The sequence below is a fragment of the Pinus tabuliformis genome, chromosome 8, assembly GCF_031772625.1.
Source record: "Pinus tabuliformis cultivar Carrire ecotype Pingquan chromosome 8, CPIR1, whole genome shotgun sequence".
Taxonomy (NCBI): Eukaryota; Viridiplantae; Streptophyta; class Pinopsida; order Pinales; family Pinaceae; genus Pinus; species Pinus tabuliformis.
Genome location: NC_142294.1, coordinates 241,144,057 through 241,216,145, shown reverse-complemented (window position 1 = coordinate 241,216,145; position 72,089 = coordinate 241,144,057). Strand labels below are relative to the sequence as shown.

The window sequence follows — 72,089 nt, the reverse complement described above, 5'->3', positions numbered from 1 at the left end:
TTAAGACCGCCCCAATACCTGTACCCGAAGCATCACATTCAATGACAAAAGATTTGGTGAAGTCAGGTAGTGCTAAGACTGGAGTGGAACACATGGAATTTTTCAGAGCTGTAAAGGCCTGTTGTGCTTCCTCATTCCAGAAGAATGAATTTTTCTTTAGGAGTTGGGTGAGGGGCTTCGCTATGCGACCATAGTTGCGGACAAATTTACGATAATAGCCTGTGAGACCCAAAAATCCTCTCAAGCTCTTCAAGGTCTTAGGTTGAGGCCACTCCTACATTGCCTAGATCTTTTTGGGGTCCACCTTGACACCTTCACGCCCCACAATGTGGCCCAAATACTCTACTTCTGCCATGCCAAACGAACACTTGGACATCTTGACAAATAATTTATGCTTGCGGAGCAGTTGCAAGAGTAGATCTACATGCTGAAGATGTGCGGCCCAAGTGCAACTATAGATGAGGATGTCATCGAAGAAAACAAGGACAAATTTCCTGAGATATGGTTTGAGAATGTGGTTCATAAGGCTCTGAAAAGTAGAGGGGGCATTACAAAGACCAAATGGCATGACCAGGAATTCATAATGGCCTTCATGAGTTCTGAAAGCAGTCTTGGGAATGTCGACTTCCTTCATGCGAATTTGGTGGTAGCCTGAGCGAAGATCCAGCTTAGTGAAGAATTGAGCCCCATTGAGTTCATCCAGCAAATCATCAACAACCAGGATGGGAAATTTATCTTTGACTCTCAACTTATTGTTTAGTCAATTTAGTGTTATCTAAATTGCTAGTATTTATTGTCAACCCGGGGCTCGTAAGCTGATGAAGTGAGGGTGTACTATATGTACTTAAGTAACCTCTTAGAGTTTTTCTTATCGTTGGGGTGTGTAATTATGTTCCTAAGATGGAGTGAGGATTTATAAACAAGTGAGTGATGGTGTGTGTGTAGAGTGAATTCTAAATGAGTGGGAGTGTGTGTGGAGTGATCTCTAACTAATTGCTTGAAAGGAAATGCTTGGAAAGAATAAATGAATTGAAATGACTTGAAATAAACTTGAAAGAAAATGACCACTACCAATGGCACTAGACACCGTTCAAGTTGCTGCTAATAAAAGAAAAGAGAATCACTTTTAAAACCCAAGAATAAAGATTATCTCTCTCTAACTCGATGCTTCAAAGCACATGTACTGTGTAAAGCACGGAAAGAAAGTAGCTTAAGTGGAATTTATAAAAGTGAGAAAAATATGCTTGAAAGACTAATGATAATAATTTGCTATTTCTAATTCTCTACTTCAGCCATATGTACTATGGAAAGCATGATTAGAAAGTAGTGAGGAAATAGTCTAGGAAGCACTTTAAAATCAAAACTTTTACTCTAAAGACTAGTGGTAATGATTTACTCTTTCTAACTCGATGCTTCAAAGCACATGTACTGTGTAAAGCACGGAAAGAAAGTAGCTTAAGAACAGTCCAAAAAGTACCCAAACAATCTGCAAGTTAATGATATTTTGATCTTAAAAGATAGTAATTTATGATGAAGATCATTCATGTATGTTAATAGCTCTTTGAGAAATAAGATTAAAAACTAACTATAAAGACAAAGGCAGCACTTGAATTGTCAACTTCAAATACCATTAGCTGTAAAGCAAACACAACACATATAAAAATAAATCCCGGGCTAAAAGAAACCTGCAAAGAAATAACACTGATCAGCTGAAAAGAAAGGAAAACAAGTAAATGAAACTATACATGCTTAAGGAAATAAATAAGAAAATAATGAAATACTGCACATAAAATACTTTACAAAGGCTGGGATGAGCAGGGGCCCTCTGTTCATTCAGCCACAAGAAAACTCAGAGATCTGGAAACTTCAAAACGGTGCTATATCTATTCCTCCATTTGCAAAAAGTTTACAAAACAGAGTGCTGGAATAGCACTAGAAAACAGAGTTCACAAAAGCTTCTAAATTCAACACAAGTGCAGCAAATTACAACTAATGAAAAAGTTCCTTGAGCGTACGCAGACGCATCAATTTATAGGAGTTTCTAAGATAGCCTACTCGTACAGCTAGTTAACAGAAAAACAATAAAACGGTATGCGTATTAAAAGTCCTTTGACACATCACGGCTGCGTGGACGAGTTTAGTGGTTCTGTCGACATGGATAATAAATCCTATGTTGGATTGCGTCCCCTGCCATCTGTAGAACATGGACAAATCACCATTTAAGGTGACGTGACCAAACAGCTTTCAAACACCGTTTAAACCACCTTGAGTTGACCGTGGCTTAACCAGCTTTGACCATGGGTAAAAATGACGTGGATGGCTGGAACAAAGGGACAGGAACCTCGAGCACACTGATACCTGAGTGCCCATGTGGCTCGTCTAGCAAACCGACACGTGGATCATAGTGTTTAACAAAAAGGCTGCAGGATCTTCAGATAGCTACGGGATCATCAGATAGCTGCGGGATTCCTGCAAGTAAGTCAAAAACTAAACAAATAGTCGTCCATTAGCAAAACTTGCTTGATCATGCTTATTGACACTGAATGTAATGATCTGAGAGGTTTTATGGTGAAAATGAGGCAAAAGTGAAGGAAAGATAAGGAAAAGTTGAGGAAAATGGTAGACAAATAGGTGTAGAATAGAGGTTCTACATACCCCCACTCCGAGGGTATTGCATGTCCTCATGCAATGAAAACACAATTCAGTCCATCTGCTGGGATGCCTCAGCTAGGACATCCAACCTCCTTCTCTTCCTTTGTGTAGAAACATTAACCTTTGGCCTCTTGAACATGCATCTGAATTTCAAGTTAATTAAGGCTCTGTTCAGCCTTCTGCATCTCTTCTTGAGTCTGCTGTGTTTCTTCTGCCACATGCTCATGTGAAGATAGGTATTATCTTGGATTGCCTTGGCAATATCAGCTTGCTGCTTCATTTCTTCATTTCTCTGTTTAATGTGACGGTTCAGCACTTCAAGCTCATAGATTTCTTGTTTAAGTAAATCTATTTGCTGCTCATGAGGTATGACATTACTTGGGCCAGCAGTGTTTTGCTCCAATGTCTCATAATAGTTGTACACCTCTTGTTGAATTGGGTCAACAATTGGTGACCTCTTTGGACTATATTCATGCTCAGTTTCAGTTTCAAACTCCGGCTGAAATGGACTGTCTTCTCTTGAAGGAGTAGCTGCCTCACGTGATGGACTATCCTCAAGGTCTGCTTGTGTAGCACCCTTCTCAGGTGTGCTGAGATCAACGAAGAGTGTCCTCGTGGCTTTCCTTTTATTCTGCAATCTACTACTCCTTCTTACAGTGGCAGCACTCTGTGTTTCTTTTTGTGCCTTTTCCTTTGGTTTTTGAACTTTTACTTCCTTAGAGAGGGCAGTTTTCTCATGGAGTTTAGCTACCCTTTGTGCTAAAGGCTGGTTATCTCTTTCTTCACCACTAGAATGCTCTGGGGTCTGGTCAGTTTCTCGGATTATGGATTTCCCCTTATCTTGTTTTTGTTTCTTTTTGTCCTCTCTTTTCTTTTTGGCAGCTTCCTTGGCAAGTTCAGCGAGGGTTTCTGAGATGACCTCTTGAGCACTGTCTTCAGTGGGTTCAATCTCAGGTTCAGGATGATGGACTTCTATTTCTGCCATAGTTTGTTCTTCTAAGATATCAGTCTCAGAGATACTTTCTTTTCTCTTCCTTCTGCTTTTTCTAGGTATAGAAGATTCTCTAGGCTCTGCAAAATGATTCCTTACAAGGAATTTTTCCCATGTGTCTTGTTTTTCTTTTAACTGTTCTTCTATCAATAATTTTACAAGACCATGGTGACAGAGGTAAGCTTCTACATTTCGTGGATTTCGTTGAGCCATGGAACACATTTTCCTAAGGCTTTGAAATAGGAAATAAGGAAGGTTTATATCATGTTCTCCTTGAAACTGCAGCATAATTTTACCATGATAAACATACAACACTCCAAATCTCCCTTCACAGGTGAAAAACTTTTGTACTAATAACAATAGAATTTTCCATTCTTCTTTAACATGGGAAATTGGAATTCCTTTGGTGAAAACACTTGTGTCCATACCTGGGTTTTTAAAAATCCGCTTCCATTGTTGATCCTGGACTGCCCGGTTTTTGAACCAGCGTTCACCAGTTTGTGGAAGAGAGGTAGCCCTTGCTATGCTTCCTTCGCTGACTGGAATTGTTAAATCACCCACAATTGCCTGACTGTCTTTATCCTCAAATGATCTTGCAAAGGCTTTGGTTACTTCTTTATGGTAGCCCTTAAACTTTCTGATACATTGTAACCAATTGGCTCTTTGTAGTGCCTCCTCAACCTGAGGATATGCCTCCAAGAATTTCGAACCTTCGGGTTCAGCCCTCAAAAGCTTTTCCATCGACTCCTCAGCTCTGTTTAAACACAAATTTGATGGTGACCTTACACAGTAACTCCGTAATTTCACACAGTAACTCCTCGGTTCCTGTTCAGACTTCGTGGAACAGAGGGTATACGGTGCATCAACAGCCTCAGACACCGGGAATTCACGGCTTGAATTTAGAGTTAAGCGGTGGAATTAGCGTGGACACAGTGAAAACAGTGACTAACAGTCGTAATACGACGGTATCACAGGTTTATGGGCTATACGGCAGAGGGAAAACAGAGGATGGTATATGGAGGTAATCGTAGTGAGTGAAAACGAAATAAGGGAGATGATGGCGAGGAATAGGGTGTTATGAGCATAGAGGGTTTTGAAATGATGAACGGAACGGCTACATTCTCCAATTTTGGCTGTGGAATGACACATGGCTGCGGAACGAGAAATGAGAGACGTAATGCGGTAGGTTACGTCATTAGGGTACAGGACCTTAATGACCGAAACAGCCATATGTGATTTCGAAAATCGTGGTTATTATGAGCTGGTAGACGTGGAGGATTCGGAGATTTGTGGTCGCATGGGAAAAAGAGAATGGGTAATCATTACGTTTAGTGGCCAACAAGACATAACCCAGAAAATTCCGCATAATGAAATAACCATAGGTTTAGAGTTTTGAACATACCTCGGATCACTTTTGATTTGGCTTCTGATGATTTACTAACCTTTTGTAAACTTTATTGCTAGCACATGACCTTTCCTCCTTGTCTTCGATGATTTGGAACTGTGAATATTTTCTTCAGACAAACTGTGTTTCTTGTGCAGGTACAGAAGGCTGCAGGAAAGCTAATCGGCTGCAGGATTGTCAAATGGCTGCAGAAACTGTAATGAAGTCTTCCAGCTGCATAAAATACTTTAGTTGCCTAAAAAAACTTTATTAATGAAGTGAAATGGAATGAAGGAATGAATGAGTGAGTGGAAAGCAGTGAGGTGAAGTGAAGATGGTAAGATGGAAGAAAATGGTGAGATGAAATAAATGAAATGGAAATGAAAGAGAGAGAGATTTTTTTTGGAAAACATTAGGTGTCAGGTGACCCTGATTTTCACCTTATGTTTTCTGCATGAGACTGCCAATCAGAGATTGGTTTTCAGGCTCATGCATTTATTCATTTTTTTTTTTTCTTCTCTTTTTTTTTTTTCTTTTTTTTTTTTATTGAAATTGAAAGAAACAGAGATTAGGCTGATGGAGGAGAAGAATTCTTCTCCACCGGCCTCATTTCAGAATCGCCTTGGAATAACTTAACAAACTCCTCTTTTGAGAGTGGCTTGTGGTAGACTTTTAACCGGTGGCCATTCACAATAAAGGGAGTTTGAAGTTCATCAATAGTCTTCACTCTAACTGCTCCATTATTAAAGACTTCATCAATCTCATATGGCCCAAGCCAATGAGTTTGAAATTTTCCTTTGAAGTCCTTAAATTTTGAATCAAACAAGAGTGTCCAATCACCCTTTTGGAACTTCTTTTCTTTGATATGTCGATCATGCCATTTGCTTCTTTGGTGTTGAACTAGATCGGTTCTTAGAATTGCATCTTGTCTCATTTCATCTAGCTCATTCAACTGGTCCATTCTGTGCTTCTGGGCTTCTGATAAGCTCATCCCCAATTGAACTGCTATCTTGAAGGTCTTGATTTGGAACTCAATGGGGAACAGGACTTCCTTCCCATAAACAAGTTCATAGGGAGAATGCCCTGTGGTGTTCCTCCATGTAGTTCTATAGGCCCATAAGGCTTCAGGAAGCCTTTCTGCCCAATCTCTTCTATGAAGATGAACAGTCTTTGTGATGATGCTTTCAAGAACTTTATTTGTAGATTCTACTTGACCATTCGCTTGCGGATGGTATGGAGTAGATGTTCTATGCTTGATCTTATATTCCTCCATCAGCTTTTCCACCATCCTTGATGTAAACTGGCTTCCCTGATCTGTTACAATTTCTCTTGGGACACCAAAACGAGTGAAAATATCCTTGAAAAGAAATTGAACAACTGAATTTTCAGTAGCAGAAGTTAATGCTATAGCTTCTACCCACTTGGTAACATAATCAGTACAAACCAGTATATATCTATTTTGCTTGGATGGCGGATTAATTGGTCCAACAAAATCTAGAGCCCATTTCTCGAAAGGTTCGATGCATACCTGTGGCTGTAGTGGCATTTCATTTGAAAGAGTTGGTCTCCCAGTTCTTTGACAACTGTCACACCTTTTAACATATTGCTTTGCATCCTTAAAGAGAGAAGGCCAATAATATCCTGATGAAAGGATTTTATAGGCAGTCCTCTTATCAGAAAAATGTCCGCCACAAGGTTCGTCATGACATGCCTTAAGGATGTCAGGCATCTCATCCTCTCGTACACATCTTCTGATCATCAAATCTGGCCCTGTTCTGAACAATTCATTAGAAATCCAAGAATAAAGTGAACTATCCTGAATGATTTTCCTTTTCTCATTAGGAAATAAATGTAAAGGTAATTTTCCAGTAACTAAATAATTAGCAATATCAGCATACCAAGGGGTTTTGGTAGTTATTGCAAACAAATACTCATCTGGAAATTTATCCTCTACCGGAGAGTCCTCATTAGTGTTTTGGATTCTAGACAAGAAGTCAGCTACTGTGTTCTGTTTACCTGGTCGATCTAACACAGTTATGTTGAATTCTTGTAAAAGCAAAAGCCATCTTGTAACTCTACCATTAGTGACTGGTTTGTTCATGAGGTATCTAATGGCAGAGTGATCAGTGTGGACAAAGGTTTCATAGCTGGTTATATAGTGTCTAAACTTGTTTATAGCATGAACAACGGCTAGAAACTCCTTTTCAGTAACAGTATAATTTAACTCAGTAGGAGTCAAATTCTTACTCGTGTAATAAATGGCATAAGGGATCAAATCCTTTTGTCCCAAAACAGCTCCTAAAGCTGTATCTGAAGCATCAGTAGAAATGTGGAAAGGGAGTTTCCAATTTGGACCCCTTAAAATGGGTGCTTCAGATATTCTAGTCTTTAAAGCTTCAAAGGCAGATTGACATTCAGGATCCCACTTAAATTCACAATCTTTAGTGAGTAATTTGAAAAGAGGGGATGCTATCTTAGTGAAGTTCTCAATAAATCTTCTGTAATAACCAGTAAACCCAAGAAAACTTCTAACATCTCTTTGGCAATTTGGAACAGGTAACTTAGAGATGACTTCTACTTTAGATCTATCAACTTTGATTCCATCTCCTGAAATATGATGTCCTAAAACAATCCCTTCAGTAAACATCATAAAACACTTTTCATGACTTAAAGAAAGATTTGTTTCCTTACATCTTACCAGTACTTTTTCCAAATTTGCCAAAGCTTCTTCAAATGTATTACCATAGACTGTGAAATCGTCCATGTATACCTCTACACAATCATGAATCAGATCTGAGAAGATTCCTAGTACAGCCCTTTGAAATGTAGCAGGTGCATTGCACAAACCAAAAGGGAGTACTCGATAGGCAAAAGTCCCCCAAGGACAAGTAAAGGTGGTTTTGTCTTGATCTTCAGGTGCTACCTGAATCTGATTGTAACCACTAAAACCATCCAAGAATGAGAAATACTTTTTACCTGCTAAAGTGTCTAATACCTGATCAATAAAAGGTAGAGGAAAATGATCCTTTAAGGTTGCCTTGTTCAATTCTCGATAGTCAATGCAAACTCTCCATTTACCATTCTTTTTGGGCACTATAACCAAGGGAGAAACCCATTGGCTATCTGAAATGGGGTAAATGAAGTTTACCTTGAGCAATTTCTGAAGTTCTTCTTTCACAATTTCCCTAAGATTTGGATTCATCCGTCTTTGTGGCTGCCTAATAGGTCTGCTGTTTTCTTCAATGTAAATATGATGAATACAAGTCTTAGGGTCGATTCCTTTCATGTCAGTATATTCCCATGCAAAGGCAGTGGAATGTTTTTGCAACAGTTTAGTTAATTCTTCTTGTTGTAGTCTTTCCAAGTTCTTGTTAATGTTTAATGTTTTTCCTGGAGAGATTTCAACTGTAGAACTACCAAACTCTTCCATTGAGAAGAGAGACATCTGTCTAGAGGAGAGATATTCAATATCTGCATCTAACTGGAACTGTGAAGAGTCATATTCTGAAGATACCTCAAAATTTTCTAATGTATTTAGAATTTGACTGTCCTCACTGATTTCAGAGATGGTTAGAACAGGTTGAAGAGTATCCTCATCATCAATCCACTCATCTTCTCCTATTTCTGTTATTGCCTTTGCGGGAGGATACAAGTTGAATTTCTTGGTAGAATTACCATCTGATATATACATGTCTCCCGACCTACAACTTATGAAAGCATCAGTTGTGGCCAGCCAAGGTCTTCCTAGAATAAGAGGATGTCCTCCTAGATTGTTCTTGGGAGTTAAAATCATAAAATCAACTGGATATTCCCAAGAGTCTAGTGAGACTGGAATGTCTTCTAATACACCATCAGGTTTAATGATTGATCTGTCTGCAAGTTGCAGCAAAGTAGGTGTAAAGAGAAGGTTAGGAAGTTTTAACTGATCCATGGTCTGTCTACTCATAATGTTGATAGCGGCTCCTAAGTCAATCAAGGTATTTGGGATTTCAACCCCATTAATGTGAGTTTTAACAATAGGGCTACCGGGATCTACATATTTTTGCATGGTAATTTTACCCATCATAATGTCTGCAATTTTTCCAACTAGATGTATCCTTTTTGTGTCTCTGGTTCTTTTTATTGTTTTTTTCAAACTCATCTCCTTTATTGTCTTTGCTAGAATGGGAATCTCCTTAATGGCTGTTAACAAAGGAATCTTGATACAGACATTTTTCAATTCATCTAGAAAGCTATAGTCAGGCAACCAAATCTGCTTCTCCACTCCTTTATCAATTTGCAATCTTTCAGGAAAAGGAGGAATAGCTGAAGATGTGGGTTGCTCTACTAAGGGAGTTGATTCTTTTTCTTTTTCTTTAATGCTTGGGTTTTGAAGGGATACTTCAGAACCCTTATTGGCTTTGAGAGATTCTTCCTCAGAAATGCTTGGTTGTTGAGCACTTGTAGAAGGTTGGTCTAGGATTCTACCTGATCTGAGTTGGACCTCATTGAGAGGGACAACCATATAGGTAGGGAATGGTTGACCTTCCATAAGTGGTTGACCTTCCATCACATAAGCATTTTGAGGATTCCTATTATTGGGGTTTGGTTGAGGTTGAGAGGGAAGTTGATTTGGCCTCTGCTGAGATTGTAACAAGAGTTGAGAATTTTTATTTTGTGGAGGAGGTTGTTGTTGTTGAGGGAATGGTAATGACAATTGTTGACCTTGATTTGGAAGTTGGGGAGCTTGCTGATTCTGAAAGGATTGAGGATATTGATAGAATTGGGCAAATCTCCCATAAGGATTTTGCATTTGCATGCTTTGCAACCATGCTTGGAAAGGATTTTGTGGTTGTGACCAAGGTTGTTGCCAAGGATTCCAATTTGGTGGGGGCTGGAAATTCATAGAGTTGTTAAACCCTTGGTTTTGCTGCCCCTGCCAAGGTCTTCTTGCAACAAAACAAAGAGATTCAAGCGTACTTGGATCTTCTTGAAAGACTGCTTTGAGGCCAGGGATTGAAGGACATTCCTTGGTCTCATGAGTTTCTGAGCAAATTACACAGGTTTCCACAACTTGTGCTTCCAAGGGACATTCTCTTAAAGCATGCTTCTTTCTACACTTCGGGCAAAAGATGGTCATAGCCTCGGCTTCTGCTTTTTGTTTATTCTGAATCTTAAGGGTATCAATTTGTTCACTAAGACTCCCTAAGATGTCAGTTTTAAATTCATCTAGCATATTACCGATTTCAGCCCTACTCATTGATCCTGTTGCAGATTTATTTGCCCTAAGGAGAGAAGGATCTCTAGGCCCTTTTTGAGTTTTTGATTTGCCCCTTGAGAGATGGATACAAAGTTCTGCTATATCATTGAGAGGAAGTTGAGAAATATCCCCTTTCCCCATCATGTTTAAGATATCTATCCATTCATCCTTAATGGCTTTTAATAAGAGGGCTTTTAAGGTCTCTTCATCCAAGGTACTCATTTTTGCTCTTTTTAAATTATATTGAAATCTCTCAAGTAAATCTTCTAGGCTCTCATCTTCTTTTTGCATCATTTTAAAAACCTCATCCTTATGATTAGTAGGCATACAATAGTCCAAATACCTATCCAAAAAGGTCTGTTTCATTTCATCCCAGGTCCTAATGGACTGAGTAACTAATCCCATGAACCATTTCAAAGCTTGATCTTTTAATGTTGATGGGAACAATTTGAGTTTCTGAGTATCATCCAGATAGTCATAAGTTCGACACACAACTTCAAATTCAAACAAGAAAGTTTCAGGGTCCTCAGTTCTTAATCCATGAAAATTTGGGAGGACGGATGGTGATATGTTTTTCATGGTGGCTCGGGAGTCCTCATCAACAATGGGAAACCCAAATGTGTTATCCCCATCTCTATTTCCTCCAATGGGACCTCTACCTCCTCCATTGTTATTGTTATTTCCTCCTCCTCCTCTACCTCTACCTCTACCGCCTCCTTCTTCCTCTGCCATGATGATTCTCCTAGGGATTTCAAAATCTTCTGGTTCTTCTACAAAGGGTGAATGAGAAGAGATTTCTCCTTCCTCTTCAGGTGAGTCTATTTCTTCAATTACAATTGGTTTTCTGGTAGGAGAAAGAGAAGAGTCTCTTCCTAGTTCAAACTCAATAGAAGGTGTAGGAGAGTCAACTCTTGGCTCTTGAATTTCAGGACTAGGAGTTTCGGTTGGAGATAAGGGAGGTGTCTCTTGTCTATCTCTTGAAGCAGATGGACTTGTAAAAATTGAACTTCGAGCTCTAGCTAAAAACCTTCCCCTAGAATCTCTAGCTCTATGCATGTCATTTTTATTTTATCTTCAAGTTAAGTTAAATAGTTCTTTTTCTGATCTTCCAGTTCACTCTAGGTGCAAGAAGAGAGCATACTCAAGAGACTATTAAATCAATAACTTTCTCCTTTCTGATCCTCCAGATCACTTCAAAGTGCAAGAGGAGAGCATACTTAGATAGGTTATTAACTTCTTTTCTTGAAGTTTTTTTTTTAATTTTTTTTTCTAAGAATATGGCTACTTAATTTCACTTCCCCGGCAACGGCGCCAAAATGTTTAGTCAATTTAGTGTTATCTAAATTGCTAGTATTTATTGTCAACCCGGGGCTCGTAAGCTGATGAAGTGAGGGTGTACTATATGTACTTAAGTAACCTCTTAGAGTTTTTCTTATCGTTGGGGTGTGTAATTATGTTCCTAAGATGGAGTGAGGATTTATAAACAAGTGAGTGATGGTGTGTGTGTAGAGTGAATTCTAAATGAGTGGGAGTGTGTGTGGAGTGATCTCTAACTAATTGCTTGAAAGGAAATGCTTGGAAAGAATAAATGAATTGAAATGACTTGAAATAAACTTGAAAGCAAATGACCACTACCAATGGCACTAGACACCGTTCAAGTTGCTGCTAATAAAAGAAAAGAGAATCACTTTTAAAACCCAAGAATAAAGATTATCTCTCTCTAACTCGATGCTTCAAAGCACATGTACTGTGTAAAGCACGGAAAGAAAGTAGCTTAAGTGGAATTTATAAAAGTGAGAAAAATATGCTTGAAAGACTAATGATAATAATTTTCTATTTCTAATTCTCTACTTCAGCCATATGTACTATGGAAAGCATGATTAGAAAGTAGTGAGGAAATAGTCTAGGAAGCACTTTAAAATCAAAACTTTTACTCTAAAGACTAGTGGTAATGATTTACTCTTTCTAACTCGATGCTTCAAAGCACATGTACTGTGTAAAGCACGGAAAGAAAGTAGCTTAAGAACAGTCCAAAAAGTACCCAAACAAGCTGCAAGTTAATGATATTTTGATCTTAAAAGATAGTAATTTATGATGAAGATCATTCATGTATGTTAATAGCTCTTTGAGAAATAAGATTAAAAACTAACTATAAAGACAAAGGCAGCACTTGAATTGTCAACTTCAAATACCATTAGCTGTAAAGCAAACACAACACATATAAAAATAAATCCCGGGCTAAAAGAAACCTGCAAAGAAATAACACTGATCAGCTGAAAAGAAAGGAAAACAAGTAAATGAAACTATACATGCTTAAGGAAATAAATAAGAAAATAATGAAATACTGCACATAAAATACTTTACAAAGGCTGGGATGAGCAGGGGCCCTCTGTTCATTCAGCCACAAGAAAACTCAGAGATCTGGAAACTTCAAAACGGTGCTATATCTATTCCTCCATTTGCAAAAAGTTTACAAAACAGAGTGCTGGAATAGCACTAGAAAACAGAGTTCACAAAAGCTTCTAAATTCAACACAAGTGCAGCAAATTACAACTAATGAAAAAGTTCCTTGAGCGTACGCAGACGCATCAATTTATAGGAGTTTCTAAGATAGCCTACTCGTACAGCTAGTTAACAGAAAAACAATAAAACGGTATGCGTATTAAAAGTCCTTTGACACATCACGGCTGCGTGGACGAGTTTAGTGGTTCTGTCGACATGGATAATAAATCCTATGTTGGATTGCGTCCCCTGCCATCTGTAGAACATGGACAAATCACCATTTAAGGTGACGTGACCAAACAGCTTTCAAACACCGTTTAAACCACCTTGAGTTGACCGTGGCTTAACCAGCTTTGACCATGGGTAAAAATGACGTGGATGGCTGGAACAAAGGGACAGGAACCTCGAGCACACTGATACCTGAGTGCCCATGTGGCTCGTCTAGCAAACCGACACGTGGATCATAGTGTTTAACAAAAAGGCTGCAGGATCTTCAGATAGCTGCGGGATCATCAGATAGCTGCGGGATTCCTGCAAGTAAGTCAAAAACTAAACAAATAGTCGTCCATTAGCAAAACTTGCTTGATCATGCTTATTGACACTGAATGTAATGATCTGAGAGGTTTTATGGTGAAAATGACGCAAAAGTGAAGGAAAGATAAGGAAAAGTTGAGGAAAATGGTAGACAAATAGGTGTAGAATAGAGGTTCTACACTTATTGAGGGCCCTGAAGTCGGGACACATCCGCCACTCCCCATCTTTCTTGAGCACCATGACCACTGGGGATGAATAAGGACTAATGCTGGGATGAATGACACCTGCTTCCAAAAGTTCCTTGATGATTTTTTCTATTTCATTCTTTTGGGTGAACGGATATCTGTATGGGCGCACATTTGGGGGTTGGGCCCCTGGAACAAAGGTGATGCTATGATCATGTTCCCCTCGCGAGGGTGGAAGCTCATGAGGCTTGTCAAAGACTGGCAGACGGTTATTTAAAATCTATTGCATCTCAAGATGAATTGGCAGAGGCTTGGTTTCGACTGCCTGGATGGCATTAAATTGAGCTACAACTCCATGATTGCCCTTTTTTAACAATTTTTCCATCCTATGCAAGCTGATGATAGAGGGGGCTCCCGCCTGGAGTCCACGGAGGGTATGTGTGTAGTTGTTCTGCTTAAAACTCATATATAACTCCTGGAAATCCATTGTGATTGGGCCAAGAGTGCGGAGCCATTCAGCGCCGAGGACAATGTCGCAACCCCCCATGTGTATGGCAAACATGTGGGTTTTCAACTGATAATCCCCCATTTGAAGTTTGACATTTTCACAGCGGCCTTCACATTTCATTGTGCCTCCATCCGCAATTTGAACTTGGAAGTTAGAAATTGCTCGTACAAAACAATGCACTGCTTCTTCGACTTTTTGATGGATGAAATTATGTGTACTTCCACTATCAATCAAGACTACTACTGGGCGATGTTTAATAAAACCTCTGATTTTGAGAGTTTGAGGGGAAGAAATTCCTGCCAAAGCATGCAACAAAATAACTGGTTCGTCAGAGACATTGTCCTTTTGGGTGTCTTCTTCTAGCGGCTCATGTTCCTCCAGTGGTGGATCTTCCACTGTTGAGCTGTAGTCAGTGGCATCAATTTGAAAAAATTTGGGCTCCTTGCATTTATGACCTGGGGAGTATTTTTCATCATAGTAGTAACATAGGCCTTGCTTTCTTCTTTCGGCCATTTCCGCAGGTGACACCTTTTGGACCTTAAGTGTTTGAGTCGTGTTGTGAGCCTGTGGGGGGCGACCTTTAGCGGAGAAATTTGGGCGACTGTATTGGGCTGCTAATGCACGTTCCACGTTACGAGATACCTTGCAAGCCTCTGTCCATGTGGGAGGGTGGTGCAGTAGGACTTAGGCTTTGATAGCTTCTTTAAGACCGCTGATAAAACATTCAGTGTAGAACACATCTGAGAGACCCCAAGTGCGGAAGGCTAAGGCTTCAAAAGTTGTAATATATTCATTCACTGTACGAGTCTGTCGGAGCTTAGTAAGACGACCCAAAAAAGATGATTCCTGGTCAAAGCGGTCTTGAAGAGCTTTAGTGAATTTGGTCCAAGTCCTAAAAGGTCCAATGCAACGTTGATGCCATTCCCACCATTGCCACCTTTCATTGTCCAAGTACATGCTCCCCAACATAAGCTGTCTCATCATCGAAGATGTGATTCAGTTTGAAATACTGCTCCATTTGTGCTATCCATGCCGACGAGTGAGAACCGTCAAATTTATGCATATCCAACTTGGGAGGTCGCTGACTGGGTTGTTGGTGGGTGTGCCAGATGTGAGGAGAGTGGCTAGACTCACCCTCATTGTGTTCATTGCCATTATACACCTCCTCGTGGGCTTGCTCCTTGCCCTTCGGGACTATTTTCTCGACCATGCTACATAGCCCAGTAAGCTGAATGTGGAGGTTTTGCACTGATTCTTCAAGTTTGTCCATCCTTTCATTGGCCATCGCTTGAGCTCTAGTTTCTACCATACACCAACCTGATTTTTTGAAAATTGGGACTGCCTAAAAAAATTTTCACTAAGAAGTGAATGGTACCACTGTGATCTGCTCGTCGTCCTGATTCTGATGGGCTAGATCACCAATAAGCGCCCCGAATTTTATTTTATTTTTTATTTTTATTTTTTTTTTAATTTTTTTTTCTGAAAACTCCAAACGGAGTTTTACTCCTTCCTTATCAATACTGCAGTGGCCAAATCCTCAAAATGTCAATGCAGCCAAAAGTCCTGCGAAAATTATACCCCGGTATAGGAACCCTTCAAAACGACTCCGATCTGGTGGATCTGAGAGATCTGAATGGCGAATCTAATAGCTCTGGGCGGCGGAACAGACTGCTTCTGCGGATCTGATGGATCTAATAGATCGGAATGGCTGATCTGCGAACTCGAGACTGCGGGACTGATGTCTGCTGCTGTTGCACCCCTTTGCACAAGTGGATCTGGAAGAGATGATGCGTGACCCCCCGATAGAAAAGGGAACTATGGTCTTGAGGAGTGTCAGGTGCTACAGATCGCAATATACATAAGGGTCTGGCAGTAGCACTCGGCCCAATGTTTCAGGGCTCTAACTAAGGAGGATCGACTGTACCCTTAGCCGTACAAGCTGACTACCCTATCATACTGGCGAGTAATCTCTCCGAGTGTTGTTCTCAGTGTACTGTAGCCGCAAGACGGCCGACAGTTTATCTATGGCGAGGTTTCAAGGGAGCCTAGGGGGCTTCCGATATACCCAGAGGGTACGTGGAAGACAGTCCATGCGCGGTTCTGTCTAATGCGCTACTACTCGAAGGGGTACCCACAGGGGTTACAAGGGAGTCCAACAGACATGACCACCTCTTGTATTTCCTGCGTGCATGCCTCCCCAAATCCGTAGGTTTATGCGCTCAACGACAGATCCCGTGGTTTAAAGATGCTGGAACACGTCTCTAGCCAAAAAAAAAGTTTGCTAAGAAATGGAGATCCCACCGGCCCTGGAAAGTGCTCTGATACCACTTGTTATGCTCTTAACCTACAAAATGATACCCAAATACAGAATATGCGAAGAAAAGATACCCAGAACACAGAATAGCAATGATTTTATTATTCAGAGAGTAATGTTCACTTGCCTCTTCGAGGGGGCAACCTCCAATAGAGCAGAGCTCGATTACAAAATAAGACATGATGCTCCTCGCAGGGAGTCTCTATCCCTTATATATGACTCATACATGCAATACCACAAGCCAATACCGTGGGTTTTATTAATACCATCTATCTAATACTACGGCCCATTTGCAACTAACTGTGGTTCCGTCATTAATTGCGGATTAACCACTTACAATTATTAATATGGGCTTTATTGACTCTTGACTATGACGTGATCCCATTACATAAATAAGGGGGTTAGGGTGGTACCCTAACATAGCCAACCATCTATCTTTCTTGGCATTTAGATTCAGATGATCAAACAAATATCTCAACCCATTGTGATCGCTTATCAATGTAAACCTCCTGCCAAGAAGATAGTGTCTCCACATCTTCAATGCATGTATAATCGTTGCTAGCTCAAGGTCATGCGTCAGATAATTCTGCTCATGCTCATTTAGTTTCCATGTATCATAGCACACTACCTTTCCTACTTGCATGAGAACCCCACCAAGTCCTCTCTCGAAAGCCTGTGTACACACTACAAACTCCTTGCCTAGATCTGCAATCTTTAGCACTGGTGCATGTGTCAACAACTTCTTAAGCTGCTCAAAACTAACCTCACATTCTTCTGTCCATTCAAACTTCTTACCTTTCTGCTGCAATGATGTGATAGGATATGCAATGCGTGAGAAGTTCTTGGTGAACCTCCTGTAGTAACTTGCCAATCCCATGAATTATCTCACCCCATCCACATTCTTAGGAACCGTCCACTCCATGATGGCCCTTATCTTTTCTGGATCCATTGCTATGCCATCCTTGGAGACAACGTGCCCCAAGTAATGTACCTCAGTCTAAAAGAAGTTGCAATTGCTAAGTTTAGCATACAACTAATTCTCTCTTAGAAATCTCAACACTGCTGCTAAATACTCAACATGTTCTTCCTCATTCTTAAAATATACTAGTATGTCATCAATGAATATGATAACAAACTTGTCTAGATAATGACACAACACACTATTCATCAAACACATAAATGTAGTTGGAACATTAGTCAAACTGAATGGAATAACAACAAACTCATAATGCCGATACTTGGTCTTGAACGCAGTATTGAAGATATCTTGTTCCTTGACGCGTATCTGATGGTATCCTAATCTCAAGTCGATCTTAGATAGCACTACTGCTCCCTTCAACTCATCAAACAAATCATCAATCCTCGACAATGGGTATCTGTTCTTAATCGTTACTTTATACAACTTCATGTAGTCAATGCACAATCTGAGAGTACCATATTTCTTCTTCACGAACAACGTTGGTGCACCCCAAGGTGATACACTTGGCCTAATGTATCCCTTTTCCAACATTTCCTTCAACTGCAACCAACTCATCCATGCTCATTCTGTAAGATGCTTTTGATGCTGGAGCTGCCCCTGGCACCACCTTAATAGAAAAGTATACCTCCCAATGAGGTGGAAACTTTGTATTGTCCTCTCGGAATACATCTTGAAACTGCTGCAAATTTATACTCGAAAATGAAGTTCCCATAACTTGTTAAAACTAGTGCTAAATCCAAGTGTCCGTCATTTTGAATCCAATGACGTTCATTTCACCTGAATCCAACATCAGGAGATCAAGTTACTATTTACTGACTGTTTTCCCAAATAGGTAAAAAAATTGCAGGTGATAAGCCAACTATACATTTCCGGACCAATGGCAGGCTACCACTTGGCCCCTCTAGATTGGTAAAAAATTATGGAATCTGAGTAGTTCGAATTTTATATTATTAATTTTAATGGCTGACTGTGTTTGTATAGACTCCAATGGTTGGAAGCCACATGGGCCAATGAATGGATGCCACATGGCCTCCTCGTGGCATGCTGAAATATGGTTAAGGGCCAAGCTACCCCCACAAGGATCGAACACGATACCTCGTGCCCACAAGTCCAACGACCTATCTCTATACCACACTTGTTCCTTGTATATCATTGTGCAAAAATCATATATAAGTTTGATATATGGTGCATTTTGGGGGAAGGGGCGATGGCTAAGCTTTAAACCATGGCCACACCCCACACCACATGATCGGCGGATGGAGCCAAGGGCTAAGGGCTTAACCTCAGCCTCAAGTCATAGTCCCAGTGCCATTGTAAAACACCACACAGGACCATGTTCAAACCCCAAGCACAACAATTCGGAGGAGCAAGAGGTAAGGGCTCTTGCCCAAGTCACATGACATGACATGGAACCACTCCAGGAGCAGAGTACAAGCGCTAAGGAGGAGGTTCTAGGTTTAAGGCCTCAACCCAGGCCATTTGCACCCAACGTGACCACAGTGCGGAGCCTTGGGCACTCCGAGGTAAGGTGTTAAGGTATGGGGGCCAGCCCCTGGCCACATGGGCCACACATGACCGTAGGAAGAGCATTACAGTGGGGTCCATCCCCTAGGGGGTGGAGTGGGGGGCTAGGCCCAGGGCACATGTGCCCTCTATGACAACAATCCTTAGCAATTGGTGCGAGCGTGGATTTGTTGGCTCTAGCCCTGGGTTTCAGGGGCTCCAATGTGCCATCACATTCCCAAGTGTCAAGACCATTGGGGGCCACCTGATGGGGGTGGGTGGTTAGCCCCAGCCCTTAGGCACATGCCCCCATACGACCGTAATTTTAGGAATTTTGGGGTTTAGAGGACATTTAAAGTGTCTGACAATTTCGCCCCAAACTGAATCAACTGTGATCAAATCCCTCCCTCTCTACTTCTCTCCCTCACGCTCTCTCTCTTCCTTCCTCTCTCTCCTTTTTTCTCTCACCTCCCTCTCTCTCATTTTTTCTCTCACCTCCCTCTCTCTCTCTACGCCCTCCAACTCTGTCACTATCTCCCTCCCTCTCTCCTTCTATCTTCTTCTCTTCCCCATTCCTTCTATCTCTTCTTATTTGTCTTTCTATCTCTCCCCAAAAAATACACATTCTCTCTCCATCTATCCTTTGTCACTCCCTCTCTCCTGCTCCAACTCCATCTCTCTGTCCCTCCCTCTCCATCCTTACCTATCTCCCCCTCTCTTAATTCCTCTCTTTGGTCCTTCCCCTTTGTCCTTTTCTCTCCTACCTCCCTCTCAACCCGCCTATCTCTTTCTGGCTCTCTCTTTGCCCTCAAATCTTGTACCTCTCTCCCCCCTCCATCTTTATATATATCTCTCTCTCTTACACTTCTATCCATTTCTCACTCCTCTCTTTCTCTCTCTCTCTCTCTCTCTCTCTATCTCTTCATTCCTCCTTTCCCCTCTCCTTCATTTTATCTCCATCTCTCCCTTGTCACTCCACGTCTATCACTTTATGTCTTGTTCTTCACTCCACATATATCTAGAGTTAATATATCATGATATATTAATATATATTATAATGTACGAAATTGAATATCATATTGAATTTATTATTGCATTAATCCAAAATTATTAAATTTAATAATATTAGTATAATATTTAATGATGTTTTTTACATGGCATGATAACAAAATTTATAATAAAACTACATCAAGTTAATATTTTCAAATATTAGAACTTTGATGTGCAAATATTGATGTCTTTAAAGATTTTAATATATCCATAGGATATGGTTTTTCCCTTTAAAGATTCATTTTACAATATCTAATTAAAAGAAATATTAAAAGATTTTAGAGCAAGATTTTCGATTCTTTGTATTGAATTAACCTTTTCCCTTTAATTTAAGAGAGGATATTTATTCTCCATTCATATATAATAGGATATGTAGGAAATCAAAATATATGGTTTTTATCTAAATTTTAATATACTCATATGTTATTTAAATTAATGGGACTACCACTCTGTAAAAACCTCTTACGACCTTTCGCTCCAACTCATTTCCAATATATTTAATGTATTTATGATACTTTATGGCTACCCATGATTAATACTTTTTATTTAAAGAGTTTTGAAACATTTTTGAGTGATGTACAAAACTTAAGAACTGAATGTGCTAGAGATTATTAAATTGCACTTAGAGTAAAGATGTTGTGGAAAATGAAATTAAAAGTTTTATTAGTGAGTGCTAGTGTTGTTAGAGTCTAGAGATTATTAAATTGCACTAAGAGTAAAGATGTTGTGGAAAATGAAATTAGAAGTTTTATTAGTGAGTGCTAGTGTTGTCATTTTACTGTGAATGGTTATATTTTTATATAAATTTTTCATTATTATGTTACTACGGTTAGGTAGTGATATCTATTAACTATGTCTATATATTAATTGCTTCGTATTAAAAAAATATTTTAAAAATTTATGCTTTTCAAATATTAAACCTTGGTTTTGCATGAATCGTACCAATAAATGTGCTTATATATTTCTGCTGCCTCGACTAAGGCTACAAAGCCTGAGGGAATACATGTGACATGTGAGGGTAAGAAGTAAGATCTCCTAAATAATTATGGTTTAGCCACCTATGTTCTCGTCTGCAGCTTCCCGTCACTGGCCTCCGCGGAGCGAAAATCACAGGATGCCCTCAAATATTTCCAGAATTTTAGTTTTTCCAAATGGAAGATGAGGGAATACGGGAAATGTCTTAAAATTAAACTGTTATTAACAATTTCTCAACATTTAATATATGTGTTAAAAACTTTGCAAGACTTTGAAGCGGATCTCACAGCAGGTATGAATTTGAGATTCAATACAGAGTGTTTAATTTTTTTTATTTCTTTTAGTTTGATGCTATGGCTTATCAAGTCATGGAGTGTATCTTGCAATGTGCGTGGGTGTCCAGTGGTGAGTCGTAAGCAATGAGTATTTTGATATTAAAATTTATTTGTAACATATTTTATGAATTTATAAATACAAATATATATATATAATTATATTATATATAGATATATATATTAATTAATTAATTAATTAATTTGGTTTTGGTTATAAAATATTATTTGTATCATCCTGTCAATTCAATTATAAAGTCATTTGAAGAGATCACTTGGCTCAACTACAAAGCCTGATCTCAAAAATGAGTTATATATTTTATCTAATGTGAAATATATACTTTGTAAGCTTCACACAACTAAGTTATTTTAAGTATAATTTTATAAATTATATAAAAAGTAAAAAATAATTGATATTAATTAACTATATTTTTTCCTTTATTTAATATTATATATAAATACATAATATTAAATATTTTATTAATATTTAATATATAATAATTGAAGTTAATAGATAAATATAATATTAAATATTTTATTATTATTTAATATATAATAATTGAATTTAATAGATTTAGTTATTTACTAAAACTTATAAATTTTTAAAATTAAATTATATTTTATTTATCTTAATTTCAAATTTATTAAATACCAACTTAAATCTATCTTAACTTTGGATTTATCAAGCGATGAGAGAGATCAAATCTCTAAGGGTGCAAACCTCTTTTTTGAGTGCAAAACTTGAGGAAAGGTTTGCACCTTGAGAGATTTGATCCCTCTAAGCGCTTGATAGATCCGGAGTTAAGATGGATCTAGGTTGGTTTCAGTCATATGCAGCGAAGGAAAATCTATTGAACAGATGATTAATTTGATCAATAATATATATATATATATATATATATATATATATATATATATATATATATATATATATAATCATTTTAAATATGCTAAATATGTCTGAGATTTATCTGGTCATTTTAATTTTAAATTTGCTTAGTTAAGTCAGTTTGTTGAGATGATAAATATTGTTTAATGATGAAATACAAATTTTGAATGCAAAGTGAAAATGTAGTAGTGTTTAACAATAGAAAATGTGAATAATAAAAATATAGTCAATTGCAAATAGTCTTCATTGTGATCAATCTCAAACTATTTTCTTATACTATTCTTATTGTCACCCTTGTTAGTTTTGTCATATTTTCATATCGATTATATGAAAAGGACAGTTGAAATCGTAAACCATTTAAATATTTAGCACGAGTTATTGTAGTAAACATCATACCCTGTCTCTCTTGTTCTCTAATATTAGTAGGCTCAATTACTATAACACAAAAATCAATGTACATTGTCAATATATTTCTTTTCTTACACTGAAATCAATGCACACTATTAATCCTATCGCTTTGAAATTAATGTACCATCATGCATCTAGTTACATCAAATCAGAAATCAACATCTACACTGAAATCAATGCATATAATGCAATCAATCAAATAAAATTAGAAAACAACATCTACACCGAAATCAATGCATCGAATGCAAGTAATCAAATAGGATTAGAAATTAACATCTCCACTCAAATCAATGCATTTAGTGTAGGTAAGAAAATAGGATTAGAAACCAACATCTACACTAAAATCAATGCAACTAGTGCAAGCAATCAAATATGATTAAAAATCACCATCTATAATGAAATCAATGCATTTAGTGCAAGCAACCAAATAAGATTAGAAATCATCTACATGGAAATCAATGCATCTAGTGTAAGCAATAAAATATAATTAGAAATCAACATCTACATTGAAATTAATGGATCTAGTGCAAGCAATCAAATAGGATTAGAAATCACTATCTACACTGAAATCAATGCATTTAGTGCAAGCAATCAAATAGGACTAGAAATCATCTACATTGAAATCAACACATCTAGTGCAAGTAATCAAATATCATTAGAAATCAACATCTACACTAAAATCAATGCATCTAGTGCAAACAATCAAATAAGATTAAAAATTACCATCTACACTAAAATCAATGCATTTAGTGAAAGGAATCTTCTTCCCTCTCTCCCCCCTCCATCTATATCTATATCTCCCTCCATCACTCCTTCTTTGTCTCTCTATCTCAACCCCCCAAAATCACATGCTCTCTCACTCCATATCTATAAATCTCTAATTCACTCCTTCCCTGTCTCCATCTCTCTCTTATTCCCTCTCTTCACCTTCTATCTATATCTCTATCTCCCTTTGTGTCTCTATATCACCCCCAAAACATACACACTCTTTCTCCAATCTCTCTCTCTCTCTCCCCTCCAATCCTCTCTCTTTTTCCATCACTCTCTTGCTATCTCTTGTCCTTCCTGTCTCTCCCTTTCTCTCCTGCCTCCCTCTATCTTCCCCCCCTCTCTCTCTTCCCCCATCACACTTTCTCTCTCTTCCATCCAATCCTCTCTCTCTCTCTCTCTCTCTCTCTTTGCACTCCAATCCTCTGTCTTCCCCCATCTCTCTCTCTCTCTCTAACTGTGTTACTATATCCCTCCCTTTTTCCTTCTCTCCCCCCTTGTATCCATCTCTCCTTTTTTGTCTCTTTATCTCATCCCTAAACATACACATTATCTCTCCATCTCTCCCTTGTCACTCCTCTCTCTCTATGTCTTTCTTGTTTTCTCCTTCTCACCCCATCCAAGTGCATCTCTCTATCCCTCCCTCCCTCCTCCTCCTCCTCTCCCAAGTCCTGTCTCTTGTCCATCCTCTCTCTCCCTTTCTCTCCTACCTCCCTCTCTCTTCGTCCATCTCTCTCTCTCTCTCTCTCTCTATTCCCTCCAATCCTCTCACTATCTCCCTCCCTCTCTCCTTCTCTCTATCCCACCTCCATATTTATGTTTCCCTCTCCCTCTCTTACCCTTATCTATCTCTCACTCCTCTCCCGCTCTCTCTCTTCATTCATCCTCTCCCCTTTCCTTTAGTTTATCTCCATCTCTCCATTGTCACTCCCCCTTATCTCTCCACCTCTATCACTCTATGTCTTCAATCTTCACACACACACACACACAACAAATTAATATTGTATTAATCCAAAGTTATTGAATTTAATAATATTAATATTATAATATATTAATATGAATATTAGATTTAATAATAATAATAATAATATTAGGGTTAATAATATTATTTTTGGATGGTATTAATAATACTTTGGTCCATGTTATTTGGCCCATAGGCTTGGTATATAATTAGATGTTGATTTCTAATCATATTTGATATATTTTTATTTGTTTACTGTGATGTCCCCCATATATGTGTAAATATTTATTTTACTGCATTTTTTGGACAAACTGAATATTTCTTAACTTTTATATAAATAGTAATTCTGTTTCAATTGCATAAAGTGGATTGCTAGAATTATGGCAATAATTAATTGAGTTAACTTAAGTGAGAATAATTTATCCAAGGATGATAGTTTGTTCTCAAACAGTTAGGCTGGATGGCTACCCCAGCCCTAACTTCTTCCACAGAGAAGATTTATTCCAGGAATCAAGAGGATGGGGGAGCATCTGAGACCTGAGGAAAACTAGTGGAGGCTTGACTCATTGAAAATTGAAAGAACAAGCTAAAAATTCTATAGCAGAACCCACTTCTGTAGAGATTACAAAGTGAATAAACAATAAGTAAATAGTAAAAGTGCCTCAATCAAAAGGAAAACAGAGATTTTATCCCGTTATTAGAACAAGAAATAACTCATAACCCTCAAAAGGAATCGACAGTGGGGCTTCTAGAACCACTTGGCCTTAAATAACAGAGCAAAACAAACTCGAGTTTGCCACTTAGATAAAAATAAACAAGCAGTGATATCCTCCAGAAAAGTCAAGTATATAAATTATCAGGTATAGCAACTACCGGCAAGAGTAAAGAAAAATTCACAATATTAAAATAAATAAGTGATTCGTGCAATAGAAAAACAAGTATCGAATATTATAAACTCAAAAACCGACATATAGCAATGTCGACATTAATGTAGAAATACAACTTAAATAGAACAAAATCCGAACGAGGGTTCCCTCTGTTATACAATATTATCTTCTCAGGAAATTACAAACATGAGTCCACGACTCTAAGCTTAAGAACCATTAAAAATGACAGAGCTAGTATTCCACACGAATATCAAATAGAACAACATCTTAGCTAAACCCTGTAAAGCCTGCATACTCAATAGCAAAGTGCCAAGGAACTTGAAAGCACAACAGTGAATCGAAAGGACCCTAAAGGTTCTGCACCAGAGCCGAACATGCCTGCCAATAAAACCATGGCAACAATAGGATTAGAAAACAATACCGATGCAGTAAAAAGGAAAAACAGTGAATTAACCATGCAAGTGTAAAATCTTGAAACAGTACCAGTTTAAGTGTTAAATGATACCAGCAAACCCTCCTCGGAGCAAGGAACGAACCAGGTATGAACTGTGACCATCTGAAGATGAAGTTCAGCTCCAGAAACAAAACTCGGTCAAGTTGGAAGAATAATTAACGCTGGCAAAGAGTAACTGCAAAATGAAGAACCATTACCAGAAAGGAGGTTGCCCGAATAGCCCGGAGACCAGACAAGCACTCAACAAAAGCACAAAATGCATGGACTTTGCTCTCTTGTACATACTTCGTTCAGAGAAACAATGCCTCGCCCGTCCGATTTGGAGGTAGCCCAAATGCCATAGATTTGGCACATCTGCCTACATGAAGGATCTAGCTAGGGGCACCATAGTGAACACTCTAGAGCCAGACCGCAACCCTAGGGCATTCAACGACCTGAGGAATTAAATAAAACCATAAGGATTTGGTATGGCTGTAATGCCAAGGTAGGTCACAATAAATGTAATTAAGGCATGGATGAGACTGTAATGCCATGAACAAAAACACAGTGGTATTGTATAGTTAACCTTAGTAAATCAGAATTAATCATCGCCCAGGCGGGTTTGAACATTAACACTTACACTTTAAAAAGAAACTTAATAGCGTATAGTGCTAAGCCACATGAAAATCTTACCATTGTATTAATGCCAACTCTTTAATGATAATGGAAACTTTATGTTATTACGGATTTGCGATATATAGTTAAATATTTTTTTTACTACAGGTTTTACTCTATTATATGGATGTGTGACATGTGGTATGAGAGCCAGGTTACCAAACCTGAGGCCTCTGGAAAAACAAAATTGACAATATTTGTGTAATGTGCACAAAAAAGAGCCAGGAACAGACATAGCTAGTATGAGAAGAATGGGAACCATACCACACCGGACTGTGATAGGAATAGGAGCAGCAACTTTTCAGGAGACAAATCCTAAAGTATGGGTGTAGCTGGGAGAACTGCAAAACACTAATTCCATGATTTTGAAAAACTGTGGAAGAGCTAAAAGCAGAAATGGCTCTACTGCGAGCAGACAAAGAATGACTAATGCAGGAACAAGAAAAGATCATGAAAAGTCTGTCAGATAGACAGAATCACAGACAAACAATACCCAATCCTAAGGGGGGAAATATGACGGGAGAACAAGAATATCATATTAAACGAGCAGAAACAGAAGGTGGTGAAGAGAACCAGGAAAAAGAGTCCATAAATGCATCAGATCACAACAAGAACAAGAGACAAAAAGTAGAACTTCAGGGAGAATTTTGGAAGATAAAGCTTCCACTCTTTAATGGCGAATAGGAGGAGGCAGCAGAAGCTTGGATCATTAACATGAACAAGTATTTCTAGCTGTACAAATACGATCACAGTCTGAAGGCTCGATTGGAAATATTTCAGTTGCATGGAAAAACTACCTTGTGGTGGGAGGAGGTAAAAACAGTTCGTGGTGTAAACAAACAAAGCATAACCTGGGATAAATTTCAAAAATATTTTAAAGAAAAATATCTAACCAAAAGATTTTATGACGAGAAGGCCAAGGAGTTTCATGACCTTCATTTGGGACAACTATCTATGGATGAGTTCATAACCAAGTTCACCTCCTTACTGCGATATGTCCCATACATACGGGAAGAAAAGGCTAAGGTACAACAGTTTGTCAGCAGCTTGCCGTTGTTTATGAAAGAACGCCTTGAGTTCGATAACCCAAAAACCATGGATGAGGTCATACGGAAGGCTCGGGTATGCTATTAGCAAAATAAGCAGAAAGGGGAAGGAGGGAAGAAATGGAATGACAAAAAAGGGAGTAAATTCTCCTCCGGTCATAAAATAAATAAGTTTGTGATCAATAAGACTCCTAGAGGACAGATGAATAGAAATGTGAATAGAAATCCACCCAGGTTCAAAATTCCCAGTGAAACCAAGACAAATGAACAATCAATAAGGATTGAAGTGGAAATGGAAGCCAGCCCACTAGTACAATGTTGGGGATGAGTAGGGCCTCATTATGTTAAAAATTTCCCACATCAAAGAGGAACCGATTAGGCCGCACATGTTCAAGAGGCATCAATAGTCGGAGAAGTGGCAAGAAGCATGCCGAAAATCAATGCTTCCTTGAGGACCACCAAATAGAGTACCAACCGACTATGATAGAGTTTGAAGGTAAAACATTCAACCAAACCGTGTCTATTTAATTGACCCTAGAGCTACCTTAAGTTATGTTAGACCCAAAATAATAGAACAATGCATCTGCAGACTATTAAGTTTAAGAATTCCTAGTTAGTACAATTGGCTACACAGGCCAAAAGAAGAGTGTTGGCCAAGGTCAGTAATTGTCTCCTATAGATAGCGGGACAACCCATTATGGCAGACTTGAATGTATTGCCCCTAGGGTCATATGATATCTTAATCGGTATGGAATGGTTGGAAAAACACTGGTCTCTCCTCAACTATAAAACTAAAACCATTAACTATATGGATGAGGATGGGAGGAGGCAGGAAATTCAAGGGATAATAAGACCCTTAAAGCTGAGACCCATGACAGCTTCCCAATTGGCCAAATGCATCTAGAAAGGGTGCCAGATTTATGCAATACAAGTAGGATATTCTGATTCAAAAGAAAAATCTACCGCCTTAGAAGATATACCAATAGTGCAGAATTTCCCGGATGTATTTCCAGAGGAAATCCCGGGACTTCCACCAAAAAGAGATATAGATTTTACTATTGAATTAGTGCCAAGAGTTTCACCAGTATCTCGAGCCCCTTATCATATGAGTATACCAGAATTAACAGAGCTAAAAATGCAATTGCAAGAACTTCTTGACAAAAAATATATCCGACCAAGTGTATCACCCTAGGGAGCCTTAGTACTTTTGTTAAAAAGAAGGATGGGACCATGTGAATGTGTATGGACTACCATCAACTAAATAAGTTAACCATCAAAAACAAATATCCCCTACCTAGTATAGATGAATTATTTGACCAAGTAAGGGGGCAACTGTGTTTTCCAAGATTGACCTTCGATCGGGCTAGCATCAAATTAGAATCAACGAAGAAGATATAGTGAAAACAACCTTCAAAACTCGATATGGGCATTAAGAGTTTGTTGTGCTACTCTTTGGGCTAACCAATGAACCTGCAACCTTCATCTGCCTTATGAAAATCATATTCCATCAATATTTGGACAAGTTTATGTTAATTTTCATTGATGATATCTTAATTTACTCACGGACGGTAGAAGAACACAAGGAACACCTCTGGATTGTTTTGCAAGTTTCAAGGAAACACTAGCTATATGCCAAATATAGTGAATGTGATTTCTTTAGAGAACAGATTCAACATCTTGGCCATGTCATTACTAAAGATGGAATAGTTGTGGACCTAGAAAAAATAAAGACCATAATGGAGTGGCCAGTACCAAAGGATGTGGTTGATATAAGGTTGTTTATGGGCCTAGCCAGATATTACAGGCGATTCATTGAAGGCTTTTCCAGGGTAGCTTATCCTATTACCTCATTTCAAAAGAAAGGTAAGGCTTTTATATGGAGTATAGAATGCCAAAACAATTTTGACTGGCTTAAACATTTACTCACCACTACGCCCATATTAAGCATTGTTGATCCAAATAAATATTATGTGGTGTGTACGGACGCTAGCAAAGAAGGAGTAGGTGGCGTACTAATGCACGAAGGCAGAGTCATCACTTACGAATCTAGAAACCTTAAGGAGCATGAGGAGAGGTACTCAACCTATGATTTGGAGTTAACAACAATTATTCATGCTTTGAAAATATGGCAACACTACCTACTGGGTAAAACATTTATGCTAATGACCGACCATCATAGCTTGACTAATTATTTTAAACATCCCACTTTGAATGCTAGACAAGCTCATTGTGTTGATTTTCTAAGTGGATTCGCCTTTGAGATTAAGCACCTAAAAGGCAAGGAGAATCATGTCGTAGATGCATTAAGTAGAAAAACTAACTGTTTATATGAAATATAATTTAGTGAAGCGCAAAACACATTTAAAGGACAAATTAAGGAGGCAACAATGCAAGACCCAGAGTACCAAACTTTGTGGTAGCAAACAAAAATTCCAAATAGAAAGGAACAACATCTTGGGTACGAGGTAAATCAAGAAGGTTTGCTAATTTATAAAACAAGGATGTATGTACCCAATATAAAAGCCATTAAGGATTTAATTTTAGATGAATATCAAAAGGTTCCATATGTCAGCCATCATAGATATCAAAAGTTGATAACTGCTCTTAGAAAAGAGTATTTTTGGCCTGGCATGAAGAAGGAGGTGGTTGAATATTTGGCCTGCTGTTTGGAATGCCAGCAAGTCAAAACAGAGCACCGTCATCCAGCTGGTTTACTCCACCCATTACCTATTCCGGAATGGAAATGGGAAGTTATTTCCATAGATTTTATAACAGCCCTGCTCAGGTCAAGAAAGAAAAACGATTCAATCATGGTGGTCGTGGATAAGCTAAGAAAATTCGCCCACTTCACACCTGTACAATCTACTTATAAGGTAGTATAGATTGCTAATATATTTATGCAAACTATTTTCAGGTTGCATGGCATACCGAAGGTTATAATTTCAGATCATGATGTAAAATTTACATCAGCTTTCTAGAAAGCCTTGTTTGAAGGACTGGGCACTCAACTACATTTTAGTACTGCCTACCACCCTCAAACAGATGGGCAGACCGAGCGAGTAAACTAGGTGGTGGAGGATATGTTACAGGCATATGTAATGCAACAACCATCTAAGTGGGAAGAGTACTTACATCTTGTAGAATTTTCTTATAACAACAATTATCACACTTCTACACAAATGAGCCATTTTGAAGTTCTCTATGGAAGTAAATGTAGGACTCCATCAAACTGGGGTCGCTCGGAAGATAAGTTAATGTTGTGGCCTGATATGTTAGCAGAGATGGAAGAAATGGTCAAGGAAGTGCGATCCAATTTGAAGGCTACCCAAGACCGACAAAAGAATTTTGTTGATCAGAAAAGAAGTTTTCAGGAATTTCAAGTGGGGGATCATGTCTACATTCATGTTCGGGCCAAGAAAAGTACACTGCAATGGATGGGTTGCGCCAAATTGGCACCCAGATTCTGTGGTCCTTTCCAAATTTTAGCACGGATTGGGCCCGTAGCTTATCAACTTGCCTTACCAAGCCATATTCGAGTGCACAATGTTTTTCATGTTTCGGTATTAAAGAAATATATTTATGACCCCAAACACATAATAAACTGGCAAGAAATACATGTGAAGGGGGGGAAATTAAATTTTCCTCATCAACTTATCTTGTATATGTGTATGTATGCATAGTAGATTTATATTTTGATTTTACCAAGTAACTAAAATACTTTTCTTTTTACTTTTTACAATACAGGTAGAACTGGAAGGCGAGTTCCTGGTCGAGCCAATGGATATACTCGATCAGAGAGAAGTAATGTCGTGGAGACGAGTTATCACCCAAGTTAAGGTATAGTGGCAGAATTTTGGCCCTGAAGAGGCTACCTAGGAGGATGAAAGGATCACGAGGGAGATATTCCCAAGGTTATTTCTGATAGAAGAACATTGGGATGATGTTCAATATTAAGGGGGGAGATGTGATGTACCCCATATATGTGTAAATATTTATTTTACTGCATTTTTTGGACAAACTAAATATTGGTTAACTTTTATATAAATAGTAATTCTGTTTCAATTGCATAAAGTGGATTGTTGGAATTATGACAATAATTAATTGATTTAAATTAAGTGCGAATAAGTTATCCAAGGATGACAGTTTGTTCTCAAACAGTTAAGCTGGGTGGTTACCCCAACCCTAACGTCTTCCAAAGAGAAGATTTATTTCAGGAATCAAGAGGATGGGGGGGCATCTGATACTTGAGGAAAGAAAAGAGAACTTCAAGATACTAAGAAAATAAAAAGATAAAACTGTGTTGTAGGGATAGACAATAATACGATGGCTATGTTTGATTAAGACCAGATAGCTCTTACGATTCAAGAAGGGGGATTCTTGAAGAAAATACCCTGTGAAGGGTAACTCAGGGGATACTTCAAACGGAGCAACGCTGGTCTCAAGGTTGGGAGGCAAAAACAGTCAAAAGATCTAATCCAGTATATCCGGGAATGTGAGACAGATAAGTAAATCCGAAATATTTATTTAAAACTACAGTGGGCATTTTCTAGTAGTATGTGTGGATATCATCTGTCTTAAGTAAGTAGAATATTAGCAAGATTATTTCTTAACTAAGAAAGGTTATAGTTAGAAAGAGTCTAGGTTAATAATGTTACTCCTTACTGAAGCAAAAGGAAAACTAGTAACCTGTAATTTAACTTCATCCCACAACGACAATTCTGGAAGCTATTATAGCTAAGTACTATTACATTTAGAAAATAGTAGTAGAACAAATAGCCTCTAATTTCAAGAATGGAAAGCAACAGAATAATGAGATATTCATTGGATATTTGCAATAGTTAAATAGTAGAAATAATGAGCTACAATTTACTTTTATTTCATACCAAGATACTAAAGAAACTACGATATAATGAGACCATTCTTTAAGCTTGTAAAACCACAGAAAACTAGTGGAGGCTTGGCTCATTCAAAATTAAAAGAACAAGATAAAAATTCTATAGCAAAACCCACTTCTGTAGAGATTATGGAAGTGAATAAATGATAAGTAAATGGTAAAAGTGCCCCAATCAAAAGGAAAACAAATATTTTATCCCGTTATTAGAACAAGAAATAATTCATAACCCTCACAAGGAATCAACAGTGGGGTTTCTAGAACCGCTCAGTCTTAAAGAACAGAGCAGAAGAAACTTGAGTTTGCCACTTAGATAAAAATAAACAAGCAGTGATATCGTCCAGAAAAGTCAAGTATATAAATTATCAGGTATAGCAACTACCGGCAAACACTACTTTTTGAGTAAAGAAAACTTCACAATATTAAAATAAATAAGTGATTTGTGCAATAGGAAAACAAGTATCAAATATTATAAACTCAGAAACCGACATAGAGCAATGTCGATAGTGATGGAGAAATACAATTTAAATAGAACAAAATCCGAACGAGGGTTCGCTCTGTTATATAATATTGTCTTCTCAGAAAATTACAAACATGAGTCCATGGCTCTAAACCTGAGAACCATTAAAAACAACAGAGCCAGTATTCCACATTATTGCAAGGAACAATATCAAATAGAACTACATGTTAGCTAAACCCTGTAAACCCCGCATACTCGGTAGCAAAGTGCCGAGGAACTTGAAAGCACAATAGTGAATCGGAAGGACCCCAATCATTCTGCACCAGAGTCGAATAGGCCTACCAATAAAACCATGGCAACACTAGGATTAGAAAACAATACCGATCCAGTAAAAAGGAAAAACAGTGAATTAACCATGCAAGGGTAAAATTGGAAAACGATACCAACAAACCCTCCCCGAAGTAAGGAACGAACCAAGTATGAACTGTGACCATCCGAAGACAAAGTTAAACTCCAGAAACAAAACTCAATCAAGCTGAAAGAATAATTAAGGCTGACAAAGAGTAAGTGCAAAACAAAGAACCATTACTAGAAAGGAGGTTGCCCAAGTAGCCCAGAGATCAGAGGAGCACTCAACAGAAGCATGAAATGCCTTGACTTTCCTCTTAGTACATACTTCATTCAAAGAAACAATGCCTCGACCATCCAATTTGGAGGTAGACCGAATGCTGTAGATCTGGCACATCTTCCGGCGCGAAGGATCCAGTTGGGCGCACCACGACGAACACTATAGAGCCGAACCGCAACCCTAAGGCATTTAATGGCGTGAGGAATTAAATAAAACCATAAGGATTTGGTATGGCCGTAATGCCAAGGTAGGTTACAATAAATGCAATTAAGGCATGGATGGGACTATAATGCAATGAACAAAAGCATAGTGGTATCGTATAGTTAACCTTAGTAAATCACAATTAATCATCCTCGCAGAGGGTTGGAACATTAATGCTTACACTTAAAAAAAAAAACTTAATAGTGTATAGTGCTAAACCATGAAAATATTACCATTGTATTAATTCCAACTCATTGTATTAATGCCAACTCTTTAATGATAATGGAAACTTTATGTTATTACGGATTTGTGATATATAGTTAAATATTTTTTTACTACAGGTTTTACTCTAATAAATGGATGAGTGACATTTACCATATCTCTTTATATCTCTTTTATAGTTATTTACTTACCATATCTCTTTTATAAATATGGTATTTGGCCCATGGTATTTGACTCATAGACTTCACCTAAATAAAACTTTTTTTTAGTTTTTGTAGAGTAAATATACAAACATGTTTTATTTATTTGCCATACCTCTAATTTATTTATATACCATACCTGCTTTATTTATAATTTTATTTATTTACCATAACTCTTTTTTTATTGTTCTTAAACCCTTTCATATAATTTATATTGTGTTTATACATAATAAAAATTATATTGATTTTTAAATATGACGGACATTATATTAAAAATGTTAAATGTCAAACATTACATGTTAAATATTAAATGTTAAATGTCAAACATTACATGTTAAATGTTAAATGTTAAATGTTAAATGTTAAATGTTTACGTTTTTACATGAGATCTACCCCCATACTTACTTTACGTTTTTACATTTAAATGTTAAATGTTTACGTTTTTACATGAGATCTACCCCCATACTTACTTTACGTTTTTACATGAGATCTACCCCCATACTTACTTTACGTTTTTAAGTGAGATCTACCCCATACTTACTTTACGTTTATGTGTTATGTTTATTTTTACATTTACGTATATGTTTACGTTTACCTTTACCTTTACATTTTTACAAGTTTATGTTTTTTACGTTTATATTTACATTTACGTTTACATTTACATCTATGTTTATGTTTTTATGTGAGATCTAACCCATACATATTTAAGTTTACATTCAGGTTTTTTTTTTTTTTTTTTATGTGAGATCTACACCATACATGTTTTAGTTTACATTTAGGTTTATGTTTATGTTTTTATGTGAGATCTACCCCATGATGGGCTCTACAAGGCCTCTCAAATAGTTCATGATGTAATTTTTTTGAGGTTTGTTCAGTTTAAAAAATTCTTACTTTATGATTAAGCTATATATATATATATATAGTTAGTTAGTTAGTTAGTTAGTTAGCTTAACATTAATTATAAAAAGAATTACATGTCTTTCTCCAAGATGTGACACACCATTAAAATATTTGAATGGTTAAGAACATGTGCTTTTCCTTATAATAGGTCATAGATCCTACAAACAAGTGTCATGCATCAAACTTTCTTTTCTTAAATTGAAATTATTATTATTAGTATCAATAATATATATCCATTTTTACTGATAGAAAACAAACCATTCTCAATACAAATTATATATATATATGATATTTTTTTATATTATATTTTAAGTGAAAATCACCTGGTTGCATTGTCGAAAACGCATGTGAAAAAAATTATAAGAAGATTGTGACCACTTAGTCACTCATTGTAATATAATCCCTTACTCTAATATAAAATATAGAATAAATTGAGGTTAGATACATTCATATTACATTTAAGTTTCAAATTTAAGTTGTTTTTTTAAATGTATTGATTTGTTTAATTTTTTAAATATATTTATTTAAAATTTTGTTTAATATTATTAAAACCAGTTTAGATCCATCTTAACACCAGATCTATCAAGGGCTGAGGGGATCAAATCTCTGGAGGTGCAAATCTATTTTTTGAGTGCAAAACTTAAGGTTTGCACCTCGAGAGATTTGATCCCTCTCAGGGCTTGATAGATCCGGTGTTAAGATGGAAAATATGCTAAATATGTCTAAGATTAATTTGGTCAATTTAATATAAAATTTGATTAGTTACCTCAGCTTGTTGAAATGAGAGACACTGTTAGTAACTTGAATGATGAAATACAAATTTTGAGTGCAAAGTGTCAATATAACAATTTTGATAGATAGAAAATGTGAATACTAAGAATATAGTCTATTACAAACAATCTTCATTGCAATCAATCTGAAACTATTTTCTTCTAGTGTTTATATTATCACACCTATAACTTGATTAGTGTAGTAAACAACATACCTTGTCTTTGTTGCTCTCCAATATTAATAGTAGTTTTTTCCAAAGTCAATCATTCTGACTTTTGGAGTGCTAAATCCCAAATAATTTTCAATGGTAGTTATTTTCTATTACCGCATTGGAATTCAAAGTAATTAACAATGTTGAATGATGGAAAATGGAAATAATAAAAATGTATCCAATTATAAATAGTTTATAGTTTCAAGAAGCAAACATTTGGGGTAAGCAAATATTTTATATAGGATGAAAATTCAAGTATTGTATCTAATGTTGAATAATTTCTATGTTCTTACATTGAGAGAGAGTGTGTGCATTTTTGGGGTGAGAAGGAGAGACAAGGGGATATAAATATATAGATGGGGGAGAGAGGGAAGAAGAGAGAGAAAAGATAGGGAGGGAGGAAGATATATATATATATATATATATATATATATATATATATAGATGGAGAGAGAAATGTTAGAGAGAGAGAGAAGGGGAATAGGGAGAGATTGAGGGGAAAGGGGGGAGTGAGAGAGAGATAGATATAGAGAGAGAGTGTGTATGTTTAGGCGCTGAGATAGAGAGACAGAGAAGGAGAGACAATGGGAGATAGAGATATAGATGGAGGAGGTAGAGATGTGCTTACACTAATCAATGCACATTATTACTCTAATTACTTTGAAATTAATGTACATCATACATCTTGTTGCATCAAATCATAAATTAAGCTCTACACTAAAATCAACTCATGTAGTGCAAACAATCAAATAGGACTAGAAATCAACATCTACATTGAAATCAATGCATCTAGTGAAAGAAATCAAATAGGATTAGAAATCAATATCTACACTGGAACAATGCATCTAATGCAAGAAATCAAATATGAGTAGAAATCAACATCTACATTGAAATCAATGCATCTAGTGTAAGGTATTAAATATGATTAGAAATCGACATCTACACTGAAATATATGCATCTAGTGCAAGCGATTAAATAGGATTAGAAATTAATATTTACACTGAAACCAATACATCATGTGCAAACAATCAAATAGGATTAGAAATTAATATCTACACTGAAACCAATGCATCTAATGGAAGCAATCAAATATGAGTAGAAATCAACATGTACGCTGAAATCAATGCATCTAGTGTAAGGTATTAAATATGATTAGAAATCGACATCTACACTGAAATCAATGCATCTAGTGCAAGTGATCAAATAGGATTAGAAATCAATATCTACACTGAAACCAATGCATCCCGCGCAAGCAATCAAATAGTAGAAATCAACATCAACACTGAAATACATCTAGTGTAAGGTATTAAATAGAATTATAAATCAACATCTACACTAAAATCAATGCATATGGTGCATGTGATCAAATATAATTAGAAATCAACAACTACGTTGAAATCAATACATTTATTTTAGTGAAAATATAAAATATTCATGACTTTCTAGATCTAACTTCTATGCCTGTATTTGTCTCTGTGAGACTATTTCTTCTCCATCTCTCTCCACCTTCCATTCTGTGTCTATCTCCCTCCTCCTCTCCTTCTCTCTCTTTCCCTCCCTCCCTCCCCCGTTTCACTCTACTTGCCTCTCCCTAACTTTCTCTATCTTTCTCTTCTTTCCTCTCTCCCCTACCATCTATATTTATACCTCTCTATATTTATCCTTATTTGTCTCTCTATCTCAACCCCCTAAACACATGCCACGCTCTCTCTCTCTCGCCATATATATATATATATATATATATATATATATATATATATATATATATATATATATCCCTCTTCCTTTCCCTCTCTATCTCTTCCCCTTCTCTCTCTCTCTCTCACACAGTGACTCTCCATCTCTCCCTTGCCATTCCCTCTTCACCTTTCTCTCTCTATGTCTTTCTTCCCTCTCCAACTCCATCTCTCTCTCCCCCTCTCTCTCCTCCCTCTTTTTCCTTCCTCTCTCTCCCACCTCCTTCCGTCTTTGCCTCCCATCATACACACACTCTCTCTCCACCCTCCAACTTTGTCACTATCTCCCTCCCTCTCTCCTTCTCTCTCTCCCGCTCTCTCCCCCCCATATATATGTCTCCCTGTCTCTCTCTTCCCCTTCTTTCCCTATCTTTATCCTCTCTTTTTCTCTATCTTCCCCCGTCTCCTCTCTCCTTCATTCCATCTTCAACTCTTCCTTGTCACTCCCTCTCTTTCCCCTTGCAAATTGAGTTTGTTAATATTAGCGGACACAATTTTTTGTTTTAATTAATGTTTTATTTATTTTAAAGTAACGTTCAACATATACAATATATATTATCCTACACATATATAGTGACCTTACACATATCTTCAACATATACAATATATATTAGGCGAGACATATATATTAGCCCACACATATATAGTAACGTTACAAATATCTTCAACATATATAATATATATTAGGGGACGCAAGGAAATATAAATTTACCTGATTATTATTATTACAGAAATCACAATTTAAGTAAATAATTTTAAAATTAAACAAAAATCACACAACTGAAAACGTGAACGCTACAAAATAATATAAATTTAGTTGATTATTATTATTATAGAAATTACAACCTAAAATCTGAATGCCACCAAATTTACCTCGTTATTATTACAGGATACGCCCAATTGAATCCTCCTTCCTTTACCTAATTTTCTTTGTTATTCCATGAATAAGTTAATCATCTCTTTTTAGATTGTATATATATTGTTTTCAAAATTGAGTTTGTTTTAATAATTTCATTTAAATTAATTTTTTTATTTTAAAGTAATGTTACACATATCTTTAACATATACAATATATATTCGCTGACACATATATGGTAATGTTACACATCTTCAGCATATACAATATATGTTAGCCGACACACGCACACATATATATATTTGTTTTAATGTAAGGTTAGGTGAAGTGACAACATCTCCCTCATATTTTTTTAATATTTTTTTTGTAATGTAATGTTATTTCACGTTACAACATCTTCCTCATATTTTTTTAATATTTTTAATGTAACCTTACATAATGTGACAACATCTCCCTTATATATTGTGCTGTAAAACGTCTCTGGGCGCAACCAAATTAAACCTCCCTTTTATGTAAAAAAATTAAATTAAAAAAAAAAAAAAAATTTGAATTTATTTATATAATTTAAAATATATCTATTTAACCTATTTTACACAAAAGGGAGGTTTAATCTGGTTTTTTTAACACAAAAATATGATCAGTGTAGTGAGCTCCGCTCCTAGCTACCATGAATGGTATTAATGTTAAATGAAAAAATAACCCACTCAATAAAATAATATCGCCAAAGTTAATATACGAAACTTATAACAAACACCTTATTATTACCAGATTAATTCTAAAGATTGTGCTATAATGTAGCTGTCATATCCCTATTTGCAAGTAGCCTGAGTAAAAAGTAATTCTAAATTAAAAAACTTACAAATCAGTTGTTGAACCGATTCTTGAATCAGTTATTGAACCGATTCTTGTTTCCTGTAAAATTGAACGAGGGGATGCTGGTCTGGGCATCTTTGATGGAAGAGCGTGAGACTGAATAGCACTGAAGGTCGCGTGTTCGATCGGTATCTTTGTTGGGAGACATATGAGTATATAATAGAGACAGACGGAAAACAGAGAAAAAATGCTATGTCTGGTTAGGATCAGATAGCATAAGTGGAAAAGGAATTTTTCCTGTGCACGCTATGTCTGGTTAGGATCAGATAGCGTTGACTGGCGAGACCAGTGTTATTGCGGTCGAGTAGGACCTGCAAGTGCTTGGGGTTGGAAGGTCAGAGAAGGAACTCTTCCTATGGTCGGGTGGTTTGACAAGCACTCAAGTAGGTTTGCAGAATAGCAGGTATGGCCTACTGTGAGATTACATTTATTGAAATTATCTGTTTACTGTATTATGCTAAACTAAGTGCTGTGCTGTGAAACTATTTATCTACTGAAGCCATCTTTTATTCTGCACTGTATTAAACTAAATTACTGTAATGTGAAAAGAAGTGGAACCAGCAAGGGGTAGCTGTCTAGTACTCTTATCTGAGAGAAATAAAGAAGAATCAAACAGTATTTGCATAAACAGAGACTGAAACGCATTTATATTAAACAGACATCAAACCCTTGTATCTTGTTATCAAAAATCATATTATATAAATCTGAACAAACAGATCATTATTAACCGAATGACGTTTAGAAATATGGGAAGGGATATGTTAGACCCTTTGCTTGTTTTACAAAGTGAGTAATGAAATATATGTATATATATTCTGTACAGCAAGATTCGGGAGAAAAACAGAGTAAACATTCTTGAAGAAAAACCCCAAATATGCGTGTACATTATGACACCAAAACCTTAAGACGGACTGGTAAGTCCCGCTACAAGGCTGAACGCATATATATATATATATATATATATATATATATATATATATATATATATATATATATATATATATATATATATATATATATATATATATATATATATATGCTACATCGTTAGCTATATAAATTAAGGAAAAACACAAAAGCAAACCAAATCCCGGACCGGACAGCCGTAGCCGGAGATCGATAATACATTCATAATCTAGACTCTGTAGCTTGCATGCATTGAATTCACAGTCAAAACAACGCATCTAAATACCCATTAAATAAACAATGTCTGTGGGCAGAATAGCTCAACAATGGTACTATATGCATTCTCAGGCCGACTTATATATAAACCCCGGCTACAAAGTCGAATGGAAAAGAGATCGAGCCGCCGGATATCAAACCAAACACAATATATAACAGCAGTAATATAACAGTGGTATTATAACTAAAATATAACAACTTTCGTACAGAGAGTCTCTTGGCGTTAAACGCATTTTCATATGGAAATAGATGGCTATATATTAGTCATTTACATAGAAGAAACTCAGCATGGTAAACTAAAAATAAACAGAAGACACATTCCGCCGAGGGGGCTGAAATAAACGTATGCGAACAAGTCAAGCTTAAAAGGATTAATTCCATTTATACAGAAGTCATGAAACTTGTATGACAGAGTCTATTACAAACTTGTTCCCAATAGTTGCCGTAAACAGAAAAGAGCCGAATGGCTTAAAAACTTAAATAAACATGTTAAAATGGTCGAAGCTCAGAGTATGGTGCTTCCCGCCTGAGCAAGGCTAGAAGCCGATTCATTGCCAAGTGAACCCTGGTATATGGAGAAGTCGAATCGAAACAGTCATTGTCTGTCGGATTCAGACTTCGATTTGAGTAAAGGAGAAGTGCAGCAGTCAACAGAGATATGCCTACCTGGTTCAGGGCGACTGGCGGCATGTAGGAAGCTACCCTTGCTTCCAAGTCCAACGCCAGCTTCGACCTGAATCAGAAACCAATGATTCATTAATCTATACAACATATTGCAGTAAGTAATGGTGGAACAATAAACTTTAACACTGCTAAACTATAACTGTAAGCCGTGACAGACAAGAGACTGTAACCATATCGAGAAGAAAGGAACAAGGATTAATACCGTTAATAGACACTGAAGCTGTGAAAACCATAATGGACGCATACCTGAAACGATACCAGAACCTGAACAGCAGCTGTAGTTCGCATTAGAACTATTCAATAACCCAGAGCTCAGTAACTCGACACTTGACAAATGAAAATAATAAGAATCCGAAGAAAAGGGATGGGTTTATAAACCTACCATGTCTATGACCGGTTCGTGGCACGATTGCTCTCCGTCGATCTGCCTTAAGCCTTGTCCACCATTCGATAGCCAGTAGAGATGGGCGCGAAAGCAAATTCACCGAGAAGTCAGACGGTAAAACCTCGAGCTCCGGGAGCACATGGCCAAGTGCCATCGCACCGTCCGCCTTGCCAACTGGACGACGCAGGGTTGAGCAGATGGTACCAAGTACAGAGGCCGGACGATCGTGATGAATGCAGGTAAGTTCGGATGTTGAAAAGATCCGAGTGGTAGCTATTACTAATTAATGAAATTGAATTCGGTGCAATGTATGTAAGCCGAAGGTTTCGTGGTGGCAGAGTTTCAAAGGGTTATGTAATATATGCCATGTGTATATGCACAAAACATTTAACCTTAATCAATCAACCGGATTAATGCAGCGTGTAACCTTTATACCTGCCTCACGGGGATATGGTCATATTTCATTTAAGCTGCCACCTTATACATATATAGATCCGTTGTTGATGTTAACAAGTTATTATTAGTACCAAGTAATGTAACATATATGTTTTGATATCGACTAATGTTTTTACCATAGTACAATGTTAAGGTAAGTGATTGCCTAGTAATATTTAAAAAAAAAAAATTTATATAGAGGTGCGTGACAAATTGGTATCAGAGCTAAAGGTTGCAATACTAGCGCCTTTGGGAATTGGTAAGCGGAAAGGATATTGAAGTACGCCATTAGTAGGCATTAACTCAGGTATGAGTTTAATCATTCGCATATTCATTTGTGCCGTACACTACTTTTGGTATGACAGGTGTGATTCATGTTTATAACTTCTTTGAGAAGTAGGTAATAAGTTGTTGCATAACTACATTCAGGATTCCTGATGAGGAAAAAGACAATGAAACTTTTGTCGCACTTAAGAACAATATTGAACACTCATTGAGGAAGTGACAATCAACTACCAAGTTTTAATTTGCAAATATGGCAATAACAATGATGCATAAATTGAACTAGATTGAAATTACAATGAACGAAACTTAATAGGCTAATGCATGAATATAAATCAGGGGAAACATCCTTGAATAGGATGAAAAATTGTTTAAAAAAAAAAAAAAAAAAAAAAACAAAAAACATGCAATGAGTCAAGCAGCAAGACTTGATTGTCATAACTAACTTTGATTCAGTCTTATCATGGATGCATGAAGATGATTGGTAGTTGAGATTGGTTAGTGTTGTATGACTAACCCATGGAACTTGTATGCATTAATTGAATTGGACTAAGATTGCTACAATCCGTAAACAAGTGAAGTTGATTGATGTCGCATGTATGGAATGTGTGTGTGAAGATTCTTACTCTCTCTGTGCTATAGTTCTAGTTGTTTATGAGAAGAGTTCTTAATTTTATTCACCATGGGAATGCATGATGAATAGTATATGCTTATGTCCTATTAGATTTAAAGATGATTGCCCTCTAATTAAGTGAAATCCATTAGCATGGTATGTGTTTGTCATTACTGGTTGAGACATAAAAACCATTGGAGCCTTAATGATGGTTGAATTTATCTCTACTATGGGAATGATGGATTTCTTATGCATGTTGCATTCCAGTGTGAACTTAATTGGAGAGGCATGTTCGGTGGGTAACATTTCTAGGATCCATTTATGGTATAGTTACATATGATAATTACTCATAAATAGACTACCTGTGTTAATATAGTTGTCAGTAAACTCTAACTACCTTCCCCAGCTATAGATGCTTCCAAAGGAAAAGGAAGCAAGGAGAAGGAAGAAGACCGTGCTGTAGGGACAGACGGAGATGGGAAAAGAAATCGCTAAGCCTGGTGATGACTAGATAGAGCAAGCTCCGGGTATCAGAATCTTGCAGAAAGTCTGGAAATGACTAGATAACGCTTGATGTGCATGTGAGTATTCCCTTGACCATGCTTAAGGAGTTGGAAAATGATAACTATAGTGTATTGATGTGATGATTTTCGTAATGCCTCCTTCAAGTTATTATTCTGAAATGGACACATAGTACTGTTATGATAGTTGTTGCATCTAGCATCAAGTGGTAACTCTGGTGCGTGTGTGACACTTAGGAGATTATGCTTCTAATTGCATAAAGTAGAGCCATTGCTTCCGGTAAAGGTGGTTTAACTTGTTAAGTTATGCATAAGATAAGTGTCTTGTTCACTTTCTTGAAGAACACGTATGAATGTTTTATATGATTTCTTAGTAGAGGAAGTATTTGAATGCATACAATAAAAGAATGGTTCTTTTATAGATTTTCTTGGTAAAGAAAATGTGTTAAAGCATGCAATTAAAGATTGATTATTTTGTATGCTTTCTTAATAAAGCAAATAAGTAGTTCTTATTGGGAAGACTCCACGTGAGTCTTGTATGTGAGATGCTTGTCTCTTGTCTATAAAATCTTGCTAAATATGGCCAAAGTAACTTCCTGAGGAAGAGTATATTACATATATACATAAACATAGTCTCATCCTAAGAGTATGCATGCTTCATGTATGAAGATGCAGGATTTTATGAGAATTTTCTTGAAAATAAAAGTAGAGGTTCTTTCCTTAAAGACACATTAGAATAGTGTTCATACAAGAACCAAAATCCTTACTTGTTTCATGAAAAGAACTATGAGCATTGAAGTAAGGTAGTTGTGTTAGGAGAACACATGTTGCATATTGATAGCTATTGTGACTTTGGAATTGTAAGTCAGTGTGTACTTAGAGGAAGTGGTCATGTCAGCTTCTTTGAAATTAATAATCTCTTGGAGAGATTGTCTTGTTGGATGAGCTGTGTTGGTTGCTTGATTTTGATGCATAAAGGATAATTAATCCTTGTTTTTGTATCTTGATTTTTATGCCTAAAGATAGATATCTTTAATAATTTCTGGAAAGGGAATCTTGAGAAACCCTCACATCTGAGGATAGAGAAATGAGGATTAAAATGACTTCCTCTAAGACAGAGGTGTGTGGTTTGTTGTATGTGATGATGGTAGTATGCTAGTGAAAGGTTTATATGATAAGCAATGGTATGCACAAAGATTAGTCATTATGATATAGAGTTATGATCTTTGTATGTTGGAGAGATTATGTTTAATTACACTAACAATGCATGACTAAAGCTAGCCATAGTAAACGTAAGATAATACTCCATTAATGATGATTTGAATTGGAACAACAGACTATGGCAAGATAATACTCCATTAATGATGATTTGAATTGGAACAACAGACTATGGCAAAATTGGAAATGTTTAGATTATTAACTCAACTGTTGTTGACATTTATACATTAATAAGTATTTGCATATGCTTTTATACATGACAATATTGTATGCATGAACATTCTTGGAAATGGAATACGTGTTAACTAATGCATATTTATAACTACCGTTGCTGATGGGATTAAGTAGTGGTAGCTTAATGGCAACAAGAAAACTCATCACGTAAATTGCTGCAATGTGAAATGCAATTATAAATGAGAAAGAATGATGTTATATGATATGCATGAATTATGTTATTTGGAAAATTTGCATGCATACAACGTGTATGATGGATATGTTTCCCATCAATCTTGATGTTGTGGACCCATGTTGGGGTTAAGTGTAAATGCATAGTATACATGCATGTCTGTTGTGCTAATGATAATGTTCATATGGTTCATTGTGTAAATTACTTTGAGAAAGAGATGGCATAAGAGGAAAGAATTTCCTGTGTACGCTACGTCTGGTTAGGATTAGATAGTGTTTACTGGCGAGACCAGTGTGATTGCGGTCGAGTAGGACCTGCGTTTACTGGCGAGACCAGTGTGATTGCGGTCGAGTAGGACCTGCGTTTACTGGCGAGACCAATGTGATTGCGGTCGAGTAGGACCTGCGTTTACTGGCGAGACCAGTGTGATTGCGGTCGAGTAGGACCTGCGTTTACTGGCGAGACCAGTGTGATTGCGATCGAGTAGGACCTACGTTTACTGGCGAGACCAGTGTAATTGCAGTCGAGTAGGACCTGCAAGTGCTTGGGTTGATGACAGTTACCTGCCCAGAGGGGTTGATGGTACTTGTCTGCCCAGAGTTGGGTTGATGGCAATTACCTGCCCGGAGGGGTTGATGGTACTTGTCTGCCCAGAGTTGGGTTGATGGCAATTACCTGCCCAGAGGGGTTGATGGTACTTGTCTGCCCGAAGTTGGGTTGATAGAAGCTACCTGCCCAGAGGGGTTGATGGTACTTGTCTACCCAGATTCATTCTCCCTGGAATTCTTGAGCTGGTTGGCCAGTGAAGTTCCATGTTAGACCTGGTAAGGTCTCTATCAAAGAAACTGTCTGGATGTGAAAATGACTCGGTTTGGTTATGGAAACCAATTCCCATGGGTTGGGAATTCTTTAGCCTTTATGGTACTCATAGTTAAAGAAATTAACGAATCAGCTATATGATATGTTAAAGATGAATTCTATATATAGTTGTGTAAAATATGTTATGCACGTTTAACAAGAAATGAATTTAGTACTCAATAAGGAATTATTGGAAATTTTAATTCCTTTATCATATTATTAATCTTGTGAAAGTCGTAGTAGGGAATAAGACCATTTTCAAATGATGCAGTGATTGATTGTTTTAGAGCTAGGTGCTCTTTTGATACATCTAGAAGCACTTTGCGGATGTCTTTAGTAAGAATTCGTTCAGTGTGCACGTGAGCAGTGATTTATCATTTGATGATTGGTGTTAGTGCTCTTTAAGTACTTGTAAAAGTACTGTGATTTAGAAATCATCTAACATTGCACAATTGAATTGATAGTCAAAAAATATTTCATTTGACTCGAAATATAGTGACTAATGCAATTTATTTGTTAGTCATATATTACAGGAATTACTTACCGTGGAGGAATGAAGAGATTTCCAACTACTATTAAAATGCTTACATGAAAGTATTCATGGTTTTCAAAATAGATGGCAAGTAATGGTAAGTTGACACAGAAAATTGTTATCATGAATGAATAAGGGCCAAGTGGTGGCAATTAAAAGTTGCATAGTTTGCAATTACGAATGCTTATGATTATTGATGCTTATAACTAATGATATTTCTTATGATTATATCATTATTATTTCGGGTATTGTCATTAATTGGAATAAAATCTTGGATTCCAAAGGGGAAGGATCATCATTGTGTGTGGATTAGATGATCATACATTGAGTACAATCTAAAGTTCCAACAAGAGATGAACATCGAGGACGGTGTTCCTGTTAAGGGGGGGAGTATGTCATATCCCTATTTGCAACTACCCTGAGTAAAAAGTAATTCTAAAAAAAACTTACAAATCAGTTGTTGAACCGATTCTTGAATCAGTTATTGAACCGATTCTTGTTTCCTGTAAAATTGAACGAGGGGATGCTGGTCTGGGCATCTTTGATGGAAGAGCGTGAGACTGAATAGGACTGAAGGTCGCGTGTTTGATCGGTATCTTTGTTGGGAGACATATGAGTATATAATAGAGACAGACGGAAAACAGAGAAAAAATGCTATGTCTGGTTAGGATCAGATAGCATAAGTGGAAAAGGAATTTTTCCTGTGCACGCTATGTCTGGTTAGGATCAGATAGCATTGACTGGCGAGACCAGTGTTATTGCGGTCGAGTAGGACCTGCAAGTGCTTGGGGGTGGAAGGTCAGAGAAGGAACTCTTCCTATGGTCGGGTGGTTTGACAAGCACTCAAGTAGGTTTGCAGAATAGCAGGTATGGCCTACTGTGAGATTACATTTATTGAAATTATCTGTTTACTGTATTATGCTAAACTAAGTGCTGTGCTGTGAAACTATTTATCTACTGAAGCCATCTTTTATTCTGCACTGTATTAAACTAAATTACTGTAATGTGAAAAGAAGTGGAACCAGCAAGGGGTAGCTGTCTAGTACTCTTATCTGAGAGAAATAAAGAAGAATTAAACAGTATTTGCATAAACAGAGACTGAAACCCATTTACATTTAACGGACATCAAACCCTTGTATCTTGTTATCAAAAATCATATGATATAAATCTGAACAAACAGATCATTATTAACCGAATGACGTTTAGAAATATGGGAAGGGATACGTTAGACCCATTGCTTGTTTTTATAAACTGAGTAAAGAAATATATGTATATATATTCTGTACAGCAAGATTCGGGAGAAAAACAGAGTAAACATTCTTGAAGAAAAACCCCAAATATGCGTGTACATTATGACACCAAAACCTTAAGACGGACTGGTAAGTCCCGCTACAAGGCTGAACGCATATATATATATATATATATATATATATATATATATATATATATATATATAGATATATATATATATATGCTACATCGTTAGCTATCTAAATTAAGGAAAAACACAAGCAAACCAAATCCCGGACCGGACAGCCGTAGCCGGAGATCGATAATACATTCATAATCTAGACTCTGTAGCTTGCATGCATTGAATTCACAGTCAAAACAACGCATCTAAATACCCATTAAATAAACAATGTCTGTGGGCAGAATAGCTCAACAATGGTACTATATGCATTCTCAGGCCGACTTATATATAAACCCCGGCTACAAAGTCGAATGGAAAAGAGATCGAGCCGCCGGATATCAAACCAAACACAATATATAACAGCAGTAATATAACAGTGGTATTATAACTAAAATATAACAACTTTCGTACGGAGAGTCTCTTGGCGTTAAACGCATTTTCATATGGAAATAGATGGCTATATATTAGTCATTTACATAGAAGAAACTCAGCATGGTAAACTAAAAATAAACAGAAGACACATTCCGCCGAGGGGGCTGAAATAAACGTATGCGAACAAGTCAAGCTTAAAAGGATTGATTCCATTTATACAGAAGTCATGAAACTTGTATGACAGAGTCTATTACAAACTTGTTCCCAATAGTTGCCGTAAACAGAAAAGAGCCGAATGGCTTAAAAACTTAAATAAACATGTTAAAATGGACGAAGCTCAGAGTATGGTGCTTCCCGCCTGAGCAAGGCTAGAAGCCTATTCATTGCCAAGTGAACCCTGGTATATGGAGAAGTCGAATCGAAACAGTCATTGTCTGTCGGATTCAGACTTCGATTTGAGTAAAGGAGAAGTGCAGCAGTCAACAGAGATATGCCTACCTGGTTCAGGCGACTGGCGGCATGTAGGAAGCCACCCTTGCTTCCAAGTCCAACGCCAGCTTCGACCTGAATCAGAAACCAATGATTCATTGATCTATACAACATATTGCAGTAAGTAATGGTGGAACAATAAACTTTAACACTGCTAAACTATAACTGTAAGTCGTGACAGACAAGAGACTGTAACCATATCGAGAAGAAAGGAACAAGGATTAATACCGTTAATAGACACCGAAGCTGTGAAAACCATAATGGACGCATACCTGAAACGATACCAGAACCTGAATAGCAGCTGTAGTTCGCATTAGAACTATTCAATAACCCAGAGCTCAGTAACTCGACACTTGACAAATGAAAATAATAAGAATCCGAAGAAAAGGGATGGGTTTATAAACCTACCATGTCTATGACCGGTTCGTGGCACGATCGCTCTCCGTCGATCTGCCTTAAGCCTTGTCCACCGTTCGATAGCCAGTAGAGATGGGCGCGAAAGCAAATTCACCGAGAAGTCAGACGGTAAAACCTCGAGCTCCGGGAGCACATGGCCAAGTGCCATCGCACCGTCCGCCTTGCCAACTGGACGACGCAGGGTTGAGCAGATGGTACCAAGTACAGAGGCCGGACGATCGTGATGAATGCAGGTAAGTTCGGATGTGGAAAAGATCCGAGTGGTAGCTGTTACTAATTAATGAAATTGAATTCGGTGCAATGTATGTAAGCCGAAGGTTTCGTGGTGGCAGAGTTTCAAAGGGTTATGTAATATATGCCATGTGTATATGCACAAAACATTTAACCTTAATCAATCAACCGGATTAATGCAGCGTGTAACCTTTATACCTGCCTCACGGGGATATGGTCATATTTCATTTAAGCTGCCACCTTATACATATATAGATCCGTTGTTGATGTTAACAAGTTATTATTAATACCAAGTAATGTAACATATATGTTTTGATATCGACTAATGTTTTTACCATAGTACAATGTTAAGGTAAGTGATTGCCTTGTAATATTTAAAAAAAAAAAATTATATAGAGGTGCGTGACAGTAGCGTTTTTGATTCGCAGTGAGTCACGACTCAGCGATACTATTGGCCCTCCCTTTAAAAAATTGTGGAAGACTGACCATTCTTTTGTCTTCACTTGGCGGACTTTCGTGAAGTCCCCCTTACTTGCGTTGGACGAAAAGAAAAGAGCAAGAGTCCGAAATGGAATTCAACCCCCAATGGTGCAAGCGTCCGTTCTTTTAAGCCCTCTTCGGGGCGCTGTCCACTGTAATTCGTGAGATTGTTTGATTTTCATGTAACAGAATTCGGGAGATGGGTCAGCGAGTGGAGAGCTGGCGCGTCACGTTGCGCGATTTCAAGATGACAGACGTGGACGATTTCATGGTGTGGGCAACGGACGAGAAAGCGGCGGATTTCTGCTCCTGGGAAGTCTACAAATCCAGAGAGGAAGCGGAGAAATACGTGAGCACAGAAGCTATTCCGCATCCGTGGTACAAAGCAATATGTGTGGACGGGAAGGCGGTGGGTGCGATCTCGCTCAAGCTGGGCCAAGGCCACGCCAGATGCAGAGCAGAAATTGAGTATGTGACGGCCGCCCACTGTTGGGGTAAGGGCATCGTCACTCAAGCCGTTAAGTTGGCAGTGCCCGCTGCGTTCCAGGAGCTGCCAGATCTGGAGAGGATCGAAGCGTTGGTGGAACCCCAAAATGTGGCGTCGCAGAGAGTTCTGGAGAAGGCGGGATTCGTTAAGGAAGGGCTGCTGTCCAGGTACGTGACTTTCAAGGGCAAAACCAGGGATTTCTTTGTTTATCGGATCCTCTCTGCCGATTTGCCAGTCGCAGTTCCTCCATAAGCCTCCAGCCATTTAACTATGGTTTCATTATGTGTGTAACACAGCTAGATCTGTGTCTTTTGGCGGTTAATATAATTTAAGTTTAGACTTTGGTTAGGTTTAGAGCTTCATTCTATAGTTGAGTATGTGTCAGTTTGACGCTGTGTTAAAGATGATAATTTTTTTTATTTAATGTGTAATTCTGTATACTATTTTGCCCAACAAAATAAATAAGTGTAAAAATTTAATATTTAACTTAATATTTTTTTCAAAATTTTCTTTTTCTATTTTTTTTCCAGCTATTTACCAAAATAAATAAGTGCAAAAATTTAATATTTAACTTAATATTTTTTTCAAAATTTTCTTTTTCCATTTTTTTTCAGCTATTTAACAAAATTACTTGAATAGAAAAAAATTGAAATTGAATATATATAAAAGTTGTGTTTGTTTTTATATTTTCTTTTTCCATTTTTTTTCAGCTATTTACCAAAATTACTTGAATAGAAAAAAATTGAAATTGAATATATATAAAAGTTGTGTTTGTTTTTATATGTGTGTATTCTAGCTTATTTGTGTTACTTCTTTATGAAATCATGTGGATGCAACAACTTGTAAATATATCTATTTTAAATATGTATACTAATGAAAAGCTATAATGTTAAAATCAACCACCAAGCAATAATCTGTATGATGAATAACATTTGTTAGTTCGAAGCAGCACGTCAGTCAAAAAATTCTCTCATGTAATTTCTATGAAAAGACTTTGCTTAACTCATTATAGATTAACTCATTATAGATTACAGAAACTTGAATACAAAAAATCCATATTTCAAGACCTATATAAAGCATTATTGATGATCAAATCTTTATCCAAATTTTTTTCATAAAAATATATGACTGACTTTCCATTTTAAATCTGAGTTTGAAATTCTCTTAGCCGTACTTATAAACTGACTTTCCATTTCAAGTTTTGAGTATGAAATTCTCTTAGCTGTAATTATAAAAAATTATTCGTGCAAGTATAAAACTGACTTTCCAATTCATACTTTGAGTCTTTCTGAATTTTATTAAAAAAATTATTTCTGAATTTTATTAAAAAAATCATTTTAATTTTCGTCCAAAGAGATTAATTTGGCAATTTATTGATTTCAATTTAGAAAATCTCAATAAATTATCTTAATTCCAAAATTCCAAGTTTAATGTGCATCCAAAATGTTATAAGAAATTCTAGATCTTTAAGAAAATGCTTTTGATTTTTATTATATTGAGGAAGGTATGATTTTTATTATATTGAGGAAGGTATGCTCAAATGTTGATAAAGGTCACCCGGTCACCCTTAAAGATGGTTGACTAAACTATTTTCCTCTTCCTTTGAGGTACTTAACAAATATGTGTAGTATTTTTAATTTCTTAGGCATTATTAAGGGGTATGATTTTTTTTTTTTTATTCAAACATTTTTCTTAAACATCTCTCTAAAGTCATTTACGATATTATAGATGCATTCTACTCATTTAGAGATTTACGATACTATAGATACATTTTACTCCTTTAGAGTTTTTTTAATTGTTGTACTCTTGCTTAATTCTAAGTCTTGAATACAAAGTTATGATTTAATTTTTTTTATGGGTTTTTTTCTCTCTTGCCACTATCATTGTCATTTGTTGAACATATAATAACTAAATTTAACATTTTTTTGAGGAAAATTTTCCCTTTTGACATATCTTATTTTACAAAATTTCCTTACCGCAGTGTATCACATTGTTAAATGTTTTCAAGGGTGCAATATATTACATCTCAAACTTTTTTTCTCTTTACAACAACAACTATTTCATCTTTGAAAATTTTCATATCTACAATGTGTCGCACCATACACTTGGGAAAATCTCTCTTGTGACCATGAGCCTTTCCCTTTTAGAATTGGTTGAAACTTTCATTTTATGCATTATATTGCACAAAGTTCTCTTTTAATTTGACAAGCCAACTCTTTCAAAATCTATCAAATCCAAAACTCTTCTTATTCTCTCTGCTTTCATACTTCCTTACGCCTTTCTTTCTTCCCCTTTTCTCTCATTTTTTCCTTCTTGTCATCCCGACACATCTTTGAAAATTGCAGAAAGACTAGAAAAGCCTTACTACAGAGACCATATATGTTTTCATTACTTTAGCATTGGTTGTCCCGATTTTAGAAAAGGTAATTGTAGGTGTGGAGATGATTGTAAATATGTACACCAAGTCTTTGAATGTTGAGTTCATCTTATCTACGATGTGTCTCACCATACACTTGAGAAAATATCTCTTGTGACCAGGAGCCTTTCCCTTTTAGGATTGCTTGAAACTTTCATTTTATGCATTGTATTGCACAAAGTTCTCTTTTAATGTGATAAGCCAACTCTTTCAAAATATATCAAAACCAAAACTCTTCTTATTCTCTCTCCTTTCATCCTTCCTTTCTTCCCATTTTTCTCTCCTTTTTTCCTTCTTTTCATCTCGTCACATCTCTGAAAATTGTAGAAAGACTAGAAAAGGCTTACTGCAGAGAACCTAGATGTTTTCATTACTCTAGCATTAGTTATCCCAATTTCAGAAAAGCTAGTTGTAGGTGTGGAGATGCTTGTAAATATGTACACCAAGTCTTTGAATGTTGGCTTCATCTTATTACATGTAGCCTTGCAAAGGTATTATAAAAATAATAATAATTAATTAAAGAGTCATGACCTTGGGTCACTATTGTTCATGAAAAGGTGCCCTATGTTATATTTAAGTTGGGTCCATGAATGTAAAAGAACCATCCATCAATTATTATTCATTCTATATAAATACATACGTACATACATACATACATACATACATATATTGCATATTCAATTTCTCATGTACCAATTGGTATTTGAGTCCATCCACCATTTACTATGTCATTTCACTTCATTCTTTCTGTAGTCCAGCCCACCAACACATTTTTTCACTCAACATTCTCTCTACTCATATCTGCATTGCCAACATCTTCTAGAATTCAAACCCTTACACATTTAGTTTATTTCCTGCCTCAACAATTGTTGATGTATCCCCATGAATCCATTTCCCATGCAACTATTCCTACGTTCATTTGGACAATCCGTGTCCATCATTTCCACACCAATTTACATCCATTTCCCCACCATTCGTATATGCATCTATATCCTCGTGCAACTATATTCCTCCTCCTCAGTCCTTCCCTCCTTTTCTTATATGATTCAATATTCATCTCTTTCTAACACCACGTCCACAGTATAACTGAGTTTGAATGTGATTGTAGCCATCATAGCGACATTTTTCTTGTTGTAACCATGATGTGTTCTACTACGAATTTGTCCCAGGTCCCAATTTGTTCACTGCCAATCTTTCTTGAGTTCTAATTTATCCATTGTGGTAGATCTAGCCCGAGTCTCTACTGTACACTTCATTTTTCGACCATGCTATACCCTTATTGCATAGCATGTGGGTTGAATCCATATGTTCAAGGGCTAGTTTTCTTTAGTTTTAGTAAGTTACGATATAACATTCTTATGCATACATGTATGTATGTATTCTAGTTATTAGTTTCAAAGAAAACAAGTCTAAATAGATTGAAAAATCCTACCGATTACTAGAACAATGACTATGAGTGAATTCAGTACAAGGTTGAACAAGAATGAGGAATGGCATGATACACTTCAAAAAGATTTGGAAAAGAAATGTACATAGTTAGAAGAGCCGAACAATCAAAATTGTGATGTTGTACAACAATATCAAATAGATATAAGGAGATTGGTTGAAAATAATCACATCGAATTAAAAGACCAATTCAATATATTACAAGGTCTCATACCAAACCTTGCCACATCACAAAACATGGCTGGTCCTCAACAAAATTCTTTAGTTATGTCCAACTCATAAACCCTGCGTAATACTTCAAATCCATAGTTAAATATATGAACTCATGGCATGATTATCCATAACCAATATCCACGATATAGCCAACCAATCATTGCATATCCACCCAAAACAAAATTAGAATTTTCAAAATTCAACAGAAATGAAAAAGAATGTGTGGCCTAGTTCAACAAAGTGAAAGAATATTTTGAGATCTATGATATTTACAATGACTATCAAAATATCAAGTATGCATTCACAAAACTAGAAGGAGATATGTATAACTAGCATATGTGGTAAAAAAATCAGGGTATTCAATAAATTAGAATAAATTTAAAGATGAATTGTTTAAATGACTCCAAGGTATCAAAGAAGAGAATATTTTTAGAGAACTTGTCATGTTGCAACAAAAAGGAAATGTGAACGAATTTACTTGTCACATGGTAAGAATTAGATACAAGAGTACATGGATTATTAATAGGATGACTAGTTTGATATTACATCATTGGAATAAAACCTCACATCTAGAATGAGATAAAGCTACATTATACTATAACTATGGAGGATGCAATAAAAAACAAAAAGTTGTAGAGAAAAAAATTGAAAGAGTATCATTTCCTAAATTTAAGAAAGTGTATTCAAAATGAAGAATTCCCCAAATTACAATAGAAAATCCAAAATAACTTCCATTGTAGTTAAGAGTGTTAATTTTTCACAGGTCTACATTGTTCTTTGTTTTGATAATTGCATTTCTTCATTAACACATTGAATTCACCCCATAACATTATAACATTATTCATATTTACATTATTATTCATCACCATATGCAACTATGTAGAAAGAGAAATATCATCAGCATCTATGCAGCAGAATATAAAGGAACAATAGAAGAAAAGCATACACACATAGAGACAACATGATTGGTTGGAGACCAGGGCATAACCCACTATGGGGAAAACCCTTGTAAATTCTTCCTCTTCTTAGATCATCATCAAATGATTGAGCAAAAGAGAGTATAATGATCCATATCTTTATCTATACAACAAAACAACTAACACATCCATAACATGACCTTAAACATACTTATACTCAAAGATATTGATTCTGAGGATTGTAATGCACTTTTACTAACTATAGTAAATTGTTGGATATTGTTGTCACTATGTTGAACACTGCTAGATACTGATATCTCATATTTTGTCTCAGATGCATGCAGAGATACTATGTGCGAGCGTCTATGGTAGATGTGGACGCTCTCTGGAGAAATGGATGAGTGCGTTTGGGACAGATCTGGAAACTCCCAAGAGAACTACATGCGGGCGTCTGGGATCCAACTGCACTACGGAAACCCCAACCTATTAGACTCTCCCTTAGACACCCTGTGCGAGCGTCCGAGGTTGATCTGTACGCTCTTTGCAGTACTGGCTGTGAGCGTGCGGGGACGAAATAGAACTGCAGAATCCCTAGCCTCCCGGATGTTCCCTTAGACACTGTGAGTGAGCGTCCGAGACTTCCCGGACGCTCTCAGGGCCATATTGTGCCAACTTCCAGGGAAGAAAAAATTTAGTTATGTGCGAGCGTTTGTGACTCAGAAACCCTAGACATGTGCGAGCTTTGACCCTACACTTTGTTGGTTGCTGCATTTTCTATATTTGTTGTTTCCCGCAATTTCTAGATTTCAATTAATTTACCACTCTAGATTAGCATTTGAATTTTGTTGTGTACAATAGGTTAAATTTCCGATTCAACAAGGTGTCGTTTAATTTAGTATTGATTCAAGCCATGTGATTAGCATACTTTGTTTTCCTGTCATTTACTTTACGCTTTTTAAATTTAGTTTTGCTATTCAAGTCTTACATTTTATTTCTTGTTGAAAGAGCTTGATAGTGTAGAATAAAATCATGTAGAACCAATGTTAACTGTTAGTAGTTGCTTGCATGTATTTTGTCGATTGCATTGAAATAAAAATACGTTATTAAGGTTGATAAATAATGTTTAGTTGATTAATTTTTTTATTATTAAGCAATTAATTTCCCCAACAGATAACACTAATGGCTGTGACATTGGTATCTCCCTACAACCACTCTCACCAAACCTCCCATTCAACCATGCCTTTGTCCCCCAACCACCATGGTTACATCATTGATAGTAGTATCCATAATGGAGGGCCACACGATAGAATCCTATGACTCAATTGGTCAATGCTTCCTATGACATCAACATATTCAAGCTTCCAAAGATAAAACCGCTCTTAGGTTGGGGGAAAACTCTTTCATATCTAAGGGGAAGGGAAGGGGCATAAAATATCACCCGTCCAAATCCAAAGTCAAAGCACATTTAAACATGGCTTCCATAAAGAAACATTTCATCATTACGGTTATTAGAGAAGGGAAGGCCCTAGGAGGAGTTACCAAATGATTATACAGTCCTTCAACTGTAGGGGTTTGTCCAACCCCTCTAAAATATTGGCCCCTGGGAGGCGAGTAGTTTTAAATTATGCCAATATTATCCTATTACAAAATATGATGGGAGAGGTGGAAGCAACTTTAAAGGTGTTGGAGAATTTATTTAAGGGTTGTATTTTTTCAGTTTTGATGCACAAGGGTGAGCAAGTGGCGTAGTTATTGGATGGAACCATTGGAATGTAAAATCCATAAACCAATGGCGTCTTGAATTCGTTTTAGGCATGGATTTTATCTCTATAGACATAAACCTAGAATTAAGAGTTATAAACATACATGAACCTTTTATGGAGAGAAAAATATTATGATAATCCATTTTTCAGAAGAAACTGTTGCATGTAGAGAATCTAGGCTTGGGAGGGGATTTGAATTTCTCTTTAGGAGTGGCCAGAGTTTGGAGGCCACATGCAAGACCTAATCCTCTAACAAATTTCCTTGAGAATTTACTTCTAAGTCATAAGTTAATAGATGTTGAGATGACAAAGATTTAACCAATATGGAGAAATAAGGGAGTTAGAGAGGCCAGGGTAGCCGAAAGAATGTACCGGTTCCTTCTCTTTGAATTATTGGCAGAAACTTTTCCCTTGATGCAAAAATGGGTTGCTCAAGGGGGAGATTCTAACCACCACCCCATTTTACTAGAAAACGAAGGGGTGGGAAATGAATCAGTGAGTCCTTTCAATTTCATTATGGCATGGTTAAAAGAAGAATATTTTTTAAATTTGGTTAAATCTATCTAAGTCCCTCATAACCCTGCCTCTGAGACTTCTTCTAAAATCCATTTTGCAAGAAATATTTCCCAAGTCAAGAAGCATTTAATTCAATGGAAATATTTAAAGCGGATTAGGGATGAAAAATGAAGGATGTTGAGACACAAATAGATCAATTGGGGAATATTGGGGATGGGGGGTTACTTAGTGATGACATAAAGACTAGAATTCTCTAGCTCAAGGCTAGGAAAATGAAATTTTTGGAAGAAAAGGAGGTAGCATGGAGGTTAAAAAGAAGAGATATTTCGCTAAACCAAGGGGATGAAAATATGAAATTATTCTAAAACTTTGCTAAAGGAAGGAAAACGGCTAGCGCAATTCAGAAGATGGAAAACTAGGAAGGGGGCTTTGCCTCCTGATTTGAGGAACTAGCGAACCTAGGGAAACATCATTTTCAGACCCTTTTCAAATCCAATAAAGATGCCTCGATAGAAAAGGTTATTATAGTAGCTTAATTATTTCCCAATTTTTTCAAAGAGAAAGACAATCACAATTCAAAACAGGAAATATCAAATGTGGAACTCCAAGATGTTTTACACAGTTTTCACAAGTGTATGACCCTAGTCAAGGAAAGTTATAACCTCTTTCAATAACCTTTCATAGCCTTAATACCAAAGGTGGAAAACCCTACTAAAGTTAATGACTTTTGACCAATTTCTCTCTATAATTGCATTTACAACATTATTTCCAAAGATATTGCTGAACGCCTGAAACCAATTTTCTCTAGATTTATATCAAAAGAAAATTTTGGTTTCTTGGAAGAAAACCAAATCCATGAAGCCATTGGAGTGGCCCAGTAAGGCATTCATAGCCTTAAACCAAGGAAATTAAAGAGTTTTGTTCTAAATATTGATCTTTTAAAATCCTATGATCGAGTTAACTAGATTTATATTCATTTGTATTAACTCATATTGGCTTTGAAGTTGTCTTCATCACTTAGGTTATGAGTTATTTCATAATGATTTCCTTTGTGATTTTGATCAACAGTTCTATGCCTCCTTTTTTCCATTCTCAACGAGGACTTTGTCAAGGACGTCCCCTCTCCTCACTTTTATTCCTCCTTGTAATTGAAGGGATCAATCGTCTACTAACTAATGTAAGACAAAGTCGGACATACATATGAATAGTGGTGGAAAAAATATTATTTTGTCACATTTATTGTTCATAGATGAAATTATAATTTCCCATGATGGATCATGTAGATATATAGAATTTCTTCAACAAGTCTTATCCCTCTTTTGGAAATCCATAGGCATGGAAATAAATTCCACAAAATCGATGATGTTTAGCCACTTTTTGGAAGATCTAAAGGTCTAGTTTGTACAACCCATATTCTCTTTTACTGTTGGGTCCCTATAATACTAGTGCATCTTGCTTATTTTTATTGTTGTGCCCATGTAGCCCCCATATTGTTATTGTTGTGCCCCACAGAAGCCCACTATTATTATTGTTGTTCCCTTACATTATTATTGTTATGTAGGCTCTGATTATATTGTGACCCCTTAGAATCCTATATATACAAAGGAGGTATTGTCATTTGTATCATCCAAGAATTGTTCATTTATGTAATGTAAAGGAGGCTTCCCCCTCGAAGAGGATATTTTTTAAGTTTTTGATCTATCTATTTGTGAGATGGTTCCATAACATTTGGTATCAAAGCTTTCGATTCTAGGGTTTCCTTGTTTCAAATAGGTCATCGTGGAACTTTCACTATAACATTTTTGCTATGGATTTTCAAAAGTTGATGTTTCAACCACAGGAATCCAAAAACTTGGTGAACTTCATGCTAAAATTTCATATCTTGGTTCGCTATATTTTCTGAGATATGGGCTGATGAAGCTATGGTTTTCTCATGCTCCAGAATTTAGTCGCAAACAAGTGACCTAGGGAAAATCATCATAACTTTCGTTTCAAAGATTGGAATTGAATTCTGTAAAAATTGGCTAAAATAGCATGTAATTTAGTTTCATCTGAAGGAATTTCATGGCTGAATGTTGAAACAATGACAAGTGACATCCCGTACAACTTTGCTCTACGAAACCTGTTAATAATGCAGTGTTGAAAAGAATATTCATAGGGATACCATAAGACCAAATTTCAGCACTTGCAGATCCCAAATTATAGAGTTACACCTGTTTCAAGATCGAGCTCCTAAAAGAAAGAAGGTGTGTATTTAAAAAAAAAATTGCCTAACGTTTGTTTAAAAAGTTACTTTGAAGTGATTCCAAGGGCATATTGAAGCATATATATCAGTATTTCGTTTTAAAATTCCTCCCAATCAAGATAATTTTACACCCATTAAGGCCTCATAAAGCTCTATTATGACGCATGAAGAGGAAGAATTGCAACATATATATCAAAATTATGGAACCAAGTGCAACAAATTTCGCTTTCACAAAGAGAAACCAAAGATGAACTAAAATGGGACATGGGTGGTTTAAAAGGAAACATGAATGGTTTAAAAGCAAACATGGAAGGTTTTAAGGAAGGTTTGACAAATTTGTTGCAAGAAAGGCTTCCCAGTGGTGACAAGGTAATCCATGAAAATCATGATGAGGACAAAAGGAATATTAATTATGATTTTAGAGAATCCAATATGGGGTTTAAGAACCACCACATTCCAAATATAAATATGAGGAATTTTGATGGTAAGGATCCAGTAACATGGATACTACAGATGGAGCAATATTTTGATCTACAGGATGTGCAACCCTCCCAAAAGATATGTATTGCATCTTTATATTTAGAACCCGATCAGTTTGTATGGTATAGATGGTTTTTTTTTTCGTAAACCACTTGTCACCTAGTTAATTTTTATGGAGGAAATGATAGAACATTATGAAAATACAAAGAGAAATCCCTTCTTTAGCCAATTGATAAATCTTAAACAAAAGGGTTCAATGAAGAAGCACATTGAAGACTTCCAAAAATTGAACATTAGGGTAACCAATATTCCAGAGGAGCATAGGATTGATGTATTCATAGGGGCTTTCAAAGATAACATCCAACATGAGGTTCACCTTTGGGAACCTAATTCATTAGAGAAGGCATGCAGGGTGGAAATAAAAGTTGAAAGAAAACTTATGGAAATAAGGAAGTCTACCACTCATAACTATAATGATGGAAGTGTTGTGGCTCCTATTTATTCTACAACCTAGAAGGTTGACGCCAAAAAAATTGGATGAAAAAAGAGCAAAACGGATTTGTTACAGTTGTGATAGAAAATACACTAAAGTTCATAAGTGTGCTGAGAAGAAATTATTCTACATAGATTGTGAAGAGGAGGAAGAAAAGTAACAAGAAACATCAAAATAGGAATATATACACTAGGAAACAACACTAGAGAAAGAAGAAATGAATCTGACCATATCTTGTAATGCATTGGTAGGAATTACCACTTCTCAAAATCTCAAGATAGAACTATATATCAAGAAGAAAAAGGTAATAGTGTTGATTGATTTGGGCAATACCCATAATTTTTTTCATTGTAAGATAGCCAAGGAATTGAATTGCTTCCTATATCTAGCATCAGAGTGTCAAGTGATGGTTGCAAATGGAGGAACTATAAATTTCTCTGGAAAGTACCATAATATTAAGCTAACCATGAGGGCATATGTATTGAATAGTCCAATGATTTCCATTCCAATGGGTGGTGCTGATGTTGTACTAGGAGTCCAATGGTTACAATATTTTGGGACAATAAATTTCAAATTTCAGTAACTTTTCTTGAATTTTTTTTGGGAAGGAAAGGAAGTTGAATTAAGGGGCATCACAGGGAAACAAAGAAATCTAATCAGCTCTAATGACATGGTAAATCTTTTGAAGAAATAAAAATGGGGCGTAATTACACAGTTATGCTCACTGCAGGTACAAACATCAAAACCATCTATTTCTCCAAATTTGTAAAAATTCTTGGACAATCATTCCAAGGTGTTTTAGACTCCCAAAGGCCTCCCACCTATTTATGATCATGATCATGCTATTCATTTGATCCCAAGAAGTTTTCCTCCAAACATCAAGCCTTACATATATCCTTATGCCCAAAAGTGTGAAATTGAATGTATGGTTGCAAACATGCTAGAGGCTAGTATAATTCAACCTAGTCAAAGTTTTTTCTCTAACCCAGTAGTATTGGTGCACAAGAAGGATGGATCATGGCATATGTGTTTATATTATAGAGATATCAACAAGCTCACTATTAAAGACAAGTTTCCCATTCATGTCATTGATGAATTGTTAGATGAATTACATGGAGAAATTTACTTCACCAAGTTGGATATGTGTTTAGCAAATCATCAAATTAGAATGAAAACTGAAGACATTCTGAAAACAACATTCAGAACTCAGAGGGTCATTATGAATTTTTGGTCATGCATTTTGGCCTTACTAACGCACCTTCCACATTTCAAGGTTTTATGAATTCCATTTTCAAACCCTTCCTTAGAAAATTTGTGTTTTCTTTTATGATATACTAATCTACAAAAAGTCTTGGAAGGATCATGTTCAACATGTTGATAGGGTGCTCAAACTATTTGAGGAGAAATAATTATATGAAAAAACCTCCAAATGTTTCTTTGGAATACAAGAGGTGGAATATTTGGGTCATATTGTATCTCATGAGGGTGTTAAGGTAGACCCTAACAAAATTAAATCCATGAAGGAATGGAAAATCCTCACAACCATAAAGCATATTCGAGGATTTATTCGGTTGACAAGGTATTATCACAGGTTTGTTAAGAATTATGGGAGAATAATGACACCTATAGCATCATTACTAAAGAAAGATGAATTTTCTTGGACCCTGGAAGAAACAAAGGCCTTTGAACATCTTAAAGAGGCAATGTGCCAAGCACCGATCTTAGCTAAACCAGACTTCACAATTTTTTTTACTGTGGAATGCGATACTTCGGGAAATGGAATTGGTGCTATTTTAATGCAAGGAAGACCAATTTCTTTTGAAATTCATCCAATCAAAGGAAAGTATTTGCACAAACTTATTTATGAGAATAAAATGTTGGCAATACTACATGCACTGAAGAAATGACGACCTTACCTAATGGGAAGACACTTCAAGGTAGAAACAAATCATGATAGTATTAAATACATTTTGGAACAAATATTACCTTCAAAAGAGTAGCAAAAATGGGTGACAAAGATGTTGGGTTATGATTTTGAAATCATCTACAAAAAGGGGAAGCAATATGTTGTTGCATATGCACTCTCTATAAAGGATGAGGTTGTGGAAGCATCGTTTTGTGCCATTTATTTTATTCAACTTGAGTGGATAACCGAAGCAAGGGATGAATGGAATAATGATGAAGAGGTGTGGTCACTCATTCAAAAGTTGCAACAATATCCAAATACATATGATACATTTAGATGGAAAAATTATTCATTGTGGTATAAATATCACTTATATCTTTGTAAAAATTCCCAACTGACACAAAATATTCTTTTGGAATTGCACACCTCTCCCTAAGGAGGGCACTCAAGACTTTTTAAAACTTATCATAAGGTCAAAAAGGAATTTTTTGGGATGGCCTTAAATCCGATATTTAGAAGTTTGTGGTAGAATGTTTGGTTTGCCAACAAAATAAAGTTGAGAAGATTAAGAACTCGATTCTGTTACAACCTTAAGCCATTCCTAGTCAGTGTTGGGAGGAGTTATCAATGGATTTTATCATAGATTTACCCACGTCTGAAGGAAAGAGTTTCATCATGGTGGTAGTTGATAGACTTTCCAAGTATGCACACTTTTATGCATTATATCATTCTTTTAAAGCCAGTACAAATTCTATTGCATTTATGGAAATTATTCAAAAGCTTCATGGAAATACATAGATTATAGTTAGTGACAGAGATACCATTTTCCCCAGAAGATTTGGACAGAGTTATTTTCTTGTTTTGGTACTCAATTAGGTCATATCTCATCTTATCATCCTCAATATAATGGGAAAACTAAGATAGTGAACAAATGTTTGGAGGGATATCTTCGTTGCTTTATATCTGATAAACAAACACAATAGGTCAAGTAGTTACCTCTAGCTAAATGATGGTATAATACTTCTTTCCATACTGCTACAAAAATGACCCCATTTATGGAACTTTATGGATATCATCCACCATCCATCATGTTGTAGCTTTTTTGGTTTCCCTTCGCAGATGCTTCATAAGATGTAGAAGCCTCCTAGAGACAACCCTCGGGTTGAAGGAAAGGGTCAGTGCCTAGGGAATCCTAGAGGAGTGCTTTTGAATATTCTCTGAGGGCTTTCTGCTTCACTCCATATGTCACATAATTTGAAGATAATTCAAATTTTGGTTCAATATCCCTTCACCAAGGTAGACTAAAGTAGACACACATATATAAATACAGATGGGTAGATACGACTCATCTCAATGAGGAATGTCCTATTTTTGGTGGCCAATGCACAACAAGATGCGCTTAATATTGACATTGTAGTAGAAATGAAGAGGAGGAAATAAAGGAGGGAAATTGATGTAGAGGGTTGGATATAACACAAAATCCTAAGCAACAAGTTCCAGCAGAAGTATGGAAGAATGAGGAGGTGAAAATGCAGAAATAGTGGAGCGCAGTTTAAGGTTTCTATATCTATACCTCATGGACACATCTTGTTACCAATTATCATAATTAAATATGTCATTTACACAGGTACTATTTTCTACTTCACAACATACATACAACCATAAGTGAGATTAAAACTTGCAGAATCATTACACAATTTCAGAGGAGGAAAAACATACATGAAATGATACACAAAAGGGAAAACATATTGCACATTACTCTATTTGGAATTAACATAACTGCTTCATTAATATTTGAAGATAGAGTCCAAATCACCATTCCATCATAATTAACATTTGTATAAGCCCGAGCACCTCATGAACAAGAAAAATTGAACCAAAAGTGGAACCTCTTTCTCTACAAACAGAGTTTAGAACTTGCAAAAAACAAAATTCAGGCCCCTCGAATGTAGAATTTGGGAACCTTTCTAAAGAGTTTCTTCCCTATTTTTATAAGGAGAGAGGAAACTAGAAAAAGCATCTACCAAAATATTGCAACCTTGCTCCAGTTATCTGATCGACTCGCTGTCTCAACATGTGGAGGTTGTGTTGTCCCAATCATTACAACATATTTGATACTTTCTTTAAAATGTGAAAATTACAGAATAAAAAAAATGGAGAAACTGAATGATATTCATAGAAAAATATCTCCATTCCATTTCCTGTGATTGTCTTGGATCATGCCATGTCTTTACCACGATGTTCCTCCTCAGTTACCTGACCGATTCGCCTGTCATTTCCCCGCTTAACTGTTTGAAATCGCCACTCTTGGAGATGTCGGTGATTAACTGTGGTGGCCTTAACGATGATCTATAATCATAGCCACTGACTCATTCATCTACATGCACTCTAGGAAAAGCTTATCGGAACCTGATATACCTCGTAACTCTTATAAAAGACAATTGCAAAAATAGAGAACTTTGATTGCCCTAAGCTCCTCCTCTTAAACTCCTTTATCACTTCTCAACCATGGGACCACTACCTATGACCACTGACATAATGTTTAGGGGATGAAATATCAGAGCTGTCTACCCTCATAACTTTATTTGAAACAACCTTCCTACATCATAAAGTTTCGATGCCACCATGTTTCTTTTCCATTGGCCCTCTTCCTGTGTATCCCATAGGACCGAGTATCGTGACCAAATGCTTAGCACTGAGGGGCTATGATATTAGATCATTTCTCTATCATAACTCTTTTAAAATACATATTGCGAAATTTGTAACCTTCTGATGCCTCCCATATCCTTTTGTTAAGCACCTTTCTATTTTTCCTCCATGGGATCAGGTGTAGTGACCGGAGGCTTGGTGCTCGGGTGCTTAAGGCTTCAGGCTCTTGTCAGGGGCCTATCTCCCTTTGTAATCATGCTCTGTCCTTGGTTCTTTGAGCCCATGAGACCAACACCAACTATACATCGGAAGCCCATCTCATCAGAACTTTTTCAGAAAATCAATTTCATAGGAGTTATAATATTTACATTCCCAATAAGGTTCGTATCACTTGGTGCTCAGCCCCAGCTCTGCACCCCTGGTTCTCTCGATCTTTCGTGAACAACTACCACCTAATTTCGAAGTTCCTTCCATCAGAGGTTTTCCCAATAAGAATCAAATTAAACTTGCGATGTCCCTTTCCTCTGAAATGCTTTATAACGCTTAGGTGCTTGGCCTTGGTCTGAGCCCTTGGCTCTCCTAAGTCTTTGTGACTAAGCGCCAACATACATCGAAGCCCCACTTCATTGGAATATTTTAAAAAATGAATTAAAAGAGTTCTGATGCCACCACCCTCCGAAATCCCATCTTAGCACTTAGGTCCTCCGGCCAACCATGCGCCCTTGGTCCCTTCATATTTCCATGACCGGGTTCTAGTAGATTTCAGAGCCCCTCTCATTGGAAGTTTACAATTTTATAAATAAATTTGGATTTATGATGACTCCCACTTCCGATGAGCTCATAAATCTCAATGCTCGGCCTCTAGCTCCATGCCCTTGGTCCTATTGAGTCTTTGTGACAAGTGCCACTTGATTTTAGAGCTCCTTCTATCAGAAGATTTTCAAATTCAAATTAAAACTTATTTATGATGGCCTCCATCCTCCAAAATGTAGTCTGTCAAAGTGACATCATGCTGATGTCATCACCTCCACATGGTACCTCCTTAGTGGTGACACGTGTCACCCAGATTTGTCCCCTTAGGCTCCTCAAAATGCCAAAATTGCATGCCATGTGTCCTTGTCGACCACATCATGGTGACGTAGTTTGCCCTGTCAACTTCTCAGGGAAAATTATTTGTTGCCATGTGTCCTGTCTTAAGGAGAGAGAAAGGGTCCATGGGGTCCTCAGTGTTGTGATAATTTCCTTTGCATTTCAATTTTCTTTGGAACCTTGACGTTTGATAAAGAATTCATTTAATAAGAAGTTTCGAGGATCTGATCCTCCAATCCCCTTTGCTCCTAGGTCCCACCTTCCAATGTTGGGATCCAATATGATCAACTCTTGAATTTCGGTTATCCCCTTTTCATTTTGGCTTCGAAATTTTAGGTCTCCCATCTAATATTGTCCTAAAAAATTTATGTCCTCTTTGTGATTTTAGCCTCCGAAATTTCTCTCCTTTTATGGATTTGGGAGTTAGGCTCTCCATTTTGATTTCCCTTTTAACCACCAAGGCTACACCTATCCTCCATTGTATCAGGGATAAAAATAGAACCATTTGACACAAATGGAAGGTGGTATGACAGGGGACAACATTGGCTCCAATTATGGATAATGCCTTGCTATAATGGTTTTGAGAACCTGTAGACTAGTATCCTTCACCATTGGGCATGGAGTAAAAAATATATTGAACTTGCAAAACTAGAAAATCTCTCTGGAACTTTATTTGTAGGGTGTCCTCCCCTCATAATACTTGGAATGCATAATTATAACTTCAAAAAAACTAGAAATTAAATAATCAAATAGTGATCTTATTTATGTATAACTCCTACTTATGCATAGGGCTCAATTCACCCAATTGAAGTCAACCTTCCAATGATACAGTCCAACATCTGAGTACTAGAACTTATTCCATTGTTTCCTTGAAAGTTAGCAATTAAAATAGGCACGAACCATTTGAAATATTGAGGTAAAACATTTAATACATACCCCATAATTGAGATCTACTACTGACCAAAGAAAGATGCCATGTAGTTAGGTACTGGATCAGAGAACTGATGAGAAAAATTTATATTGTTCTCCCTTTCTTGAAAAGTTTCTAGGAAGGAATCTTCCTACAACAAGCAACCACAAACATTGTTTGGTTCTTCAACTTTGTGCTCTATTTGAAAACGTTGTTGTTGGTAGTCTTCTCCCCACTTGCTAGTAAGCCAATCCCTTTGAACATATGCAAAAATCTCACCCTCCTCTGAATCATATGAATCACAATGTTGTGGGGAAAAATGCCTATGCAAGACGATCCTATCCACCTAAGGTGTGACAGTGCCTTAGCAATAAACAGAAACAGCTATTCTAGTATTCTTCCTTTATGAATTAAGAATGAAGAGAGATGGATGGACTAACCGGTGTCTTCCGTTTGTCCCTTGATCCGGGTTCTCTTCTCTTTGAGAGTTCCCAGCTACTTGCCTTCTCGCTCGCCCAGCTTCAACAGGTTCCTGCAAGATCACAAGAAGAGAACACTACACAAAGACATAGATTCATATTCATAACTAGTTCAGGATTAGAAATAAACTAAACATACTAATGCAATCATACATCAAAGATACATCAGTATATAGGAGAAACCAAGATAGCTTTATTGATGAATAACAAGGTTCAGGAGGAGATACAACCAAGAGGGCTCCAATCCAGCATCTCCTTCCCAGCCAAATGAAATTCCTATCTTCACCTTCCTTCAAAGCATTAAGCACCCAATGATTCCAGTCTCAAACCAACAACAATTCTTTGCAATAACAAAATTCCAGCCTCCTGGATCTCATGGAGGAGAGATCCATATATAGATGTTTGGAGAGAGGATGAGTCAGCTTGGGATCTGACTAGTGTCCTCTCCCTCTGTCAGTTCTTGCTTCCACTTGGAGACTAAGAGCCTCTTACTCATCACTAGTCGAATTCATTGAGGCAAGTGTCATTGAAGAAGATTCAGGAAGCTTCCAGGGTCTTTCCACCTCGTTGAATGAACTTGCCATTTGTCACTTCCCACTCAGCGCACCCTGGTAGTGCTTCTACCTGCGTTGCAGTGCACCTAGCCAGTGTAATCTCTGCATTTCAGCGCAGACAGCTAGTGGAGCCTCTGAATTGATCCTGAATTGACTTGTTTTTGAGCAGTTTCTGGTGGAGAACTTCTGTGAATTGCTGTGGTTTGTTAGCCTTGTTCCTCTAGGGGTAGGAACAACATGTTTAGGGACTTTGGATCCCTTAGATTATGGACATTTCATGCTTATAGCTGTAAGGCACAAAAATGTCTATAACAGTTGCCCCCTAAAGTATGAGGCCGTTTATCGGGTGAAATGCTTTATCAGGAGGATCCGAAGTTCATCCAATGCTGGGAGGAGACCTGTAATAAGATACAATACAATACATTATTTTTCATACTGCTTTCATGATCTAGCTGAGGCGGGCATTCCCATGCTCAGCTTTATAAATTCATTTTTCTGTACATAGGACAGACAATCGTCTGATGGTAGACTGATAATTTTGATGAAATTATCATCCTTTGGGTAGGATGATTATCTGCTGCAATGATGTACATGTCAATGTCTTTATATTTCCTGAATATATATCGTAGCCCGGATGGATGAAACTAGATCCGGGGTCTTCAAACTCGTTCGATCTTCACTCTAAGTACAAGTCGATCCATGTGAGAAATGTTCTGAAGTCGAACATGGAAAGACATCGCTTGATTACCGGTCAATGAGGTAAACAGTTAACAAGCGCGAGAGGAATCACCGATAATGATAATGACCCTCAAGGTACTGTTGTACAATTCACGTGGTGTGAATAAAGGACTTGGTGTCGAACACCACGCAAAATCTTTCGGTCGAAGGTCATTGATGCATACCTGTCGCCGGAAGTGAGAAACTTGCCATTGAGGCATGCAAGCTTCAAAGTACTGAAGGGGGTGTTCCTAGATCAACTTCTTGGATAATGAGCTGATGTCGACAAGAAGCGATCCGTCAAAGGAGGGCCTTAATGCATCCCACATCAGTGACACGGAACGGAGCAAATGATTTTGATGGAGGTGAAAACGATATGATGACATATGATTCAGGGTGGTGGTCATGAAAGGATGAAGGATAATGTATGGCAGTGGATGGGACACGGTTGACTTCTCTGAACGACTTCTCTTGAACATATGGTGACACTTATGCGATGGATCGGTAGCATTATCCCAAATATGGATGGTATGGCGAGACCATGGTGATGTGACCGGTGAATGAAACAACCCAACCCGACTGTGGTACGGAGGAAAAGTGTCATGTTCAAGAGCGACTTGCTACCATCAAAGTTTTCTTGAGTTTCTCCCAATTTTTCCCCAGTCATTGCTGACCAGTACCTCTTTATTTTTGTCAAGCTTGAGGAGGATAACATATGCTTGTTCTATAACTTGCCCTTCGGGCAAGCCCATCGTTATGTTTTAACGAGCCTAGCGATAGTGAAACTCGTTCTCGTCTAAAGACAAGTTTGTCGCTATTTAATGCTTTTAACAAGTCTAACGACAAAGATAACTCGGTCCTTTTCATTTTTAGAGAGTCTGAAAAGGTACGTAAAGTCAACTCCGAAAGTCCTTTTTCGTCATCTAATCCCTTAAGTCCGAAAAAGTATAAAACAATACAGAAGGGATGAGTTTTCGATAGTTTTAACGAGCCGAACAAAACAAGCGCTCGATCTTTTTGTGCAATAATCCCTCAGGTCCAAAAAGATTAAAATCTAGAGGAGGGATAGCACTTCCGGTCGCTTTAACGAGCTGGAAGGCCAAAACTCGGCAATCTTTTCATATTTTACGAGTCAGATGAAAAGAGCTTAAAGAAGACTCGTCTTTTGAGGAACGAGTGATAAAACGGGTTAGCAGTTGATTCCAGGTACGGGTTGGAATTTTCCAATCACGGCAGTGTCACAAGGATGGCTAGTGAAATCACTCTTCGCAGCTGTTCCTCAAAATGGGTAAACAATCATATGGAGGTGAACGATCGGCCAATGGAAAAGTGGAGGTGACAGTGCAAACACGACCAAGGCTTTAATGGCTGATGATATTACATTCACAGTGGTTATTTACCGGAATAGTTCATTTTTTAACGAGCTTAAATGCGGAAAAACACTGCTCAATCTTATGTTTATTTTTTAACGAGCATGAACTATGTGCTAAAACTGCTCGGATCTTGCGTTTATTTTTTAACGAGCATGAACTGTGTGCTAAAACTGCTTGATTCTTGCGTTTATTTTTTAACGAGCATGAACTGTGTGCAAAAACTGCTCGAATCTTATGTTTATTTTTTAACGAGCATGAACTATGTGCTAAAACTGCTCGATATAAGTTTGCATGCCCCCAGCATAATAACGCAAATCGAAGTGCATGCCCCCCAAGCTTCATTGCATTCAACTTGGTGGTTGGAATGAAGGTTTACCTTTGAGATTTGGAAAGGGGATTGTTTTCATTTTTTAATGAGGTTGACACAATAAAAGAACTATCCTCATGACTCCTTGTTTCATTTTTTAATGAGGTTGACACGAGATAAGAACCGTCCTCGGAGCCCACTGTATTTACAGTATTTCTATTAGGGCGATGATCCACGCTGAAAAAATGTTTAGGAATCTTCCGAATCCATTAGATATAGAAGATTTCATATTGTAGGTTTCCACTGTGGCCAGTTCCGCCGGATTACTTGCAGGCGGTAGGGCAAAAGTACCCATTAAGGCAGGGTCTTTTAGGAGACCTACTCCAATATTTTGAAGTGAATGATTGCTTCCATGGATCATTGGAATGCTTCCCGTAACTTGTGAACTGCCGGGGAAGAAAGTTTGTTGGTCGACGACTGTAATTCCTCCTTGAAAGGGAAATCCAATCTTCCTGAAGTAGGTCGACACAACTGCGGCCATGGCATATATCCAGGGCCTTCCCAGTAGGATGTTGTAATCGAGGTTTCCATCAATTACTTCAACATCAATTCCTACTGTTTTGCCCCCTAGTTCAACTTTCAAGTTACTTAAAATCCCGTATGGAGTGTATGATCGTCCATCAAATGCTTTTATCGTTGTTGAAGATCGCGACAAGGGTGGTGAGCCTAAATTTTTCCAGCAACCCATCGACATAATACATGTGGATGCCCCCTCATCAATAATTGTCCGATGAACAGTTTTGTTGAGGGCTTTCACTTGAATAAGGAAAGCTAGTTGAGCTGGTAACTGAGGGTCATATCCTTTATGATCAAAGGCCACAATATTGGAATCCCTTGGGCCAATCCCACCTATCGCTGATAATAAAGCATGCTCTTGGGAGGGGCAATTTTGTGGTACCCCAAGTGTCGACATAGCGGGCGACGATTGGTCCAGGTCCTCTATTATATTATAATTCTGTGCTACTTTTGCACTAGGATTAGATGTCGATTTGTGTACTACTCCCTTTGGCGACTTTATCATTGGTTCAGGAATGATGGGTGGCACAACTTCGATCAAAGTTGTTGTCGAACTACTAGGTTGTTCATTAGCCTTGTTATTCGACAGCTGTGGATTCCCGTAATCTTTATTTCTTGTCAAAGCATCATTTTTCTGCTTTGAGATAGACAACATAAGCACTTGGGATCGGGAAGCATTTTGATTAGCAACCAGTTTGGTTCCCGGGTTTGGAAACGGATCAGTCAATACTGCTAAGGTTTTCGAACTCTTAAAGAATCTTTTAAGCTCAACTTTGTATGGACATTCATTCGTCCAATGGTCCTCATCGCATATTTGACACCCGAGAAGGGGTTTCCTTTGCCCAGAAGGGTTTGCAGAAGCTTTTTCAGGA

The 72,089-nt window shown here is 37.0% G+C and overlaps 1 long non-coding RNA gene across 4 annotated transcripts; it reads right to left on the bottom strand.

Moving 5' to 3' along the window:
* Nucleotides 1–40,537: 40,537 nt before the first annotated feature.
* Nucleotides 40,538–41,372, bottom strand: LOC149235038 (uncharacterized). 4 transcript variants are annotated; one of them, XR_016268250.1, is made up of 3 exons: nucleotides 41,278–41,372; nucleotides 41,014–41,080; nucleotides 40,538–40,912 (listed from the first exon to the last, which is right to left on the bottom strand). It is a non-coding gene; the product is annotated as an uncharacterized LOC149235038 (long non-coding RNA). The 4 variants fall into 4 exon arrangements; XR_016268249.1 differs by having other exon boundaries at nucleotides 41,234–41,357; XR_016268248.1 differs by having other exon boundaries at nucleotides 40,538–41,080.
* Nucleotides 41,373–72,089: the final 30,717 nt, after the last annotated feature.